Here is a 52,603-nt window from a genome sequence, read left to right on the forward strand (position 1 = left end):
CTTAACGCCTTGTTGGTGAGGACTCAAAAGGGAAAACGACTGCCCTATTCTGTTATTCATCTTAAAAGTAGTTCTAACTTTAATTCTTTTTATAGAAAACGTGGATCCCATTAGATTCTCTCAGCAGAAATGAGTCAATAGGATGATGCATCTTGTACCAACCCCCCCACAAGCTAATACTATCGAACTTTTAAGTGGGTATTTGGTGTTCTAATAAAAGTTTAGCATGTTCATTGGATTACATCTATTGAAAGCGTCGCCTCTTAAGAGTCTCTGGCTGTGAATCGTTCTGTATCTGTATTGTGACATATAATAATGCAGCAAACGACTGTAAAACTAAACAGGATCTTGACATGTAGTCCCCAAGACATGAGAATATGGGTCTCATGTCTTTTTGACCAAATACAAATAATTTCATTCAAACCCAGAAATGAACTTGGCTAGCATTAAAAGCTATGAAGTGTATGGTGGATCTGTTCATTTCCCTCTACTGTCTACAAGCCTTGTCTTTCAGTCATCAAAGTGTTATAATTCATAAGAAGTATGTAAATAATGTCAAATATTTATTTATGTTACTATAATCTAACCCTTCTCTATAAATAGATTTCAGAATTACACAATCCTTCGAAAAAAATCATCTTAATTTACAATTAATGTACGTACAAGCAATTGTATCAGTATACATACAATTAGCATCAATTATTACAAATAAAGAATAAAGTGCTAATTATTATTGAAAGTCACCTGAGTGGGATCACATTAAACTAGAAACATAAAAAAGCATCAGGTAGCTCTTAAAGCTTAAAGCCTTAAAGCACTTTTCTAGTGCAACATGGACCTTACAAATTAAATTTCTTCTTATTTTTTCAGGTGAAGGAAATTTTATCGTGCACTATCAAGTTTACGTGTGAAGTAGAAGAACTTGTTACTTCCACTTTCTTCAACTTTGCTTTTGTTGCCACTCATAAAAGAAAGGCTTGGTTGTAATGACTAATGAGGAGGGACCAAAACTGACCCACTAGTCGGAACAAGCAAGTCCCCACATCTCTGAATCCAAAGCATCTTCTATGGGATTGTGAGAGTTGGAGGTGATGGTATCTGTATTAAAGCACCAAAACAAGACCCAGACACTTTCATTCTCAGCCCCTTCATTAGCTTTAGGCTTTTAGTTATATCCAGACAACTTGCTACGTATCAAATAACAGCACTAGCTATGAACAAACACCGGGTCTTGTATCTGTTTCCTCTTCTTAAAAGTTAACCTATTCCTTCCAGCTAATTAAGCTTTCATTTTCATTGAACATTCTACCTTTGAATATCTGATTAGGGAAACTTATTAGCTTGTTGTTCTTCCACATGTCACGACCGGAAAGCACAGGAGAGCAAAGCAAATTTGCTTTGTACCCAACCAACAAAAAGATAAGGAGCACATGTTACAGTTGCTCCAAGTCAAAAATTTAAAAACAAATTCCAGTCCCAGTACAATTTAGTATCCAATGATCCAACACTGCTATAATTCCAACCAAATCGTTTACAAACCAACATTCGCTGCATGTAGTCCCTACCGATTCTATTCTTACCTAATTTCTCTCTGGTACCGCAAGACTCGTAGTTTAATCGGAGAGCGAATTCTTATACTGCTGAGCGTTAGGAAGAAGCTGAAGCAAGACATTAACAATAGAGCAATGCTAATTTTACAACGACACATATAAAAGAGGTATACAAAGATAATCTCCACTCTTAGTTTTCACGATTTTTCTCTCTCTTTTTTTCTTTTTTTGTTTTTTCTTTTGTTTCTTTTTCTAAATAATGTCGCTTTATAATTTTCTTTGTATGAGTTTTTATAAAGATAATATTTTCCTTAACAATAATGTTGGGGGCAAAGGGACGAGATAATTATTTGTAGAATTAGGTTAATTAAAGGTTCAGGCCTGTAATGAGGAAGCCCAGTCAAAGGAGACCGATTACTTTTTCCTCTGGGTGGAATATGAACTGGCAACAAGGGTAAAGGCCTAAAGGGTTCATTGAGAAGAAAATAGATTAATAAACTCCCTTGCTAATAATTAATTAAGCATTATCTCAATGACAAAGATTAACTTATTTTTGACATTTTTATTTCAATCAATCTAATTAGTAACCAGACATCGTCAAATTATATATCCTATCAACTCTTTATTTATAGGATATGGTATAAATGAGAGATGCAGTTCTCATTTTTCATAAAAACCGATTTCAAGATTCGCAAGGTGGTCTGAGATTATCGAGATATTTAGTATTGGCATTAATATCACGCACGCCTATTCTCAATGCCACAGAAAGGTGAAAGAATAGACTAACCAACTGTTTTCATTGGTCTTATACAATGAACCTATCTAAAAGTTGGTTCTTATTACAAATTTGCAAAGAAGAAGCAAAAAAAAAAAAAAAATCTTGCTTTGTTGTTTTTTTTTTTGGAAGGATTAACTTAAACATGCTGTGTCGTCGAGTATAGATATTTATTTTCTGAAGAAATTTGATGAAAACCAGGTCATTCAAACCCTAAATCATAAAATTGTACTATAAATATGGATATTAATGTTTTCTAAAATTACAAATTAAATTGATGATATAGAATCATGAATAAGTGAAAGAAAAAATGGAGAAGAATGCCAAGTGCTAAAAAATGGATAACTGGAAAGGAAGAAAAAATATAAAAGTCTTTAACTGCATTTATGTGAAAAAACCAGAGAGCATCATTTCGAGAATTTCGGAACATCGATCATTCCAGACAGACCCAACATAGTGCCCCCTCAAAACATCCCATGCACACCCAAAACATAGTTCCATTGAAAGACCCCACTCTCATTGACGCGTGTCAGCTACATATTCTTCTATTATTTTGGCCCCTGCTTTAGTGCTTTTACTTCTTCTCCATGATCATTTCCCACTCACTCTCACACCCTCACTTCACTTATCCCTTGTGCCAGTTTTACTTGCCAAACACTTTGGCTGAGAAAATGAAGGTCGACTCTCATTTTCATTATCATAATCTCTTACATATTTTACTTATCTCTTACTATTTTTTTGGCTTAACATATCAATTGGTGTTTTTCTTTTTTTTTTATCTTCACAACAGATCTTCAATTGGGTGCACAGGAAGTTTAATCATAACGTCATTAAAGGTTCGAATTTGATGCCTTTGAAGTTATATAGTCACGTTAAAGTTTGTCATCCAACTAATGTTTTATTTTTGACCAAATTTCTTAAAGCGGTTGAGTTTCATAACTAGTAATTAATGTATGCAAATCCCTTTTTTTTTATTGTAGTGCATAAATCTTGCTTGCTTTATTGCAGCTGAGTGGTTTTCTAGCCCTCCATCACTTGCCTCCAATTATAATGAAGTAATTTGTTTTTGAGTAATTATATATATTGGTCTGCTAAAACTCCTTAACACGATTTGACTGCATTTTTGTGGGTACACATTTTGACAAATGTTGATGCGAACTAATAGTATACATATGGACGGGAAATTTGTTGTTTTGGGCAGATGGGTTTGCTCGAAATGTGAAGAAGACTGAATCCATTGCGATTGACACCAACACGAAAGCATTACTGGAACAAGTAGCCCTGGTGGATGTGCTTGATGGCTGGAAAGATGGAATTCTAACAATTGGGACTTTTGGTTTTGATTCTCTAAAACCATTCGACCAACCAAAAGAATATTTTATTTTCGAAAGTGAGGCAGAAGAGGAGGAAGGTGAAAATGATTTAATTAACAATGATGATGATTTTGATGAAGACAACGACATTGTTGTTGAAGATGAAGAAGTGAACCCATTGATTTTCACAACATTTGGACACAATTTTAAGGACATTGCATCTGATGGTGATGGAAATGTTGAGAAACGTCATGATGTGATAATAACCCTTGATGGTGTCCCATTAACTCCATTTGTTGGTTCCTCTAATGAACTCAGATTTGAGATAGGCAGCAAAGACAGCGATCAAGGAAAGAAGAGAAGAAGAACAACACTTGCAGACCTGTTCTCAGAAGACTCCGATATCAATTATAAGAAGACAACTTCCTATGAAGTGGAGCAAAATGTGGGTAAAAAACAATCTGTTCGTACAAAGAATGGCCTCTCCTTTGCTAAGAAATTCATTCCTCATGTTAAAGAGGATTCACGTCCCATCAAGAAATTACACCAAGTGAGTAATACTCCTTTTTCCTTTTGTGTACACATGCATGTGTCTTCTTCGTAAAAGATGGAACTGTACAAATATTTAAGAAACGACTTTATTACATATATATATTTATATATTAATTTGAATTGGTAATTTTAGTTGCAATGAAACATTAATTAGATGGTAATTTGCATATTAATTTTCTGATGATCAGATGATGAGGAGGATGTTAAAGAGGAAGATCCATCCAGAGCTTGAAGGCAAAGCTAATAAATCAGAAGGTCAAAACAAGGGTAGCGTTCTTGACCTTCTTGGCAAGAAGAACGAAAATGTTGAATCGGTTTCGTTACTTCCGGTTCCAGGTATCTTTTAAAATTTATCTGGTTTGTTTTACATTAATCTTTTTTAAACCTCACATCACATACAGTAACCTGTAGTGCTGCCATGTTTGACCACATAATCTGTGTTATAGTTAGTTCTCCATAAATATTTTCAGGTGCATTAACATAATCAAATAACCTGGCATCCAATCTGCATGGTTATATAATTTGAAACAAATGCCTAGTCTTATCCTGAACATCCAATCATTGGATTTGCGACAAAAAAATTCATCACCATGGTCAGATTATTATTATTATTGTGTGCTGCATTTCGCCTCATTAATTCCTTTAATATGGGACCTAATTCCCAATTTTCTCTGGCCCATTGTTTGACTGTGAACAAAATAACAACAAAAGATGACCAAATCGAAGAATAGGTAAAAGTAACGATAGGAAAATGACCCTTGCCAACTGCTCATCAAAGATGTGTTTGGATAAATGACTCAATTCTTTGTTCTTGGGCACATAACTGATTATCATCATAATTCAATTCACACGATATGATCACGGTAGATTACTAGCTAGTGGTTCCTATTGTTCTTCTTCTTGGCTTATATATATGTAGGGTTTCTAACAGCTACTAATATTTTACTCAAACACTAATAGTATAAATCCATGGTGGTGTGAAGGTGGGTGGACAGGATGAGAAGCTGAAGCTGTCCTTATTGTTACTACCCACACAAATATGATACTAATCGAATAGTAGTAATGGGTCCCTTTTAGAAAATAACTCGAAAGATAGATACAACTAAAAAGCTGTCAATTAATCACATACCAAATGGTGATGATCTCTGGCCCATGATAATCTCCTTTCCAACGCTGGCCTGCCCATGTCTCCCAAACGATAGGTAGGGACCAATACCCACTATAATTTTCCCTATCATTCTACCAATCATCATCATCATCATCATGCATATGCATGAAGCATTCTAAACTTTTCGTCTTCTGCTTCCAATACAATTTTACTGATTTTTGGACACCTCGTTCCTGCAGATGCTACAGTTTGAGCTTTTGGGTGCATGTTTGACCTAGTTTACTAGAATGCTTTCGGGTATTGTTTAAGTATTAAAGAATTTTTTAATGGAGAATAATGTTAATCAGGTTTGTGCACATGGAGCACTGTGTTCTGCTTTGTAATTTATTTTTCTATTGTTTTGGTTTTAGTGTGTGTACGTTGGGTGTATGTTTGTCGCAACATTATTAACAGGCTTTAATTGGTTTATGTTTTGACAATATATATGATGCATCTCCTTAAGCCAATTTATATATTGCACTTTAACAGTTCGCGTGTTGATGATGGACCTGCAACTTTTATTCTTATTTAACAGCTAAAAACCAAATTTGTCTGTGCTCTTAACAGTAATTCCAGTTATAAAGCTATTCTATAACCACATCAATTGTCATACAGTGTTTTGTTCTTTGATTTTTCATGCCCATTAATACCCCTTTTCACCTCCAAATACATGTACAAATGTTGCATTGAGATGCCTTTTAACCCCTTGAAATGGTCAATATCATTTTTATGTTTAAAGGAATTGGACGGAGAATAATTAATGTGAGGGAGAGAGAGAGTATAGTAGTAACGTCAAAGTCAAAGAAAAAGAAAAAGACTTTTCATCAATCAACCGAAGGTTGGGTAACTTCATTTGATTAATATGGGGTGGAATCCTTATTCAAAATTCATATATAATTTCGAAAGATAAGGTTTTTATTATAAGTGAAATTAGCATAAGAAAACCATCATTGGGTGGTTGATTGGTCAACTAAGACTCTTGAGTATATTATTCATAAATTTGATTCATCTCCTTTTAATAGAGGTGATCATTGAAAGTTTATCCTATTATTAACTTTAGGGTGTGAAGAATTAGTTTTCCTTTTAATTGTGTTACAACTTTCTTCGTCTTAATAATTCAAGGAAAGATGATGGGAGAGGTGTGTTGAAAGATGGAGCCTACATTGGATTATTGTAAGTCGTTGGTTTGACGTCATCTGGCTAAAGGGTGTATACAGTGTTCTAAACTGATTGAATAATTATCAAGTTTTAAGGTCTTAATCAACCCGGATGTTGTGAAACTTATTTTCACTTAGTTTAAGTGTTTGAACTATTAACTTATTCGGAAAAAAAGATAAATTTACTATTGAATTTATGCTACCCACATCCTAAGGTCTTAATGAATTGATAATATGTTTCGTCAATATCAAATGTTTATCTATAGTTTCGTTTATTAATAAATTGGCTCAGTTGTCTAATTAATAAATTAATTATTCCTTATAGAAGTAAAACTTGAAATTAAAAAATAATAATAATCAAATTCAATAAAATTTAAAGATGGTAAATTATCCGTAGATTAAGAGTTGGCAAATTTTACACTTAAATAATTCTACCTATATACCAATGTTCTTTTATATAATTAAGACATTATTAAATTTAATTATGAAGTCACACTGTAGTATTTTTGTCTTACCAAACGTGGAATATATGATTACTGTCCCACATAATTTTTTTTTTTTTTCATAAATCAAATTTATATTATAAGCTAAAAAATTGAAAACAATAATGCTAGATGTACAAACAAATCTTACAAAGATTTATGTATAAACTGATGTGACACAAAATGAATGGAAGAGTGAATACAAAAAGTCACATCAGTTTATATTCACTCTTCCATTCATTTTGTACTACATTAGTTTGTACACAAATCTTTATAAGATTTGTTTGTACATCTAGTATTACTAGTATTTAAAATGACTATTTGTCCTTTGTTTTTTGTCTGTTTGTATGACTCAATTGTACAACTCAGTTATAAGCATAACATTGCTCTATTTTAAAATTATACCATTTTCAATTCAATAAAACTATACTTACAATTTTTTTATATAATCTGAATGTGACAATTCACGATTGGTCAGTTTGTATTTGGAAAGATGAGACTCATTGTGAACTAACCAATCGCAAATTGTCACATTAGAGTTGTATGAAAAAATTATAAGTGTAGTGTTACTCTTTAAATTATTACATATAATAATAAATTATCATGTAATAATAAATCAATAATGTTTTACTTACCACTCGCATAAATGGATAAAACTTATACAAAATTTATATGAAATGACTATTATAACCTTTTTTTTTTTTTTTTTAATGTTTGTATCACTAGCATAAACAGATAAAAATTATACAAAATTTACAAGAAATGACTATTCTAGCCTTCGTTTTTTTGTCTACAATGGCATGGCATTGCTAATAATAAATTATTAATAAATAATGTTGGTAACAACAAAATTAACGGAGTAGATACGGAGCTTAAAATGCAAACTAAGAGGAAAGGGGAAGATAAATCAGACAAGGAGCGGATATCGGGCCTCTTCTCCATCTCCTGTAAGGATAAACAATGCTTTTTCAGCTGATCTTTCGCACAAAATATAGCTTTAAACTTGATGGGTTTTGGGTCATTTGTTGGATCTTGTGTTTTTGGATAGGTTTGCCAGGGTTTGACCTTAACAGTAGCTGCAATTGCAGAAATGGCCAGAGTTATTAAGTTCGAAGAGGTAGCAAAACACAAAGAGAGGGATGATTGCTGGCTTGCAATCTTTGGAAAGGTTAATTCATCTAACTTGTTCTTATGTATCAGTCTTTTGCTTAGCTATAATTTATATTGATTTTGTGGATTGTTTATTTGTTAAAAAGAAAAAAAACAGTGTTCTGTAATTGGATTTAGATGAACTGTATTTATGATTTGATTTGATTCAATATTTGGATTATTTAGGGATTAAGATCCGTAAAAAATAATTTTGTTAATTTTCAGTCATGCCACAGCAATTTGTATCATTTGGCACAGAGCCAACAGGCCCGAGACTACTTACTGCTTTTGTAGCAGAAATTCTTGTTTGGTGGAGGTTTGTAAGTAAGAGGTATTAGATAGGTTATAATTCTTGTTTGGTGGAGGTTTGTAAGTAAGAGGTATTAGATAGGTTATAAAATTTTAAGTGGAGTAAAAAGTAGGAAAGTGGTTACATATCTTCCTTGAATGTACTGGTTTTGAGTTCTCTACATCGAAATTGAAGAGAGTTTTCTTGTTGATGCTTATACAAATGTTTGATCCTGGGTGCTTCTGTCAAATGTTTTTTAGATTTTCTATTTTCCTTTATTGTTATGACTTGCAATCAAAATTCTCGTGCTACTCATAATATTTTTTAACAAAATATTTAGTAACAAGCTTATACAATAAACTCCAGTCTTAAGAATGCTTTTCTTATTCTGGAAAGTTAACTTTTGGAGACATATTAATAAGAATTCCATATTGATTGTGAAATTACCTATGGTTGTTTGTTGAAGGGCTTCTAGTTATAATTGCTTAAATTTGCACAAATTTTTACTTTAAAACTCAAAGTATATACTTCAAAACTTTGACATCATGCACAATGACTCCAAGATTAATTCAGTAGCTTTTCAATTGCGAAGGAACTATATACCCAAATCAACAAAAGTAAAAGCTGAATGAGGAATTGCGAAGCTTGTTCTAATCTCTTTGAATGTTTTTCTTCGTTAATTTTATTATGCTTGTTAGTGGTATATCTGTAACAGTTTGAAGATACAAATTACTAAGAGGGTCTTTTGGTACCTTTAAATGATTCAAGTAATTGATAAACTAGTGTATCAACCTCAAACTGTTGTATCAGGTGTATGATGTGACTTCATTTCTTGAAGATCATCCTGGGGGTGACGAAGTCTTGCTAGCTGTTACTGGTAAGATTGTTGCATTGCCTAGGTTGTACAAACCTCACCCATTGATTACTTCGTTTCATTGCTTTCTGGTATCTTAAATTTTGCAGAGAAAGATGCAACAGAGGACTTTGAAGATGTGGGCCACAGCGATTCTGCTAAAGAAATGATGGAAAAATACTATATTGGTGACCTTGATAGCACCAGTGTTCCACCAAGAAAGAAGTACAAGCCACCTCAGCAAGTAGCGCATAGACCTGATGACTCCGGATTTGCATTGAAGATTATGCAATTCCTGGTACCACTGTTGATCTTGGGTATAGCATTTGCTTTGCGATTCTATGGCAAGAAAGAGGACTAGTTGGATCATGGTATGAAGTTGCGAAAGTTAGTCCATGTTTCTTTGATAATCTATTACTTAATAAGTATAATTGTAGAATTTCAATTGGCACTTTTTATTGGGATTGATCATAGTATGGCTGTACCTTTGATTGCTGCTAATAACAATAGCTTGGTTAATTCATTCCGGTATAGCTATCTGTTAAAATCATTTCCTTACTGGTAGAGATTTCGCTAGTCTTATATTTTACTCTTAGACAACTACAAAGAAAATATATTAAACTAAAAAGAAGAAAAAACAAGCTTCACACAGAAGCAAACATGCATGAGAACTATGTATGTATATTATTATTAATACATAATACATTGCTTTGGAATGTTAGTTATGGCTAATTAGGTACGGAGATCTCCAATGTATGAAACAAAGGTCTTTTCAACTATTCCTGTATGGATGGGGTTTTATGGAATTAGTTTTCCATATAAATTCAATCACCCTTAAAAAAAAAATTTAACAATAAATTAATTAAAAATCTATTTAACTCCCTGGACATCCCAAGCTTGCATTTAAAAAAATGACCCTAAAAATATTTTTGAATTTTTTTTTTTTTTTAATTTAGAAAAGCTCACGTGACACACTTAAGATTCATTAAACATGTAAAATGGGTTAAACTAAAAATATTTAAACATATGTGAGTAAAATCTAATTAACGAAAGTTGTTTAAATTTTGAAATTTGAAAACGAGCCCCCACCTTTCAAAATCGTTTAATCGAGCCATATACCCAAAAAACGACCGATGAACACTATTTGTTTCTTTGCGATTTCCAACGACTACAGTGCCTAAATTCTGGCAAATTTTCAATCCTAAAGCTTTCTTACACAAAACCATGGCTGACATTCACAAAGAGGAGGAAAACCCAACCCCACTTCGAATCCTAAACTTCGGCGTCGCCAACAGTTCAATAGCTGTCAAAGAAGACGCTTCGGTGGATCATCCGATGAGTGAAGGTGGTTCAGAGGCAGAGGAGACGACGACAGCACAAGAACAGAGAGAAGAATCAGAAAACGGTTCTGAAAAGGAGGACGTCAGGCGAGGAGGAGGACGCAGATGAAGAAAATATACATTTTTTACTTGTTTTTTTGAATTGGATGAGAAAATGGATTGATTTGTGCGAATTTGGGGGAGATGTAGTTGGTTTTATTGTTATGGTGGTTGTGGCGTTTTGTCGAGCAGTTGGCAGGCATTGGTGGAATGGTTTTGTTTGGGTTCCAGAGGATGGAAGAAGGCAAGGGAGGCTCTAGGGAGGTTGTTTCTGGGAGTTTGGTGGGTTGAGGATGGCAGAAGGTGGCAGAATAGAGGGGCTGGAAGGCTGCCCTGCATATTGGTAAGGCTGCCGCTGTGCGTGGCCAGCCCTGTAGGGCTTGTATTTGCAAGGCTAGCTATGATTGTTGTGTTAGAAGTGTTAAATTGCAGGGTTTTTAATTTATATGTTGGTGGAGTTTTAGCTTTGGTGATTATTTGGATGTGTTTTTTTGAGTTGTGGGGATAATGGTCTTAATTGTGGTGATCCTTAAATTAGTGATCTTATGAATTTGTATGCTATGAATGAATGTGTAATGGTGGTGCAAGTGTTATGTTAATGTTGTTATGTGTGATACTAATGTTTGTTGGTTGTGCTTAAAGTGTGAAATTAAAGTTTTTTAACTCATACATTGCTGAGGTTTTAATTGAGTGATTGTTCAGATTATTAGTTTGTAACAATAAATGAATGGATGTTGTTGATGATGGTGGTGGAGGTAATATTATTGATAAGAGCTTGAAAGTACACATTTAGTTAGTGGTTTATAGGGATTAATTGTGGGAAATTAGGCTTAATTTGGTAAAGTTGCTTAATATTTTCATAATTGCTTTTTACGGGATCATGGGTGTTTTTGAGTGTTTTTTAGGCTACTAGTGCTTAAATGTTATGCTCGGATGAAGAATTATGTTGGCAACGGAATGAGTGACGAGTGGAAACAAACAGATCAAGAATCGGAGTTAAATTGAAGAAGTTATGGAAGTTGAAGTAAAGAGAAGATTCCAGATTACATTCCGGCTTGAGCATGCCTTGGTATTTTGAGAATATCTTGATCTGTAGAACTCGGATTAAGACGATTCTTGGACCGTTAGAAATATGATTCAAAGGACTACATTTCATATGTTATACCACTTTTCCAAATTTCATCGTTATCGGGTTCAAAAATCACCATCTCTGAAGAACAGCGGAATGATGCGGGAAGAAGGCTTGCAGCTACTGTGCCATGACACACTTTTTCCAGTAGCTACTGTGCTGCAGCACAGTGCCGGGGCACAGTCACGGAACTTAAAAATCACCTATTTGTTTTTAGGTAGAAAAATAGGGTTAAGAGTCTTATCCCTAAGAGAATTGAAGGAAATAAAACCCTAACCCTTGTGGGATATAAAAGGAGGTCTTTTAGCATTATTTCAGGGATTCTTTGGTGAGAAGAAAGGGAGAAAAATCTGCAAAGAAGAGAAGTAATAGAAGTTTTGGAGCTTTGATTCACAATATAGAGAAGTTTTCCTTGTTCTTTTCTTNTGACTAGAAAGGTTTTGGGGAAGAAGGCGTCTATTACGGGACGCGATTGTAACGACTTCTTTCTACTAGTATACTTTAGAAAATATACAATGAAAACATACTTAATAAGAATTCCATACTAACACCAATTAATCTCATATAGAACAAGAATCTTTACCTCTTCATGCTTAGGATCAAATCCTTATAGAAATCCAACCAAAAGCTCTCAAATCAACCTTGGAAAATTGATGGAAAGATGAGAGAATTGGGGGGTAGAGGTGGCGTGTGGGATAAAGCAAATGAGAGGGTTTGTGTGCTTGAACCCTTAATATCTCATATAACTAAGCCTTCTTTCCCATTTTGCCCTTACACTTTCTTGAAAATTTTATCCTTATTCTTTAATTCTTTACAAATTCACCCCCATTCCAAAATATTCTCCATGAAATTTTCTTACATTTCACTCCCCACTTTTCCTGCTAATTAGGGGTAGAATGTTCACTTCACCATTATGGAAAATTCTCTAGAAACTTCACAAAGAAAATCAGCCAGATCTTCGCCCCGACGAAGCTTTTTCTTCGCCCCGGTGAAAAAATATAGAGCCTACGTCGCCGCAGCGATGATTCTTCTTCGCCGCGGCGAAGTCTGCATTTCCCAAAATCCGCCAAGACTTCACCAAATTCAGGGCATCCAAGCAATTCTAACACCCTACAAACTTAACCAAAGGCAACCCAACAACAATAACACATATCAAGTAAATTTAGGGCCAACAAACAACATTTAAAAGGCAAATGAACATGAATCAAAGATGTACCTCAAAGTGGATGTTACGGCGATTTAGAAGAGATGTTAAAGAAGGTGGGTATACCTCTTCAGAGAGGTTCAAGATGTGCCTGATATGGTTCGTCCATTTGATCTTAATAACTTCTGACTCAACAAAAGCCGTTAATATAGACTAGGTGAAGTTTGCAAGCAACATGGACTTCTTTAATGCTTGTCTGTGGGGACAGGTATCATTTCAGCTAACCATGGACTCCTTGTAAGGAAAAGACATGGCATTAAAGCAGCGCCAATCTATCAAGAAGAATAGACCGAGCACGTGCAATTTGTTTGGCTTCCCATGGGCAATGCAGGTAAATATTAATAGCTTTTTGTTATATTTTTTGAATTATATGTGTTTTAATTATGATATGGACTGTTTTTTTTACAATGTAGGCTTGAATGTATGAGGTCACCCCTGTCCTGGCTAAGGCAGGGGGGGGATGGAGGATGAAGACTTCGGATGAGCGACCACAATTTCCTAGGATGTTGCGGTGGCACATCGAGAAGTGTACCCATTAGGATTACGACAAAATAGACATAGAAATTCAAGTGGCTTGGGTAAAATTAAAGGATTAAGCTTTTGAATATGCACTTGCTTTTAAATGTGGCTTAAATTTGATTGAATTTTATTTTTTTTTATTTTAGGGAGTCGTTCGTCCCTTCCTCGTTGCTATTAGGGGTGAAGCGGGAGAGGAATATGTTACATTGTTCAAAGCACTGAAGGATGAAGCAAAAGAAATGATAAACCGCCTCATGTAGGACCTAGAAATGGTCACGCATGTGCGTGCAGTTGCAGGGCCACTGCTTGAGAATGTTGTTGATGCCGAGGATGATGAAGCTTCAATCGGCAGAAGGGAGGAGGAGGAGGATGAAGAGGTTCTTACACCTCCACCCAATTGGCAAATTGATACAACAAGTACCGCTTTGCCGAGGTGTCGAGATCGGGAGAATAAGTTGGTTGGCCTCATAAACGGTCTGTTTGAGAGTTTTACAATAGCCATTTATAAGAGGTTTGAGAAGATGGAAGAGTGGATGAAAAGGGTGGAGGAGAAAGTTGATAAAGTGGCAGAGAAAGTTGGTAGGGTAGAGGAGGAATTTGGTGGAGTATTGAAAGTGGTTAAAGTGCAACCTGAGTTGAAAAGAAAGAGTTGAAAGAGTAAGTTTGTCAAATCTCCTTACACCGTAGTAACGTATGGAAAGAAGAGGAAAATGAAGAAAAATTTGAGGAAGTCCACAAAAGTGGAGAAGCAAAAATGGAGGGGGTTAAGGAGGTTGCTGGAGGAAGTGGGGAAGTGATAATAGAGGAGGGTGAGGCGGGACGCGAAGGAAGTGTGGATGTGCAAATGGAGGAAGAGGGAGGAAGTGGGCAAGCGAAAACGGAGGAGTTAAAGGTCGATTTGTATAGGCCAATAGAGGAGGAAAAGAAAAAACTCTTATATGCCTATTACAATGAATCTGGAAGTGATGCCCATGTGAAGTGCAAGACCGAGGATTATCCCTGGGAGTGGTTTGAAAAGATGTTGACGATGGACAGGTGGTTTGACGACTCGGTGAGTTATTTTCCTTATTTTTCCTTATTTTTGCTTATGTTTTCCATGAGGTATTGTATACTTATCATGTTGTTTTTATTTGATGCAGCACATCGATGAGGTATTAGCACTCATGAGGCTAGGACAGAGCAGTAATGGTGATGTATTGTATCCCGATTGTGCCATCACTGATGTGGCCTTTGGCCAAACGCTAATAACGACATATGACACTTTAATGAAAAAGGCCATTGGTAGAGGTGCAGCAAGAGGAGGCAAGCGAAAAAGATTGGCCATAGATGACTTCGACGGCGTCCTTGATGATTTTCAGTTTGATGACAGGATCATGCAGTATGTACGGGGGCAAAGGCCCAAACATGGCCACAGTTGGGCAAAGGTTAAAAGAGTATACTGCATCATCAACATCAAGGATATACAATGGATAACCGTTGTCGCACTTCTAGAGGAGGATTTGCTAAAGATCCTTAACTACAACCCAAGTACTTGTCGAGAGAGGCAGTTAGAGATGGAGTTGGAGCCATTGTGCGTATTGTTCCCGCAACTGTTGAGCGACAGCGGGATGTTTCAGCACTTTGGTGACGAAGTACTGACAGAAAAGTGGCCACTCAAGTGCCTTCATGTCCCGACAAATGACTCAAGATAAATTTTATATAAAACTTACATAATACAATTGTTCTATAAGTTGATTCTAATACTAATGTCTTCCTGCTATTGTAATGCTAATTGTGGGGCATATGCACTGAAATTTATTGAGTTCAACATGACCAACACCCCGATGGCCGGCTTGAATGACGAAACAATGAGCAACTATCAGGAGCACTATGCTGTTGAGTGCTTCCATGGGCATATGGATCCCTTTTGACTAACCAGAACCCAATCCAAGTCATTATTGATGCTGTCATCAATAGGTATGGAAGTTGGAATTAGAATTTTGTAGTTTATGTGATGCTGTCTTACTGGGTTGTCTTGAATTGGATCAGTTGGTGTTATTAGGCGTCAAGTTGTTGATACTTGGGTTGTGGTGCTGATGCTGAAGGTGTGCCGAATAATTTTGGAGGATAGGGAAGTGGCTGAAGAGAATGATGAAGAGGGGGGATGGAGGCTGCCAACCTTGCTTTTTATATATATATATATATATATATATAGGAGATTTATTTGTTATAAATAATGTTGTTATTAAATGTGATTGACACATTTCAGATTAATATAAAAGCAATTCAGTATTTCTCTCCTTTTTTTGAGTTTGAGTTTGAGTTTATTTAGTATTCTTGTTACATGGCATTGATGTGTTGATGCAATTAGGTTGTCAAATTCAAGAGAAAATATGGAATTAATATGTGTTGGTGATTTTGGTTTGTCAAAATTCAGGAGAAAAGCTGGAAAAAACATGTATTGCCCATGATCACTTAAGCGACCACGTATATCGCTTAAGCGACAAAGGGCTTTCCATAAATGATCGCTTAAGCGAGATAATAAATCGCTTAAGCGATCGTGGATCTGGACAGATGTTTATACTGTCATGGACTTGAGCGACCAACGATAAAAGAGAAGAATTGCTTAAGCGATAACATAAATCGCTTAAGAGATCGTGCACCTAGGTAGATCTTGATTCTGCCTCGGACTTGATCAATTAAGCAACCAAGGGTAAAAGCGAAGAATCGTTTAAGTGAGACTATAAATCGCTTAAGTGATCGTGCATCTGGGCGGATCTTGATTCTGCCTCGGACTTGATCGCTTAAGCGATCCAGAATCGTTAAGCGACCAAAGGTAAAAGCGAAGAATCGCTTAAGCGAGACCATAAATCGCTTACGCGATCGTGCATCTGGGCGGATCTTGATTCTGCCTCGGACTTGATCGCTTAAGCGATCCAGAATCGTTAAGCGACCAAAGGTAAAAGCGAAGAATCGCTTAAGCGAGACCATAAATCGCTTACGCGATCGTGCATCTGGGTAGATCTTGATTCTGCCTAAGACTTGATCACTTAAACGATTTTGTCTCACTTAAGCAACCAAAAGTGAAAGCGAAGCACGCTTAAGCGATACTTTAAATCGCTTAAGCGATCGTGCATCTGGGCAAATCTTGATTCTGCCTCAGACTTAATCGCTTAAGCGACCAAGGGTAAAAGCGAAGAATTGATTAAGCGAGAAAATAAATCGCTTAAGCAACCAAAGGCAAAAGTGAAGCATCGCTTAAGTGATCTTTGGTCTTGCTTGTACGTGATCGCTTAAGTGATGGTACCAAATCACTTAAGCAACTAAGGCTAAATACACAGGATCGCTTAAGTGAGAAATGAAATCTCTTAAGCGATCCAGTGTATTTGGATTATTTTTATTGCCTTTCACAAGATCGCTTAAGCGAAGAAAGCTTATCAACACTGGATCGCTTAAGCGATGACAAGATCACTTAAGCGATTCCTTTTATTTTTTTTTGGAATAGGTTGTCCCATATTGCGTGACGTTAATGTGAACTTTAGTTGTTCACAACATCACATGATTATTAACGTTAATGTTATGCGACATCGGTTAGTAACACTTATTAAGGCCAATTAAGAAGGATTATTTGCAACCTAATTCCATCAACACATATAAAGGTTACAACCGTATGATATATGGATGAATGTCATAGCATACTAGTGTGACACATTAGTAAAAACGTACCTGATTTCATAAATATGGATGATGTATTTGAGAATGATTAGATTGAAATAAGCTTCAATTTTGACTGTATGATTAGTTCAGTGGACTATGATCTATCTTGTGTCAATTGATTTGATTATTTATATCATTTAATTGATTTTTTTAAAAATTAAATTAGTTATTTTACGTCTATATTAAACATATATGGTATAGAATGTTTACATCTATATTAAACATATATGGTGTACGATTAATTCAGTGGACCATGATCTGTCTTGTGTCAATTGATTTGATTATTTATATCACTTAATCGATTTTCTTTAAATTAAATTAAATTAGTTCTCTACGGCTATATTAAACATATATGGTATAGAATGTTTACGTCTATATTAAACATATATGGTGTACGATTAGTTCACTAGACCATGACCATTATTATATTTTAATTAAATTAGTTCTTTTACGTCTATATTAAACATGGTACATAAACTTGGAAAAGAAATATTAAAGTAAATTACCCTTAATCGCTTAAGCGATATATGGTGTTGCTTTAGCAATCCCGTCTATTTAGCCTTGGTCGTTTAAATAATATATTGTTTCGCTTAAGAGATCTTGTCTATTTAGCCTTAGTCACTTAAGCAATAATAAATCGCTTACACAATCTTGTCAAAGGCAGAATAAAGGCCATCCGACTACAATGGATCGCTTAAGCGATCTTAGGTCTCTCTTAAGCGATCCAATATGTTCAAAGTTAGTCGCTTAACCGATCACGTACAAGTGAGGATCAGGATCACTTAAGCGATAATTCACTTTTACCCTTGGTCGCTTAAGCGATCAATGATCGCTTAAGCAATTATGTACAAGGCAAAATCAATATGTGCCCAGATGCATGATCGCTTATGCGATTTTATTTTCTTGCTTAAGCGATTTACGCTTTTACCCTTGGTCGCTTAACTAATACAAAATCGCTTAAGCGATCAAATCCGAGGCAAAATCAAGATCTGCCCAGATGCACGATCGGTTAAGCAATTATGGTCTCACTTAAGCGATTCTTCGCTTTTACCCTTGGTCGCTTAAGCGATCAAGTCTGAGGTAGAATCAAGATCTGCCCAGATGCATGATCGGTTAAGCGATTTATGGTCTCGCTTAAGTGATTCTTCGTTTTTACCCTTGGTCACTTAAGCGATCTATCGCTTAAGCGATCAAGTCCGAGGCAGAATCAAGATCTGCCCAGTTACACGATCGCTTAAGCAATTTACGATCTCGCTTAAGCGATTCTTCACTTTTACCCTTGGTCGCTTAAACGGTTCTAGATCGCTTAAGCGATTAAGTCCGAGGCAGAATAAGATCTGACCAAATGCACGATCGATTAAGCGATTTATGTTATCGCCTAAGCGATTCTTCGCTTTTACCCTTGGTCGCTTAAGCGATACAAAATTGCTTAAGTGATCAAGTCCATGTCAGTATAAACAATTATCCAAATGCACAATCGTTTAAGCGATTTATTTTCTCACTTAAGCGATCCTTTATGAAAAACCCTTTGTCGCTTAAGCGATATATGTAGTTGCTTATATATCGCTTAAGCGATAATGGACAATACATATTTTTTCTAGCTTTTCTCCTGAATTTTGACAAACTAAAATCACCAACACATATTAATTCCATATTTTCTCCTAAATTTGACAACTTAATTGCATCAACACATCAATGCCATGTAACAAGAATACTAAATATAAAGGATGATTTATTCAAGGTAACAATAAAATTTAAACATAAAAAATTGAAAACAACAACTCTTCAACGGTTGGCCTTGGCAACTCTCTCAACTTCATCCTTCTTCGACCTAATTTTTCGGATCTGCATGTGATTGTTTCTGGCAATTGCTTCTCTTGTGGCTAGCTTGCTTGCAAATTGAGCACTTATTCATCCTCCGGGGAACCTCAGAGGTTGATGGAATACGCTTTACTCTTTTTCTCCCTTTTTATGTCTTCTTGGATGGCGAATGGATGATAATGTCAGCCAACTGTAGCGGCACCACCCACTACTCTTCTGGAGGAACTAGATATATCATTTTTGAATAAGCCAGCATGAGTGATTTGCCATATAGAGAGGGGACCAAAGTTCCATGTAAATTCTTGAACTAAAATCCGACTTCTGTTGGTGTTTCAGTGCTGCTAGTGCATGAGGACAAGGTAACCGTTGAATGTCAAGCACTTTACAGCTGCAAGTTTTACTAAGAAGGTTAACTAGGGCATCCAGACCATAGCTGCGCATGGTGAACTCTTGAGCATTAAGAGGATAGGCAAACAGTGCATTTGACAGTTCCATACGTTCTCGCAATAATTTTTCAGCTCACGAAACAAGAGTTGTGGTAAAATTATCTAACTCCGTACGACGCTCATGGAACCACCGTGACAATGTCCTCTGGATTGCATCAAAAAGGGCAACTATTGTAAACTCTCTTTCTATTAACAACTTCAAATTTATGGACTCGGTTGTGTTCGTGGTCATGACATCAAACCTTCTTCCCGGAAAGTAAGCTCTACTTCATCGCTCAAAACCAACATTATACTCAAGATACTTAGCAATTCTATCATCCTTGATTCGAATTTGCCAGAAGTGCTCATTGAACTCATCAACTTGATAAGCTTTTGCTGCCATGTAGTATGTCTAAATGAGGCCAACACACTTAACCTTTTATTTTATTTTCTCACTAAGGTGCCTCATACAGAATCTGTGATGTGCTTGAGGCTAAATAATGGCAATCCTTTTCTTTATAGAGTTGTGCCTATTGGATATTATGCACAACTCGTCACTGTCAGGCACTATCGTACGTAATTGCTGAAAAAACCAAGTCCACGACTTGTCATTCTCAAAGTCAACCACACACCATGCAACAGGATATGTGTGATTCTCGTTGTCCTGTGAAATGGCCACCAACAATGTATCTCCATACTTTTTCGTCAAAAAGCAACCATCAACAGCCAACACCTTTCTCATGTTTACAAAACCCCTTATAGCAGAACCGTAATCAACAAAAAAATATTTAAATATCATATTCTTGTCCCACTTCAAAGCCGTCTTGCTACCTTGGTTTGTCAACTCAAGCATATAACAGTATGCCTCTAATATTGCGTACCCGTGCTCCGGCGTGCCCTTGACAAAATCTTGTGTATGTTGCCTCCCTTTCCAGCATTTCTAGTAACTAATAGCACATCCCAACTTTGTGCGCACAAGTCTCTGAATGTCTTTAGGAGATAGACTTTTCCCTTCAACGAACTGACTTTTGACAAATTGTCCAATAACATTAGCAGAGGCTTGTCGATGCTCACCTGAAATGTGTCCCAAACCACATGTGTGCTCACAGGTATAAGTGCTGAGAATAAATTTTTCCGACTCTGCCAACCTTCTACAATAAACCCGCCACTTGCACTTTCAGTCAGGACATGCAACCGTCACAGCCAATGAATTAGACTTTTTGGTGATGAACTCAAAATTACCTCTCACGGTAACAAGTTTTAGCTTCCTTACCACTTCCTGTTTGTTGTCAAATAAATACCCTATGCACAACTCTGATCCATCCATAAAAACATGAGTTGATTCACTACTACCTACAATTACCCCCTCTGAACCCGCATAAAGGACCATAGTGTTCTCTTCTTCATAAACTACACCTTCTGCATAATCTATATTTAAAGGAATCTCTACATCTGCAGGAACATGTACGGGGTCCTCCTCCTCAACATTTTCATTCTGTCGCACGTGACCAACCTCTTCTATAGTGTCCTCCTCACTACCCAAATCACCGCCTACTCTTGATTTTTCAACTAACAAATTAATGCCCTCGTAGTTCAAATTAAAACCAGCCAAATCTCCGCCAACTTCCTTGTCATCCCCTTCCTTTGAACCAACTTCCAATGGTTTATTTACAAAAGAAACCCTTAAAATCGGCCTCAAACCATTATTGGCCACATCAATCATATATAACTTCACACCTTCATTCGACTTTAATATAGCAGGAGGTACCTTATAATGTTTAGAAACTCTACTTAAAACACACTTTACAACTATATCACTACATGAGCAACTCAAATCATCTCTTCTAATTATTTCATCAATCAACTCATCAAAACTAACCTCTGTACTCATAGCAATTGGTATAACTTCTTTGCTCTTCCCAATCCACTTCCAGCAACTTTCTTCCTCCACCCACTCACCAAAATATGCAACACCCAAAACAACTTGTCTCATGTCTAATAATAGCCAAGTACCTATAATGCAAGAAAAAAAAAATTATTAACTGATATATTAAGGGTTGAAAGATTTTAAAAAGCATCTGCAGAGTTGCTTGAACGATCTGGTGTATCGCTTAAGCGATCTGGTATAAATAAGTCTAATTGCTTAAGCAATCTTATGTCATTTACTTGATCGCTTAAGCGAACTGCTACCATACACCAGACTTATAGCAGGTTGTTTAAGCGATCTTCTGTCATATACCTGATCGCTTAAGCGATCTAAGAACTGCTGTATTATACCAGACATACTAGATCGCTTAAGTGATACACCAGATCGCTTAAGCAATCCGTCATATCCAGAACACATTTTTAGTCATCTCCACCTACAATCGGTGCTACCACCCCCAGCTACCCACAATGCAAGAAAATATTCAACAAATTTCACTCCTTTCAGCTTCCATTACATTAAACACAACCCAACAACCTAAACAACTAAATCAAAATCATAACCCCTAATCCATCATTAAATCTTTGTAAATCAAAATATAAAATGGAAAGGAGAGATGTACATACATGGACAAAATGTTAGGAGGAGGAGGATCTGTGGCGAAGAAGATGTTAATGGCAGAGGAAGAGGATAGTGTTAATGGTAGGAAGAAGAAGATGTACAGGAAGAAAAAGATGTAAACAAAGAAGAAGATGTAGAAGAAGAAGAATAAGATGTAGACGAAGCTTAGAAGAAACAACAACCAGGGGAAGGATGCGTTAATGTGGCAGGAGGAAGAAGAAGAAGGTGTTTGGGTTTGTTTGCAAAAATTTCGGCCCTTTGGGAACATATATAATTTTTAAAAGATTACATAATACTTCATTAATCCTAATTAACCCATAATTATGTTTAATTAACCTTAATCAATAACAAGGCTATTTACTTAACACTTTCAAACTACATGGCCTTTTAATTAAATTTGAACTTCATATGGCCTTTTAATAAAATGGCCCAACTTTTTAGTGTGGTAATAGTAATACTAGAACTTATCTTCATCTTTTCAAATTTTGACTGAATAAGTTTTACTTTTTTTTTCTGATTACCGAATAAGTTTTACATTTTTCTTCTCTCCTTTCTTTTTTGGAATTTTTTGTGACAAAAATATTTGTTGATGTGAAATTGAGACTATTGGACAATTTATACTAATATATTGTTATTATAATTCCAATTAAAACGGTTTTTTCTTTAAATTTATTAGTATTAATGTAAATGTTGTGGATTAAATACCACCAAAAGACATGTCAAATTTTAATTACCTCTTTATTAATGCTTAGCCACAATAGGAAAACCAAAAGAAAATAAGATATAACTTTATTTTTTTTTTCTTTGAAAATGAAAAGAAAATAAGAATTTAATAATAATAATATACTCTCTCAGTTTCCAAATAAATATCATTTTAAACTTATTACTTTTTTCCAAAATAAATGTTGTTTGACCAAAAAGTTGAGCAACCCTCTCTCTTTCTCGTTTTATGGCCCCTGTCTCCTCTCTTCTGCTTTTTCTCTAGTCCCTTGTCTCCTCTCTCTCTCTCTCTCTCTCTCTCTCTCTGACCCCTTGTCTCCTCTCTCTCTTTCCCTTTCTCTTTCTCTGGCCCTTGTCTCCTCTCTCTCTCTTTCTCTTTCTCTTTCTCTAGCGCTTGTCTCCTCTCTCTCTCTTTCTCTTTCAAACGCCATTCAACTCTTCACATTTCTCTCTAGTTTCAGATTTGGGACACTGCTGGTCAAGAAAGGTTCAGAGCTATTACTTCTGCTTACTATACAAATTCAAAAATAGCCTGCCTTTGTTCATTTGTGATGTTTTTCTAGCTCACGTGTGTATTAACTGCCAAATCGATTTCTCAAAGCACATGTCTTCTACTATGACATTATTCAGCCATGGTGAGTAGTGAAAAAACAGAGATAGAAGAGTAATACACTTTTAACATTTTTAAATAGGCGAGAAAATCAAAAATTTTCATACCACACTTTGAGAGGGAAGAGTGAATAAGAGATGGAGTAGGAGAGAGAAAATTTGTTTACATTAAAAAAATTAATGTTGAGGTGAGTTGGTTCACTATTTTGATGCTTTTTAGAATAGTATTTTGAAAAAAGTAAAGTTAAGTTGAGTTGTGTTATCTTTACGATAAAGGTAATTATTAATGTTTTGAGTTGAATAAAGTAGAATTGGATTTTGAGAATATTGAAAAAAATGCATTTTTGGGTTTTTAGGATAGGATAGTGGAATAGGATAGGGTAAAAATAGTGAACCAAAGGGTCTATATTAAAAAGTGTGCAATTTGCTAAAATCTATATATCTATATAATCCTAAAACTCACCCTCTCTATTGATTGCCATTTGGACTCCACGTAGGATTCCATATAGGATCTTAGGAGCTCTATAATTATTACAAGTGTGTAATTAATGTGCTAGGATGTGATTGGTTGATGGTTAGTGGAAAAATTTAAAATATCTATATCACATTCTCATTAATATTAAACCCTTCACCTCCCAAATTTTAATCATAAAGAATTTTATTCAATTAATGACATGTCAATAAATTAGTGATTTATTTTATTGGGAATTCCAAAGGTTTAATCCCTTCACATTCAGCTCTTAGATACAAACACTTCATGAATATGTGAAATAAACACGTAAGATTTCAGTTGCAGCTCTAGAATTGCTATTTATTAGTATTAATAGCACATATTGGACATCCAAAGGTATAATTAAAAGATATATAGATTCATGTTAGTCCCTTTATATTCACCTAAATATTAATAACAATTAAATAGTGGCATCTCAAAGGTCTCAAGAAAACTTTGTTTCGCATTTACTTTTTTTTGTGAAAGGGTATACATGCTTGGATAGACGTGAATACTAATGGATTGATAACGTGTATTATTGATTTTTGTGAATGTGAAAAGATGCATTGTATCAATTGCAGTATTAATTACTTTGAATCCTCTATATATGTTGCCCTTTATGTAATAGTTGTTATGGCAAGGGGGGTTAATCGGAAGAAGACGTGTGTAATTCATATTCTTATTGTCATTGTTTTCTTTTGGTTTTTCCAGTTTATTATTAAACTTTTGATGTGATAATGTATTCATTTCTCTACCATCTTTAATTGGTTGGAATTTATTCACTGTTTTAATTGTTATAGTCCTGTTTGATTTCTCTCATCATTTTCGTCTTCATTTTCATCTGTTTCAAGAAAATCAAGCGATTATGACCTGCGAGGATTGGTATCATTCGATAATTTCAGGATGAAAAAGAGAGGATTTGTGCCAAAAAATGAATTCATCAAATATTGATATGTAGTTTTAATTGTAATTGTTATATCTCTTTTTGTTGATATTTTTTTATGTTACATACATAAACATAAAAAGAGGTTGTTGCTTAATATAACTAATTTTATTTGTTTAAGAAATATCAACTGATGTTTGATGTCAACCACGTAGCTTTAGTAAACCATTTGTAATATGCCAAACCTATTATTATTATCCTTAGGTGCGTTTGGTTCGGGGTGATATAATTAATCCTGTAATCTTTGTTTATTTTCAAGATTCCCTCATTTGTTGTCAAGTATAAAATTACGTAATCTTTTATTGCAAATAGTGTTTACTGTTGGTAATATGGGGGTAATCAAATTACTTCCCAAGGGTGTTAATATAACATTATCGAGGTAATATTAATTTGACCATATTTTGCTTTAATCTTTTATCATTTCTGACACATTTGCCCTCATATGTTACCAAATAATATTACCCAACCCCTACATTGAAATTTAGCTAAAACCCCTGCCACAAAAAAGTTTAAAAGTTAACAAAATGCCCCCAACCACCCAAGACCACCGTTGGCCGCTAGCTACCACTGTGCCGTCGACACAAGTCTCATATCGGCACAAGACTGGCAAGATCTTGCGATCGGGTCGTGATAAGGTACATTTCGCAGATGCCATGGCCAGAAACGACCAATCTAGCCGTTTCACGACCAAAGATGTGGCCATGAAATGCCATAGATTTGGCCGTGAAATGGTCGTCGTTTCACGACCAAAGATCCATGAAATGTCGTGCTTTTCACAACCAAAGATCTGGCCTTTCACACGGCCAGATCTATCTGATGTGCCTTATCGGCGCACGACCGAGCCAGATCCGGCTGATCGTGTCATTAGGTGGCTGGCAGTGGGGGCTGCTACCAGCGTTGGCTTGGCGTGAGTGGGGTGATTTTGCTATAAATTAAAGTTGTATATGGTTGGTTTTTTTAGTAATTTCAAATATAGGTGGGTTTAAAAATAATTAAAATAATAGAATAAAAATAATAATAAAATAATATTATTATTATTTAAAAGGAGGGCAATTTAGTATCTACATACCATTCCACTCATTTATCCTCCCAACAAACATATTATTATAACATACCCACCAATTTATTTCAACCTGACCAACCAACATTTATCTAAAGATTCCCTAGAATCTATCTTTCCAATAACACACATTCTCAGTAACTAAATTCCTTGAACCAAATGCACCCTAAAGGAAAAAAATATTGATATGTTTTTTTAATGTAATTGTTCTACCTCTTTTATTGATATTTTTTTATGTTACATACATATATCATGAAAGAGGTTGTTGTTGAATATATTACAATTTATTTGTTTAACAAATATCAACTGATGTTTGATGCCGAACCATGTAGCTTGTAAACTATTCATTTATCATCACACACATTTTGGTTTCCAATGAACAATCATAGTAAATTGACTATAACTTGCTCAATAAAATCTAATTGATGAGAGGATTGAATCTTTAGAAACTAGACAGATAGGGATTAATTTATTTTTTTGCTAAATTTGGATATGTAACCGCATTGCCAACCATTCCTTTTATCATCACACACATGTCAGTTTCCACTGTACAATCATAGTAAATTGACTATAACTTGCTCAAAAAACCCAATTGATGAGAGGTTTGAATCTTTAGAAACTAGACAGACAGGTTGTTAATTTTATATATTATATGCTTAATTTGGATAACTATAGCCTCATTGTCAAACCATTCCTTTTATCATCACACACATTCAGTTTTTACTGCACAATAGTAATAAATTACCTAACTTGCTCAATAAAAATCCAATTGGTGTGGTTTGAATCTTTCAAACTAGACAGACAGGGCTTTAATTTGATATATTACAACCTGAATTTTGATAACTGTAGACCCATTGCCGAAATTTATTTTATCATCACACACATTTTGGTTTCCCCCATTTCTCAGTTTCCACTGAACAGTCAAGTAAATTAGTCATAACTTGTTCAATAAAAAATCAATTGAAAAAGTTTAAATATTTGAAAACTAGATAGATATAGCTTTAATTTGATATATTATAGGCTGAATTTGGATAACTATAGACCTATTGCCGAACCATTCATTTTATCATCACACACATTTTGGTTTCCCTTATTTCTTGGTTTCCACTGAACAATCCGAGTAAATTGACCATAATTGTTCAATAAAACTCTAATTGACAACGGTTTGAATATTTAGAAACTAGACAATAGGCTTGAATTTGATTATTATACCTAAATTTGATAACTGTAGACCTATTTCTAGATAATTATTTTATCATCACACTATTTAGGTTTCCTCCGTTTCTCGTTTCCACTAAACAGTCAGTAGTAAATTGATCATAACTTGCTCAATAAAAATCCAATTGAAAAACGATTTGAATATTTGAAAACTGAATAGATAGAGATTTCATTTGATATATTATACTCTAAATTTTGATAATTGTAGACCCACTATTAACATTCATTTTATCATCACACACATTTCGGTTCTCCCCGTTTCTCTCCGTTTCCACTGACAATCAGTAATAAATTGGCTATAACTTTCTCAATAAAAATTTAATTAACAAACGGTTTGAATATTTGAAATAGATAAGAGGTTTAATTTTATATATTATACACTCAATTTGGATAACTGTAGGCCCACTGTCAAACCATTCATTTATCATCACACAATTTTGATTTCCCCCTTTCTCAGTTTTCACTGAATAGTTTTAGCAATTGCCATAACTTGCTCCATAAAAACCAATTGACGAATTGTTTCAATATTTGGAACTAGATAGATAGAGCTTTAATTTGATATATTATACTCTGAATTTGGATATCTATGACCCATTTCCGACCCATTTATTTTATCATTACACACATTTCGGTTTCCCTTGTTTCTCAGTTTCCACTGAATAGTCATTAGTAAATTAGCCATAGATTGCTCAATAAAAATTCAATTGACGGTTTGAATATTTAGAACTAGTAGACAGAGCTTTAATTGTATATGTTTACCTAATTTGGATAATTGTAGCCAAACAATTGGCTACAATTGGCCGCACCATTTCCCTATAATTGTAGCCATTGTTGAACAATCATGTTTAATCCTATAATTTTAAGCATTGCTTACAATTCTGTTTAATGTTAACAGCCAAGATAAAAGTCATTAGTTTGTACAATACAATTAGAATAGATTATTGTCGTACATTTCCCGTTACCAAATGTAATATTGTAATGCCTTTTTCAATTAATACTATATTAAAATTTTTTGTTTTTTTTTTTTTTTTGGTTCATGATAATTGATGCAATGAATTGCCGATCAATATTTTTTTTCGCAAATCTTGATTATTGCAAGAATCTCCAGATCAAACCATCAACTTCAAACCTTCTGGTACAGTGATAGCATATTATAGTAACTAAGTTTTCCATTCCATAACTTACTTTTTTCACCAATAACAAAGTCATTAATCTTAATAAATAATAATTATCATAAATGTTGAAAACATAACTTTTATTTATACAATATGATAAAATTAATATTAATTCTTTGTAATAATATTTCTTATATCAACAATAATTATATATTTTTCACTATATTTTTATTTATTGATTTCTTAATTATCATTTCATAAAAATGAACTCCAATTAGAAAATATATATTTAAAATACAAAAAAAAAAAATAATGTAAACAAATATATAAACATACCCGCGCAACGCACAACTTCCCATCTAATGACATATTTTGAAACGGAGTGAGTATTAACATTCCATGACACTAACATAGTAGTACGTGGGCTGGGATTAGCAGGCCCATAATAAGCCTAATCAGCCAATGCCTCGAAATTAATAAAAAATCGGTGTGATTGAGGCATGAGACATGAAAAATTCGAGCATTAACCAAGTGGAGAGTTGTATTACTTGAAGATAAACATTACTTTTTGGCTTGGAGACTGCTTATAAGTAATCCATTTGTGATAATTACCTATGGCCTATTGGTGACTCCAATAGCCAATCACAGCTGTAACTGCAAAGACCAGAGGGCGCCTGCTACAGGGAAATTCTTATATAGCCAGATTCGAAGGCTTCTTCGTTGGTTTCTTGAAGTCGATTTAAGCCTTTTGTTTGCCTCTCCCCCTAAAAGATTAATTCATTTTGTTCCTATGGTTTTTGTTTAATACGTTTCAGGATAGGGTTTCCAATACTACTGTTTTAGTCCTTTGACTAAACAACAAAACTACAGACACCGTTATTTTGCACCGAAAATGTGTACCGACCTACGTGTATGGTACTCACACCAATAGTCAGACGCTGATTTTTTTATAAATATTTTTCTATGAACTCTGTCCATCAATATGGACGGTCGTTACATCATAGGTGCTCCCGTCCGGGTCCATATGCCATGGACAGCGTCCCCATTTAAAGGACGCCCGTCATAAATAAAATAATAAAAAAAAAATTTATAACATTAGGGACGGCCATTCATCCGTTATGGACGGCCGTCCCTTTATTTTGGACGGGCGTCCCAAATAAGGGACGCCCGTCCTTAACCAAATATGAAATAAAAAATAAAAAAAACTTTGGGGATGGCCGTCCATAATTTTGGATGGTCGTCCCTTACTTTGGACTGGCATCCATTGGGAATGGACGACAGTCCCTTACGTTTGGACAGGCGTCCCGCCCTCCATACTTTAAAAAAAAAAAAAAAAAAATTCTAAACCTCTTCTTCTTCGCTCTTCTTCCTTCATTCCCATCTCCTCTTCTTTCTTCTTGTCCAGTGTTATTTAAGATTAATAATATCTACCAAAATACCATTAGAAACCGTGACTAAATCCCAAACACCCCAACACAGCGAAAACAAAACCAAAACCATTTCCTAAGCACACTTATTATATTTAACAACAAGAAAATGAAACCACACCCTCTGCAAACGCTTCAAGCAATCTTAACTTCAACGGTCTTCGCTTCACTAGGTTGATGATTACAACTCTTCTAAACACATCAACACAATCAAACACGTAAATGCCAAAGCAACGATCTTCCTTGTCATGGAGAACACCTTCATAACCTTAAAAAATACCTAGATTGATTACGCAATGAATCACCAATGGAAAGCAAAATTGCTGAAATATTGCACTGATTCAAAAGAGACATCAACACACAATGAAGTTCCTAGCTGGCATAAGTTCATTATAACTTGGAGAGTATGAACTATTATTCATAAACTGCCGAGTTAAAGACAATAAGCTAAAACCAAGTCCTCATCTTGTGAATGTAACCTCTATACCATGACCACTCACTTTTTTCCTTTGGAAGTGCCCCAAGGACGCCATTTCCGTGTCAACGCAAACTCTCAAATTTATGACCAACCTTTTCTTCTGGTAATCTTACAGCGAATAAAGGTTCTTCCATTGTAAATTCGTATGGTGCTATTAAGGAATTCAGGCAAAATGGAAGATCGACGAGACCAAACTTTCTTGTTCGAAAGAAGATCTTTCCGATTCTTCAGTCCCATCAGGAATGCATAACATGATGCTTTGGCAATGGCGGCAACGCCGGCGGACGTGAGGAGTACCCCAACTCTACGTCTTCATAATCGACATGCCTGGGTTGAAGTCGGGGAACATCAAGGTGCAGGTGGAGGACGACCATGTGCTGCTATACGCGGAGGAGAGCGGGATGAAGAGAAAGAAGGAGCTAAATATGTGAGGATGGAAAGGAGAGTCGGCAAGTTTATGAGGAAGTTCGTGCTGCCTGAGAATGCGAATACTGATGCCATTTCGGCAATTTGTCAGGATGGAGTTTTGACTGTTACTGTGGAGAAGTTGCCGCCTCCCGAGCCGAAGAAGCCACTTAAAACTTATATTAAAACTTATAATTTCATATATATTATGTTACATTTTTACTGTTTTCCATAATTTTCTGGATTTTTTATGCCACTTAATCTGAAGCACTCTTTTTGGATTTTGGATCCATTTTAACTACATCTGTTCCTAGCATGCAGTGTTGTAATGTTCTTGTCTGACATGTCTGGACGGGAGCCTTTATACAAGAAGTATGTGAGATTGGCATCCCTCAGACCTTCCACTTATTTTAACTGTATTATTTACCATTGATAATTTGTGTTTTGTTGTTTCTCTTCTTCTACTGCTCTCGTCATCTTTTTTCCAGAGCATTTGTATTTTTCAGTTCACCTATTCCAAAAGAGTTGGTTAATCACATCAAGATGGATTCAAGTGTGTTGCCTCGCATAGCTGCTTTGAGAGAGGTTCAGATTTTCATTTTGCTTTGTTTGAATTATTTTACATGTAGTTGTCTGATGAATTTTTCTTTGCAGAGTTTTATTGTGTTGATGTTTTAGAAAAGTTGTAATCATCAACCTTTAAGCCGAAGACCGTTGAAGTTAAGATTGCTTGAAGCGTTTGCAGAGGGTGTGGTTTCATTTTTCTTGTCTGTTAAATATAATAAGTGTGCTTAGGAAATGGTTTTAGTTTTGTTTCTTGCTGTGTTTGGGATCTGTTTTGGGATTTAGTGACGGTTTTTAATGGTTTTGTGGTAGATATTATTAATCTTAGAATAACACTGAACAGGAAGAAGAGAGGAGATGGGGAATGAAGAGGAAGAAGAAGAAGAGGGAAGAAGAGGTTTAGATTTTTTTTTTTTTTTTTAAAGTATGGATGCCCGTCCAAACGTAAGGAACTGGCGTCCATTCCCAATGGATAGTCGTCCCCAAAGTTTTTTCTTTTTTTATTTTCATATTTTGATTAAGGACAGGCGTCTCCTATTTGTGGACGTCTGACCAAAATAAAAGGACGGCCGTCCATAACGGATAAACGAATGTCCCTAATGTTTATAAATTTTTTTTTATTATATTTAATTATAGACGGGTGTCCTTTAAATGGGAACGCTAATCCATGGCATATGGACCCCCGTCCATATAATATGGACGGGAGTCCATGTGAGTGAACGGCCATCCATATTTGATGGACGGCCATTCACTAGAAAAGTATTTATAAAAAAATCAGGCGTCTGACTGTTGGTGTGAGTCACGCGTACACGTAGGCCAGTACACATTTTCGGTGTAAAATAATCGGTGTCCGTAGCTTTGTTGGTGACTAAATAAAATGTTAGTTAAATATTAAAATCATATTGAATGGACAAAAATGCCTCCTTTAAGAAAAAGAAAAATTACCTACACAGTCAACCCTAAATCAATTAAACACATTATACACTACAAATTCAAATTAAATAAACAAAATTATACAGTACAAATTCATCATATTTATATAATTTTCTGATGTGTAATTTATTTATTTATTTCAATTTGTAATGTATAATATATTTTTGTTTTTGGTGTGTGTATGTGCGTATATATATATAATTTTATTACACATTTTATAAAATAAATTCTTATACCAATGTTCAATAAAATTTTAGTAACTTTAAAATATTGGTATAAGAATTTATTTTATAAAATGTGTAATAAAATTATATATACATAATTTTATTACACATTTTATAAAATAAATTCTTATACCAATGTTCAATAAAATTTTAGTAACTTTAAAATAGGGATACTTTGGTCCTTTCCATTTATAAATTTAATAGTCAACAAACATTTTATTTAGTCAAAGGGCTAAAATAGTAGTATTTGAAACCATTATCCTGAAAAAGTACACTGAAACCATAGGGACTAAAAAGAATTAACTCCTCCCTAAAACTAGAGTTGTGGCTTAATTTTTGTGTAATAACGAACTCTTATTCTAATTTGAATTTTAAAAGTTGACTTATAACTTTTCAAATGTCCTTATTGAAAAGCACCAGATCGAAGATCATTCTTAATACTTACTCATTTAAGAAACAAAGCGTTAAGCCGCGAAAATCCATTAATTGATGCTAGATTTCAAGCTATATTGCTCAACAATGGAAAAGTAAATCACTATACAACGAGTCAGAGCTTAGCAACAAGATCCACACAATAACTGTGTATATCCAGTTGCTCTCTAAGACTAAGTGGTTGAACAATGGCGCAATTAAGTGTGTATTTTCTGATTTTCTCCTCCTATTGATGGCGTTTGTGGTGGTGGAGGGAGCTGCCAAAAAGCATAAGAAAATGAAGTGCCAAGATAAGAAGTATTGTAGTTGTTATCACCAAAACCTTTACTGCCTAGATTCTTGCCCTATAACTTGCGTTGTGGATTGTGTCTCGTGTCAACCCGTTTCCACACTACCGCCCCCACCACCTTCACCACTAAAAGTGAGACGGCGTTCACCTCCTCCACCCCCTAAAATTTATCCTTCACCACCTCTCACCCCCTAAAACTTACCCTTCACCACCTCCTACCACTTACACTCCTCCTTTTCCATCCCCATTTCCTCCTTCTTCTCCGGCCATTCCAACTTCTCCTCCGACCACTCCCACTTCTCCTCCTGCCATTCCCACTCCTTCTCCTTCTCCTCCTGTTATTCCCATTCCTCCTCTTTCTCCGCCGGCCATTCCCACTCCTACTAATTGGTACTCTCCACCGCCACCCGCCTCAAGTGGGCCTTCATCAAATTCAGCAACAAAAACAGTTAATTGCGAGAACAATAACTATCCTCATTGCTACGGCGTGGAACTAATTTGTCCTATTGCCTGCCCTAAACAATGTGACGTTGATTGTGTCACATGTAGCCCCGTTTGCAGTAAGTTCTCCTTCTTCGTATTTCTAAAAGACATATGTTAAATAAAGAAGACTACTCATTCATGCATGCATTCACTCTTAATAATACATATTCATGTCTTTCAAGCTGCATATTCTCATTGATCAATTCAATTTTCATCTGTGTGAGCAGATTGCAACCGATTGGGAGCTGTGACCCCCGATTTATCAGTGGAGATGGAATCACCTTCTACTTCCATGGCAAAAGAGACCGAGATTTTTGCCTAGTCTCCGATTCTAGCCTACACATCAATGCACACTTCATTGGTCGCCGCAATGAGAACATGAAGAGTGACTTCACTTGGGTCCAATCTCTTTGACACTCACAAACTCTTCATTGGTGCTAAGGAACCGTCCATTTGGGACAATTCAATTGACCGCCTTTCACTCTCCTTCAATGGAGAATCCATTTTCCTCTTTGACGGTGAAGGCAACCAGTGGCAGTCCTCACTCCTCTGAATCTCCAACCGTAACCATCACAAGGTCACACATCACGAATGTTGTAGAGATCGAAGTGGGAAACTTGTTCATCAAGACCAAAGCTAAAATGGTTCCAATCACACAGAAAGATTCACAAGTACATAATCACGGCATAACTCAAGAGAATTGCTTCGCCCATCTCGACTTGAGCTTCAAGTTTTACGCCTTGAGTGGCGATGTTAATGGCGTTTTGGGCCAAAGTTATGCAAGTAATTACGTGAGCAGAGCTAAGATGGGCGGGGATATGCCCGTCTTGGGCGGTGAAAAGGAGTTTGCGTCGTCAAGTCTCTTTAGTACTAATTGTGCGGCTGCACGATTCGTTAGTGGGTATGGTTTGAGCAATTCTTCGCAAACTTACTTTGAGTACACGAAGCTGAATTGTGCCAGTGGAATCGACGGCGGTGGAGTTGTTTGCAAGAGATAAATCTATATTTGTTTTATTTAATTATACATATATGAGATTGTTCAACAACTATAGTCATCAAAATGGCAATAAGGTCAGATTCGAAGTGATTGAATATATCTGGCCATTACTTCAATTCATGTGAGGTTCTTCCCAAAGGAGAATTAATAAAATTATGATACGTTTCAAGGACACTGATTGATTTGCAGTCTTATTGTCTTGTGTGGTTTCAAAGACAAGGCTAGCTAGCTTTTTTCCTGAATTTATTGTCTTTTGCAGAGCTATTTATCCTCAACTAATGAACTAAAAAGAGCCCAATTTATTATTATTTTTAATTACATATTTATCCATAAATTAATATACTTAAAATGATCAAATCTTAACCTCCGTTTATGTTCATATTGGAGTGTTATTGAAGAAGAATAATTAAGTGACTGATATTTTTAAAATTATTTTCATTTTTTCAATTCTTAATCTAATAATCTAAAATTGTGTTTTAGGAATGAAAATGATAGTGATAGGTAGACCTGGCAAACGGATGGGTCGGGCAATACAAGCTAGGTAGCTACAAGTAACGAGTAAAACGAGTACGGATCCACGGGTAATTTTTTCACGGGTACGAAAATGCATGATTTGTACCTGCCCATGCGGGTACGGGTCGACCCATAGGTCACCCGCAAAAATGAAGCATTTTGCATTTATTTTTTATTTTCCCTACTTTTTGTTATTCAAATTTCAAACTTGAAATACATATTGTATTAATTTGAAAACTTGGTATAAAATTCCTTTACTAGGCTTTCAAAACTTGCTTAATTTGATTAAAATAATGGACAAACACAAACACAAACTTGAATAAATTTCACCAAACATCATTATCAACATTCAACATACCTATTAATAGATTACTTCAAAAACATCATTATCAACATTCAACATACATATTAATATATTCAACATTCAACACAATTTCATCATCAATTTCACCAAACATACATAGTAAACAAACTTCATAGTAAACAAAAATAGCGATAGAATTGTTCAACCGAATTGACAAATTCTATTGCACAATGACGGTGTTAGAAGACGCCCTTGATTCCCTAATCTCTGCTTGGGTTAACGGCATAAGAAGCTAATCATCATCAGTTTCGTCTTCTACAATTTAAACTATTTAAAGTATAAGTTAATTATCTTAATATATTAACAAACTAAAATGTTAAAATATGTGAAATATAAGTTAACATGTTACCTTTAACTTTAAATCCAGAAATCCATGTCCAAGTGCATATCAAAGACTGTGCATTCTTTGGTAGAAGTGAGCTTCGATATTTACTGAGCACTTTGCTGCCAACACTGAAACTGGACTCCGAGGTAAAAGTTGTTATTGGTATACTCATAATATCACAGGCCATTATGGAAATTATCGAGTATCGATCACAATTTTTATTCCAATGGTCTAGGATATCCATATTGCAAAATTTGATGCGATCAAACCTTGCCTCTCCCAAATAAGTATCCAATTCGAGCTTCTTAGTAGCACTAAAGTCACTCTTGAAGTGGTCAAATTCCTACACCATTTAAATATTGAAATTTAATAAGCAAAATTACAAAACAAACAAAACCTTATTAATCATAAGAATATAAAAATGTATAGGGAGTACTGACTTACACAAATATCATCTCCAAGGATATTAGGACTACTAGTTTGTACCGAAGGGCTGGCGGGAACTTCATTGCAATGTAGACCCTCATAAGCAACAAAAAGCTTATACAACTCCTGTTTGACTGACTCCAACTTTCTTGTTGCAACTGTTGGGTCATCAACTTTTTTTTAACAAAACTCAACAAACTCAAACTTGAAACGTGAGTCCAAAATTACTGCAATAGCTAACACAACACTATAAGAAACCCAATATTTGTCAAACTTTACTTTCATTTGACTTGCCATGGTACTAACAATTTCATCCTCATTTTCCATCTCTTCGTATAAACGCACTTGAACTCTCCACACATTTCTAAGGTACAAGTTTGCTTCGAGGTATTTGGAACCCGAAAAAAGAGTAGTGATTTTATAAAATGGTTGCAAGAACTTGTAAATCCTCACGCCTTTGTCCCATTCTTCATCTAAAAGACAATTTTTATAATTGGAATTCATCAATGACAAATGAACAAACACAAGACGGTATATTAACGCACTTTCAAGCATTAAATAAGTGGAATTTCATCTTGTGGGAACATCTATTTGCAATCCTTTTGAGCTTATCACACTAATTTGTGCAGCAAGTTCTCCAAACTTGATTCTTTTAGCCTTACTTCCTTTAACATATTTCACACTTTCTCAGATTTTATGTAAAGCCGCACTACTAACTTTTAGCCCTTCTTGGACTATGAGATTCAAGATATGTGCACAACATTGCACATGAAAAAAAGAACCACCACATAATAAAGCATTTTGCACACAAAGTTGACTCTTTAAAATGTCTTCCATCTTATCGTTATTACTTACATTGTCCAAAGTAAAAGAAAAGACTTTCTTTTCAATTCCCTGATCTTTTAAGAAACCATACACTGTTTCTCACAAAAGAACCCCTGAGTGTGGAGGAGGAATATGGCAAAAATTGAGAACTCTATTTTGTAACTCCCAATTCTCATCAACATAGTGAGCCTTAAAATATTGGTATAAGAATTTATTTATAAAATGTGTAATAAAATTATATATACATAATTTTATTACACATTTTATAAATAAATTCTTATACCAATGTTCAATAAAATTTTAGTAACTTTAAAATAGGGATACTTTGGTCCTTTCCATTTATAAATTTAATAGTCACAAAACATTTTATTTAGTCAAGGGCTAAAATAGTAGTATTTGAAACCATTATCCTGAAAAAGTACCCTGAAACCATAGGGACTAAAAGAATTAACTCCTCCCTAAAACTAGAGTTGTGGCTTAATTTTGTGTAATAACGAACTCTTATTCTAATTTGAATTTTAAAAGTGACTATAACTTTTCAAATGTCCTTATTGAAAAGCACCAGATCGAAGATCATTCTTAATACTTATTTAAGAAACAAGCATTAAGCCGCGAAAAACCATTAATTGATGCTAGATTTCAAGCTATATTGCTCACACTGGAAAGTAAATCACTAACAACGAGTCAGAGCTTAGCAACAAGATCCCACAATAACTGTGTATACCAGTTGCTCTCTAAGACTAAGTGGCTGAACTATGGCACAATTAAGTGTGTATTTTCTGATTTTCTCCTCCTATTGATGTTTGTGGTGGTGGAGGGAGCTGCCAAAGCATAGAAAATGAAGTGCCAAATAAGAAGTATTGTAGTTGTTATCACCAAAACCTTTACTGCCTAGATTCTTGCCCTATAACTTGCGTTGTGGATTGTGTCTCGTTCAACCCGTTTCACACCTACCGCCCCCACCACCTGCACCACTAAAAGTGAGACGGCGTTCACCTCCTCCACCCCCTAAAACTTATCCTTCACCCCCTCTCACCCAAAACTTACCCTTCACCACCTCCTACCACTTACACTCCTTTTCCATCCCCATTTCCTCCTTCTTCTCCGGCCATTCCAACCTTTCCTCCGACCACTCCCACTTCTCCTCCTGCCATTCCCACTCCTTCTCCTTCTCCTCCTGCTATTCCCATTCCTCCTCTTTCTCCGCCGGCCATCCCACTCCTACTAATTGGTACTCCCACCGCCACCCACCTCATGGGCCTTCATCAAATTCAGCAACAAAAACAGTTAATTGCGAGAACAATAACTATCCTCATTGCTACGGCGTGGAACTAATTTGTCCTATTGCCTGCCCTAACAATGTGACGTTGATTGTGTCACATGTAGCCCCGTTTGCAGTAAGTTCTCCTTCTTCGTATTTCTAAAGACATATGTTAAATAAAGAAGACTACTCATTCATGCATGCTTCACTCTTAATAATATATATTCATGTCTTTCAACTGCTATTCTCATTGATCATTCAATTTTCATCTGTGTGAGCAATTGCAACCGATTGGGAGCTGTGACCCCCGATTTATCAGTGAGATGGAATCACCTTCTACTTCCATGGCAAAAGAGACCGAGATTTTTGCCTAGTCCTCCGATTCTAGCCTACACATCAATGCACACTTCTTGGTCGCAATGAGAACATGAAGAAGACTTCACTTGGGCCCAATCTCTTTGACACTCACAAACTCTTCATTGTGGCTAAGGAACCGTCCATTTGGACAATTCAATTGACTGCCTTTCACTCTCCTTCAATGAGAATCCATTTTCCTCTTTGACGGTGAAGGCAACCAGTGGCAGTCCTCACTCCTCTGAATCTCCAACCGTAACCATCACAAGGGTCTCACATCACGAATGTTGTAGAGATCGAAGTGGGAAACTTGTTCATCAAGACCAAAGCTAAAATGGTTCCAATCACACAGAAAGATTCACAAGTACATAATCACGGCATACTCAAGAGAATTGCTTCGCCCATCTCGACTTGAGCTTCATTTTACGCCTTGAGTGGCGATGTTAATGGCGTTTTGGGCCAAAGTTATGCAAGTAATTACGTGAGCAGAGCTAAGATGGGCGGGGATATGCCCGTCTTGGGCGGTGAAAGAGTTTCGTCGTCAAGTCTCTTTAGTACTAATTGTGGGCTGCACGATTCGTTAGTGGTTATGGTTTGAGCAATTCTTCGCAACTTACTTTGAGTACACGAAGCTGAATTGTGCCAGTGGAATCGACGGCGGTGGAGTTGTTTGCAAGAGATAAATCTATATTTGTTTTATTTAATTATACATATATGAGATTGTTCAACAACTATAGTCATCAAATGGCAATAAGGTCAGATTCGAAGTGATTGATATATCTGGCCATTACTTCAATTCATGTGAGGTTCTTCCCAAAGAGAATTAATAAAATTTATGCTAAGTCGGGGGACATCAAGGTGCAGGTGGAGGACGACCATGTGCTGCTGATAAGCGGAGAGAGGAAGCGGGATGAAGAGAAAGAAGGAGCTAAATATGTGAGGATGGAAAGGAGAGTCGGCAAGTTTATGAGGAAGTTCGTGCTGCCTGAGAATGCGAATACTGATGCCATTTCGGCAATTTGTCAGGATGGAGTTTTGACTGTTACTGTGGAGAAGTTGCCGCCTCCCGAGCCGAAGAAGCCACTTAAAACTTATATTAAAACTTATAATTTCATATATATTATGTTACATTTTTACTGTTTTCCATAATTTTCTGGATTTTTTATGCCACTTAATCTGAAGCACTCTTTTTGGATTTTGGATCCATTTTAACTACATCTGTTCCTAGCATGCAGTGTTGTAATGTTCTTGTCTGACATGTCTGGACGGGAGCCTTTATACAAGAAGTATGTGAGATTGGCATCCCTCAGACCTTCCACTTATTTTAACTGTATTATTTACCATTGATAATTTGTGTTTTGTTGTTTCTCTTCTTCTACTGCTCTCGTCATCTTTTTTCCAGAGCATTTGTATTTTTCAGTTCACCTATTCCAAAAGAGTTGGTTAATCACATCAAGATGGATTCAAGTGTGTTGCCTCGCATAGCTGCTTTGAGAGAGGTTCAGATTTTCATTTTGCTTTGTTTGAATTATTTTACATGTAGTTGTCTGATGAATTTTTCTTTGCAGAGTTTTATTGTGTTGATGTTTTAGAAAAGTTGTAATCATCAACCTTTAAGCCGAAGACCGTTGAAGTTAAGATTGCTTGAAGCGTTTGCAGAGGGTGTGGTTTCATTTTTCTTGTCTGTTAAATATAATAAGTGTGCTTAGGAAATGGTTTTAGTTTTGTTTCTTGCTGTGTTTGGGATCTGTTTTGGGATTTAGTGACGGTTTTTAATGGTTTTGTGGTAGATATTATTAATCTTAGAATAACACTGAACAGGAAGAAGAGAGGAGATGGGGAATGAAGAGGAAGAAGAAGAAGAGGGAAGAAGAGGTTTAGATTTTTTTTTTTTTTTTTAAAGTATGGATGCCCGTCCAAACGTAAGGAACTGGCGTCCATTCCCAATGGATAGTCGTCCCCAAAGTTTTTTCTTTTTTTATTTTCATATTTTGATTAAGGACAGGCGTCTCCTATTTGTGGACGTCTGACCAAAATAAAAGGACGGCCGTCCATAACGGATAAACGAATGTCCCTAATGTTTATAAATTTTTTTTTATTATATTTAATTATAGACGGGTGTCCTTTAAATGGGAACGCTAATCCATGGCATATGGACCCCCGTCCATATAATATGGACGGGAGTCCATGTGAGTGAACGGCCATCCATATTTGATGGACGGCCATTCACTAGAAAAGTATTTATAAAAAAATCAGGCGTCTGACTGTTGGTGTGAGTCACGCGTACACGTAGGCCAGTACACATTTTCGGTGTAAAATAATCGGTGTCCGTAGCTTTGTTGGTGACTAAATAAAATGTTAGTTAAATATTAAAATCATATTGAATGGACAAAAATGCCTCCTTTAAGAAAAAGAAAAATTACCTACACAGTCAACCCTAAATCAATTAAACACATTATACACTACAAATTCAAATTAAATAAACAAAATTATACAGTACAAATTCATCATATTTATATAATTTTCTGATGTGTAATTTATTTATTTATTTCAATTTGTAATGTATAATATATTTTTGTTTTTGGTGTGTGTGTGTGTCTATATATATATATATATATAATTTTATTACACATTTTATAAAATAAATTCTTATACCAATGTTCAATAAAATTTTAGTAACTTTAAAATAGTGGTATAAGATTTATTTTATAAAATTGTATAAAATTATATATACATATTTATACACATTTTAAAATATTCTTATACCAATGTTCAAAAAAATTTTAGTAACTTTAAAATAGGGATACTTTGGTCCTTTCCATTTATAAATTTAATAGTCAACAAACATTTTATTTAGTCAAAGGGCTAAAATAGTAGTATTTGAAACCATTATCCTGAAAAAGTACACTGAAACCATAGGGACTAAAAAGAATTAACTCCTCCCTAAAACTAAGTTGTGGCTTAATTTTTGTGTAATACGAACTCTTATTCTATTGAATTTTAAAAGTTGACTTATAACTTTTCAAATGTCCTTATTGAAAAGCACCAGAATCGAAGATCATCTTAATACTTATTTAAGAAACAAAGCATTAAGCCGCGAAAAACCATTAATTGATGCTAATTTCAAGCTATATTGCTCAACAATGGAAAAGTAAATCACTATACAACGAGTCAAGCTTAGCAACAAGATCCACACAATAACTGTGTATATCCTTTGCTCTCTAAGACGTGGCTGAACTATGGCACAATTATGTGTATTTTCTGATTTTCTCCTCCTATTGATGCGTTTGTGGTGGTGGAGGGAGCTGCCAAAAGCATAAGAAATGAAGTGCCAAGATAAGAAGTATTGTAGTTGTTATCACCAAAACCTTTACTGCCTAGATTCTTGCCCTATAACTTGCGTTGTGGATTGTGTCTCGTCAACCCGTTTCCACACTACCGCCCCCACCACCTGCACCACTAAAAGTGAACGGCGTTCACCTCCTCCACCCCCTAAAACTTACCTTCACCACCTCTCACCCCCTAAAACTTACCCTTCACCACCTCCTACCACTACACTCCTTTTCCATCCCCATTTCCTCCTTCTTCTCCGGCCATTCCAACCTTTCCTCCGACCACTCCCACTTCTCCTCCTGCCATCCCACTCCTTCTCCTTCCCTCCTGCTATTCCATTCCTCCTCTTTCTCCGCCGGCCATTCCCACTCCTACTAATTGTACTCTCCACCGCCCCCCCACCTCAAGTGGGCCTTCATCAAATTCAGCAACAAAAACAGTTAATTGCGAGAACAATACTATCCTCATTGCTACGGCGTGGAACTAATTTGTCCTATTGCCTCCCCTAAAACATGTGACGTTGATTGTGTCACATGTACCCCTTTTGCAGTAAGTCTTCCTTCTTCGTATTTCTAAAAGACATATGTTAAATAAAAGACTACTCATTCATGCATGCATTCACTCTTATAATATATATTCATGTCTTTCAAGCTGCATATTCTCATTGATCAATTCAATTTCATCTGTGACATATGCAACCGATTGGGAGCTGTGACCCCCGATTTACAGTGGAGATGGAATCACCTTCTACTTCCATGGCAAAGAGCCGAGATTTTTCCTAGTCTCCGATTCTAGCCTACACATCAATGCACACTTCATGGTCGCCGCAACTGAGAACATGAAGAGAGACTTCACTTGCCAATCTCTTTGACACTCACAAACTCTTCATTGGTGCTAAGGAACCGTCCATTTGGGACAATTAATTGACGGCCTTTCACTCTCCTTCAATGGAGAATCCATTTTCCTCTTTGACGGTGAAGGCAACCAGTGGCAGTCCTCACTCCTCTGAATCTCCAACCGTAACCATCACAAGTCTCACATCACGAATGTTGTAGAGATCGAAGTGGGAACTGTTCATCAAGACCAAAGCTAAAATGGTTCCAATCACACAGAAAGATTCACAAGTACATATCACGCGCTAACTCAAGAGAATTGCTTCGCCCATCTCGACTTGAGCTTCAAGTTTTACGCCTTGAGTGGCATGTTAATGGCGTTTTGGCCAAAGTTATGCAAGTAATTACGTGAGCAAGCTAAGATGGGCGGGATATGCCCGTCTTGGCGGTAAAAAGGAGTTTGCGTCGTCAAGTCTCTTTAGTACTATTGTGCGGCTGCACGATTCGTTAGTGGGTATGGTTTGAGCAATTCTTCGCAAACTTACTTGGTACACGAAGCTGATTTTGCCTTGAATCGACGGCGGTGGAGTTGTTTGCAAGAGATAAATCTATATTTGTTTATTTAATTATACATATATGAGATTGTTCAACAACTATAGTCATCAAAATGGCAATAAGGTCAGATTCGAAGTGATTGAATATATCTGGCCATTACTTCAATTCATGTGAGGTTCTTCCCAAAGGAGAATTAATAAAATTATGATACGTTTCAAGGACACTGATTGATTTGCATTCTTATTGTCTTGGTGGTTTCAAAGACAAGGCTAGCTAGCTTTTTTCCTGAATTTATGTCTTGTGTAGAGCTATTTATCCTCAACTAATGAACTAAAAGAGCCCAATTTATTATTATTTTTAATTACATATTTATCCATAAATTAAATACTTAAAATGATCAAATCTTAACCTCCGTTTATGTTCATATTGGATTGTTATTGAAGAAGAATAATAAGTGACTGATATTTTTAAAATTATTTTCATTTTTTCAATTCTTAATCTAATACCTAAATTGTGTTTTAGGAATGAAAATGATAGTGATAGGTACCCTGGCAAACGGATGGGTCGGGCAATACAAGCTAGGTAGCTACAAGTAACGAGTAAAACGAGTACGATCCACGGGTATTTTTTTCACGGGTACGAAATGCATGATTTGTACCTCCCATGCGGGTACGGGTCGACCCCATAGGTCACCCGCAAAAATGAAGCTTTTTGCATTTATTTTTTATTTTCCCTACTTTTTGTTATTCAAATTTCAAACTTGAAATACATATTGTATAATTTGAAAACTTGGTATAAAATTCCTTTACTAGGCTTTCAAACTTGCTTAATTTTGATTAAAAATATGGACAAACACAAACACAACTTGAATAAATTTCACCAAACATCATTATCAACATTCAACATACCTATTAATAGATTACTTCAAAAACATCATTATCAACATTCAACATACATATTAATATATTCAACATTCAACACATTTCATCATCATTTCAACAACATACATAGTAAACAAACTTCATAGTAAACAAAAATAGCGATAGAATTGTTTCAACCAATTGACAAATTCTATTGCACAATGACGGTGTTAGAAGACGCCCTTGATTCCCTAACTCTGCTTGGGTTAACGGCATAAGAAGCTAATCATCATCATTTCGTCTTCTACAATTTAAACTATTTAAGTATAAGTTAATTATCTTAATATATTAACAAACTAAATGTTAAAATATGTGAATATAAGTTAACAGTGTTACCTTTAACTTTAAATCCAGAAATCCATGTCCAATTGCATATCAAAGACTGTCATTCTTGGTAGAGTGAGCTTCGATATTAACTGAGCACTTTGCTGCCAACACTGAAACTGGACTCCGAGGTAAAGTTGTTATTGGTATACTCATAATATCACAGGCCATTATGGAAATTATCGAGTATCGATCACATTTTTATTCCATGGTCTGGATATCCATATTGCAAAATTTGATGCGATCAAACCTTGCCTCTCCCAAATAAGTATCCAATTCGAGCTTCTTAGTAGCACTAAAGTCACTCTTGAAGTGGTCAAATTCCTACACCATTTAAATATTGAAATTTAATACAGCAATTACAAACAAACAAAACCTTATTAATCATAAGAATAAAAAATGTATAGGGAGTACTGACTTACACAATATCATCTCCAAGGATATAGGACTACAAGTTTGTACCGAAGGCTGGCGGGAACTTCATTGCAATGTAGACCCTCATAAGCAACAAAAAGCTTATACAACTCCTGTTTGACTGACTCCAACTTTCTTGTTGCAACTGTTGGTCATCAACTTTTTTTTAACAAAACTCAACAAACTCAAACTTGAAACGTGAGTCCAAATTACTGCAATAGCTAACACAACACTATAAGAAACCCATATTTGTCAAACTTTACTTTCATTTGACTTGCCATGGTCCTAACAATTTCATCCTCATTTCCATCTCTTCGTATAAACGCACTTGAACTCTCCACACTTTCTAAGGTACAAGTTGCTTCGAGGTATTTGGAACCCGAAAAGATAGTGATTTTTAAAATGGTTGCAAGAACTTGTAAATCCTCACGCCTTTGTCCCTTCTTCTCATCGAACACATTTTTATAATTGGAATTCATCAATGACAAATGAACAACACAAGACGGTTATTAACGCACTTTCAACATTAAATAAGTGGAATTTCATCTTGTGGAACATCTATTTGCACCTTTTGAGCTTATCACACTAATTTGTGCAGCAATTCTCCAAACTTGATTCTTTTAGCCTTACTCCTTTAACATATTTCACACTTTCTCAATTTTATGTAAAGCGGCACTACTAACTTACACTTGCCCTTCTTGGACTATGAGATTCAGATATGTGCACAACATTGCACATGAAAAAAAGAACCACCACATAATAAAGCATTTTGCACACAAAGTTGACTCTTAAATGTCTTCCATCTTATCGTTATTACTTACATTGTCCAAAGTAAAGAAAAGACTTTCTTTTCAATTCCCTGATCTTTTAAGAAACCATACACTGTTTCTCACAAAAGAACCCCTGAGTGTGGAGGAGGAATATGGCAAAATTGAGAACTCTATTTTGTAACTCCCAATTCCATCACATAGTGAGCCGTTAAAGAAAGTGCCCGTCAGCCATACAAGAACCCAAATATCAAAGTCAAGTATATTTTACCCAACTCTCTCTAAAGCAAGCTTTACTTTTTCTTCTCCCTACTATATCTCTTTAAGCAATCCGCCTTAGCGGTGTTCCTAGTATAAGCTTAACTTCATGATTAAATACATATAGACATCCCTAGTTCTTCATGTTCCACTTTTGAATATGGGTAATTATGTTTTATGATTCCTATTGCCATCTTCTCATGATAAATCTCTGAGAAATCCTCAAACGTCCAATTTAGAATCACAATCCATCATAATTGATCTACATTACCGATGGTACATTAGGACACCCTTCATATGACGCTTCAAATTTTAGTCCCATGAGTGGAACTACATATGCATAAGACTTACACAAATCAAACCTTTGCCCTTCATTTCCTTTCTCATCTAGAAATGTTGTAAATTGACCCCAAACATCTTAAACTTAACATTTTTTGGACAAAAAATACTAGCATGGATGGAGTTCAGCTACATTACGGCCACTTTCTATCACCCTCATTAAACATATCTGTAGACTCCTCCATGCCAATCTAAAGGATAAAATAGAGTATTTATATTTAATCAACCAACCATACAATTCATCATCAAAAGAACAAAACAAAACACTCCCAAATATTTCACAAGCAAACCAGCCCTACCAAATGGTTGGATTTTTCCAACTCAACAATCTTCACTCAAAAACAGCAAAAAAAATAAAAAAATAAAAAAAAGACTCAAACAACATGTCTCTCCTCTCTCTCTCTCTCTCTCTCTCTTCTCATCAGTCCACCTAAATAATCAACAATTGAGTGATAAATCACATAATGCATCATACACACATTCTGAATTATAAAACTGCATAGCTATTTATGGCAAGCAAGACTGTAAGAAAAGTTTTTAAAATTATATATCCATTTAATATAAACACCACACCAGTAAAGAAAAGAAAACAATTTACCAATATTACAATTAACATCCAGGGTCGAGAGACTAACTATTCACTAATAACTTCAGTTTTGATATGAGATAACAAAAAACATAAATCACATTCTGTAGTTTAAATTTAAACACATGTTCATTGTTCAATGTCGCTTATTATATCAACTAACAGAAGAATCATCAAGAAAATATCAGTTCAACAGGGGTCTAAAAAATATCAATCAACTAGTAAAATACTAAAATGTAAAATATAACCTAAAGTCAAAACCAATTTGTGCAGAGCCTTCCTTGTCTTGAGTCTCTTGACTGAGGAGTGAGGATTGCTCGGTAATGTAATACGGTGACTTGAGATGTGTGAGACAGTGAGAGAATGAGTTGCGTGAGACAGCAACGTTGAGCCGATGAGACTTGAGAGAGGAGAGATTATCAGATAAGAGTTGCTGCGAGACGGTGGAGCGTGAGACGGTGAGCATGAGAGAGACTGTCGACAGTGGTTGCTGCAGTTCGGCATTAGACTGGGGTGAGAGTGAGAGAGATTGAGAGTTGAGCTGCTATGTGAGGCTGCTACAGTTCGGCGAAGGTGAGAGTGAAGTTGAGTGAGTTAGGTTGTTTCTACTTTTTACATTTTCTGCCTTTTTTTTTTTTTTTTTAAATGCGGGTACCTAGGGTATTATCCGGCCCACCCGTTTTTTCCACGGGTGGGCCAGATTCGGATAAATTTCAAACGGGTAATTAATAGTGTTATCCATACTTGTCCGTTTGGATCGGATACCCATTTACCCGCGGGTACAAACAACACTTTGCCAATCCAGTGCTAGGTAAAGATTAGGAATGATTTATAATTTTAAGGGGGTGTTTGGTTGGGGGTTATGTGGGATTACTGGGGTTAAGTCATCTTATATTACTTGATTACCATGTTTAGTTGTCAAGTAATATAAGATATCAGTAATCTTTAAATACCAATAGTGGTTACTATTGATAATATTGGAGGTAATCTGATTACCTTCATTTTCTTAGGTATTCTAAGATTACCAGAGATATCATTTTTTGTTACAATTATATCGCTTATTAATAAAATTTTAGGACAATAATGCCCTTATTTTAAAATTTATTTACATAAATGTCTTTAACTATTTCACCCCAATTAATTAACTTTTTGGACAAAATTACCCTTGAATTTAAAACAAATTGAAGCCCTCCCAAGCCGTCACCCCCGCCCACCTACCGCCGACAACCATCGCTGCGACCAGCCGCCGTCGGAACGGCGCACAGAAGGCCGAAAATGGTCGTCGTGTGCCGATATGGTCAAAGGCCAGATCCGTCGATCTGGCAATCAAAGGCCATCGATCTGGTCGTTGACTACTAGATCTATCATCGATATGGCCGTTGATGGCCAGATCCGTCGATCTGGTCGTCGATGGCTAGATCCGTCATGTTTGGCCCTTTTCGACCAGATCTCTGGCCGGAAATGGCCATACGATGCACGAGGGCCATTTCCTGCCTTCCATGCTCCATTAGGTTATTGGCTGCCTGTGGCCTGTAGTGGTTCCCAATGGCCGGCAATGGCTGGGTTGGTGGGGTTGCTTTGTTGATTTTCCAAACTTTTATTATGGGGTTGTTTTTGCTAAGTTTTTAAATGCAGTGGGTTATAATAATCAATATTAAAAAATTATATAATAATAATATTTAATTAGAGGACAATTCAATAATTTAAATAACATACCCACGAATTTATTCTTCCCAATCAAACATATTAATATAACATACCCATCAATTAACCAAACACATTTTCCTAAAGATTCCCAATAATCTTCGAGGTAATCTAACTTTCCAATAATCTAACATTCCCTGAACCAAACGCCCTCTAAAGAAAAAAAATTAAATGGAGGGTATTTATGTATTTGTGGAGTGTTAGTGACGGATCAATGTGTCTGGTGCTCTATTTTCTTTCCAGGACTGGACTACTGTGAGCCCATCATGGCCCATGGACTACCAAATTCTAGCCCCTTTTTAAATCCCATGTAGATAAAAATCTGTTGAACAAGTCATATTAATTTCCTGGCCCAATTGGGCTCGTGGTCTGGCTGATGCCTTTTCTTCTTGTTAATTAATTGTTACGATATCATAGTTTTAATATACTAAAAAATAGTTAATTAATTGAGATTAAATAATCAATGCTCCAAACAAGCCCTAACCTGTGTCTCTTCTTGTGAAGACATTCTCCAAACGTTTGCCCAACTTGATTGAAGCGACTTTAAATTGTTTGTTTGAGGCAATGACATGAACTTAACCCTTTTAATTTATAATTACTAATATAATGAGTCCGAGATGGAACTAATTAATTAATCTAATACTAGCTAGACCACGTGATTTTCCATATTCCAACGGGAAGTCAATATAAAAATATGAATAAACTTAATAAGAATTAATTTAATTGATGCAATTTGGTTTTAATAGAAATGGTCACTCCATTATGCATATATAATTATTATTTGTTAAAATAATTAAAATATGTATTTAGTTGACTTCTGAATTCAAACTTTTGATTTATTTTAAGTAACTATCAATATCAATTTTGTTTTCTCAAACAAATTGAGAATTAATTATAATAATTTGAAGTATTCAATTAAATGGACATGAGGGCTAGCAGCTTGTGTGAAACATGGAAAACATGTTAAATTGGGTGGTTGTCAATTGTCATTGGGACGAACCCTTTTGTTAAACTAAAATAGAAACTTTTTTATGGGTAAAATACAATTACCTCCTGGTTCCAGCAAACCAGCCCTACCAAATGGTTGGATTTTTCCAACTCAACAATCTTCAACTCAAAAACAGCAAAAAAAATAAAAAAATAAAAAAATAAGACTCAAAAACAACATGTTCTCTCTCTCTCTCTCTCTCTCTCTCTCTCATCAGTCCACCAAATAATGCAACAATTGAGTGATAAATCACTAAAGCATCATACACACATTCTGAAATTATAAAACTGCATGCTATTTATAGCAAGCAAGACTGTAAGAAAAGTTTTTAAAATGATATTATTCCTTTAATATAAACACCACACAGTGAAAGAAAAAGAAAACAATTTACCAAATATTACAATTAACATCACGGGTCGAGAAGACTACTATCACTAGATAACTTCAGTTTTGATATGAGATAACAAAAAACTATAAATCACATTCTGTAGTTTAAATTAAACAGCATGTTCATTGTTCAATGTCGCTTAATTATATCAACTACAGAAAGAATCATCAAATAGACAATATAGTTCAACAGGGGTCTAAAAAATAATCACAACTAGTAAAATACTAAAATGTAAAAATAACCTAAAGTCAAAAACCAATTTGTGCAGAGCCTTCCTTGTCTTGAGTCTTGACTGAGGAGGAGGAGTTGCTCGGTAATGTAATACGGTGACTTGAGAGTGTGAGACAGTGAGAGAATGAGTTGCGTGAGACAGCACGGTTGAGACGATGAGACTTGAGAGAGAGAGAGATTCAGATAAGAGTTGCTGCGTGAGACGGTGAGCGTGAGACGGTGAGCATGAGAGAGACTGTCAGACAGTGGTTGCTGCAGTTCGGCATTAGACTGGGGTGAGAGTGAGAGAGATTGAGAGTTGAGCTGCTATGGAGGCTGCTACAGGTTCGGCGAGTGAGAGTGAAAGTGAGTGAGTTAGGTTAAATTTCACCAAACATCATTATCAACATTCAACATACCTATTAATAGATTACTTCAAAAACATCATTATCAACATTCAACATACATATTAATATATTCAACATTCAACACAATTTCATCATCAATTTCACCAAACATACATAGTAAACAAACTTCATAGTAAACAAAAATAGCGATAGAATTGTTCAACCGAATTGACAAATGCTATTACACAATGACAGTGTTAGAAGACGCCCTTGATTCCCTAATCTCTGCTTGGGTTAACGGCATAAGAAGCTAAGCATCATCAGTTTCGTCTTCTACAATTTAAACTATTTAAAGTATAAGTTAACTATCTTAATATACTAACAAACTAAAATGTTAAAACATGTGAAATATAAGTTAACATGTTACCTTTAACTTCAAATCCAGAAATCCATGTCCAAGTGCATATCAAAGACTGTGCATTCTTTGGTAGAAGTGAGCTTCAATATTTACTAAGCACTTTGTTGCCAACACTAAAACTGGACTCCATGGTAAAAGTTGTTATTGGTATACTCATAATATCACAGGCCATTATGGAAATTATCGGTTACCGATCACAATTTTTCTTCCAATGGTCTAGGATATCCATATTGCAAAATTTGATGTAATCAAACCTTGCCTCTCCCAAATAAGTATCCAATTCGGACTTCTTAATAGCACTAAAGTCACTCTTGAAGTGGTCAAATTCCTACACCATTTAAATATTAAAATTTAATAAGCAAAATTACAAAACAAACAAAACCTTATTAATCATAAGAATATAAAAATGTATAAGGAGTAGTGACTTACACAAATATCATCTCCAAGGATATTAGGACTACTAGTTTGTACCGAAGGGCTGGCGAGAACTTCTTTGCAATGTAGACCCTCATAAGCAGCAAAAAGCTCATACAACTCCTGTTTGATCGACTCCAACTTTCTTGTTGCAATTGTTGGGTCATCAACTTTTTTTTAACAAAACTCAACAAACTCAAACTTGAAACGTGAGTCCAAAATTACTGCAATAGCTAACACAACACTATAAGAAACCCAATATTTGTCAAACTTTACTTTCATTTGACTTGCCATGATACTAACAACTTCATCCTCATTTTTCATCTCTTCATATAAACGCACTTGAACTCTCCACACATTTCTAAGGTACAAGTTTGCTGTGGGGTATTCAGAACCCGAAAAAAGAGTAGTGATTTTATAAAATGGTTGCAAGAACTTGCAAATCCTCACGCCCTTGTCCCATTCTTCATCTGAAAGACAATTTTTATAATTGGAATTCATCAATGACAAATGAACAAACACAAGACGTTATATTAACGCACTTTCAAGCATTAAATAAGTGGAATTCCATCTTGTGGGAACATCTATTTGCAATCCTTTTGAGCTTATCACACTAATTTGTGCAGCAAGTTCTCCAAACTTGATTCTTTTAGCCTTTCTTCCTTTAACATATTTCACACTTTCTCAGATCTTATGTAAAGCCGCACTACTAACTTCTAACCCTTTTTGGACTATGAGATTCAAGATATGTGCACAACATTGCACATGAAAAAAAGAACCACCACATAATAAAGCATTTTGCACACAAAGTTGACTCTTTAAAATGTCTTCCATCTTATCGTTATTACTTACATTGTCCAAAGTAAAAGAAAAGACTTTCTTTTCAATTCCCCCATCTTTTAAGAAACCATACACTGTTTCTCACAAAAGAACCCCTGAGTGTGGAGGAGGAATATGGCAAAAATTGAGAACTCTATTTTGTAACTCCCAATTCTCATCAACATAGTGAGTCGTTAAAGAAATGTGCCCGTCAGCCGTACAAGAACTCCAAATATCAGAAGTCAAGTATATTTTACCCAAAACTCTCTCTAAAACAAGCTTTATCTTTTTCTTCTCCTTACTATATATCTTTAAGCAATCCGCCTTAGCGCTGTTCCTAGTATAAGGCTTAACTTCATGATTCAAATACATATAGACATCCCTAGTTGCTTCATGTTCCACTTTTGAATATGGGTAATTATGTTTTATGATTCCTATTGCCATCTTCTCATGATAAATCTCTTGAGAAATCCTCAAACGTCGCAATTTAGTATCACAATCCATCATTAATTGATCTACATTATTGATGGTACATTTAGGACAACC

General features: G+C 35.4%; 2 protein-coding genes, 1 long non-coding RNA gene and 1 pseudogene across 4 annotated transcripts; 3 read left to right on the forward strand and 1 right to left on the reverse strand.

Moving 5' to 3' along the window:
• Window positions 1–2,919: 2,919 nt before the first annotated feature.
• LOC116142091 lies at window positions 2,920–5,572 on the forward strand. The gene is made up of 5 exons (XM_031427544.1): window positions 2,920–3,002; window positions 3,116–3,161; window positions 3,527–4,188; window positions 4,379–4,526; window positions 5,538–5,572. The coding sequence occupies exons 1-5, from the start codon at window positions 2,997–2,999 to the stop codon at window positions 5,549–5,551; spliced, it is 876 nt and encodes a 291-aa protein (XP_031283404.1). The 5' UTR covers window positions 2,920–2,996; the 3' UTR covers window positions 5,552–5,572.
• Window positions 5,573–7,804: 2,232 nt separating this feature from the next.
• Window positions 7,805–9,771, forward strand: LOC116142155 (cytochrome b5-like). 2 transcript variants are annotated; one of them, XM_031427589.1, is made up of 4 exons: window positions 7,805–7,923; window positions 8,025–8,144; window positions 9,225–9,291; window positions 9,378–9,771. In XM_031427589.1, exons 2-4 carry the CDS (start codon window positions 8,067–8,069, stop codon window positions 9,626–9,628), a joined length of 396 nt encoding a protein of 131 aa, XP_031283449.1. In that variant the 5' UTR covers window positions 7,805–7,923; window positions 8,025–8,066; the 3' UTR covers window positions 9,629–9,771. The 2 variants fall into 2 exon arrangements, with proteins under 2 accessions (XP_031283449.1, XP_031283450.1); XM_031427590.1 differs by having other exon boundaries at window positions 7,826–7,923; window positions 8,065–8,144.
• A 4,481-nt stretch (window positions 9,772–14,252) lies between these two features.
• On the forward strand, window positions 14,253–31,184 carry LOC116142132 (annotated as a pseudogene).
• A 4,179-nt stretch (window positions 31,185–35,363) lies between these two features.
• LOC116142096 lies at window positions 35,364–36,222 on the reverse strand. The gene is made up of 3 exons (XR_004129955.1): window positions 36,019–36,222; window positions 35,599–35,917; window positions 35,364–35,516 (listed from the first exon to the last, which is right to left on the reverse strand). It is a non-coding gene; the product is annotated as an uncharacterized LOC116142096 (long non-coding RNA).
• Between the last annotated feature and the right edge of the window lie 16,381 nt (window positions 36,223–52,603).

Source organism: Pistacia vera, unplaced genomic scaffold (genome assembly GCF_008641045.1).
Source record: "Pistacia vera cultivar Batoury unplaced genomic scaffold, PisVer_v2 Contig405, whole genome shotgun sequence".
In the NCBI taxonomy this organism is placed as follows: Eukaryota; Viridiplantae; Streptophyta; class Magnoliopsida; order Sapindales; family Anacardiaceae; genus Pistacia; species Pistacia vera.

Coding starts and splice junctions, on each gene's coding strand:
- LOC116142091 (XM_031427544.1), top strand. Junction 3,162..3,526: donor TAATCATAACGTCATTAAAG/GTTCGAATTTGA, acceptor TGTTTTGGGCAG/ATGGGTTTGCTCGAAATGTG. Junction 4,189..4,378: donor CCATCAAGAAATTACACCAA/GTGAGTAATACT, acceptor TCTGATGATCAG/ATGATGAGGAGGATGTTAAA.
- LOC116142155 (XM_031427589.1), top strand. CDS start 8,067: ATGGCCAGAGTTATTAAGTTCGAAGAGGTAGCAAAACACAAAGAGAGG. Junction 8,145..9,224: donor GGCTTGCAATCTTTGGAAAG/GTTAATTCATCT, acceptor CTGTTGTATCAG/GTGTATGATGTGACTTCATT. Junction 9,292..9,377: donor AGTCTTGCTAGCTGTTACTG/GTAAGATTGTTG, acceptor TAAATTTTGCAG/AGAAAGATGCAACAGAGGAC.